This window comes from Rattus norvegicus, chromosome 1 (genome assembly GCF_036323735.1).
Source record: "Rattus norvegicus strain BN/NHsdMcwi chromosome 1, GRCr8, whole genome shotgun sequence".
Classification (NCBI taxonomy): domain Eukaryota; kingdom Metazoa; phylum Chordata; class Mammalia; order Rodentia; family Muridae; genus Rattus; species Rattus norvegicus.
In genome coordinates this window covers 270,205,411-270,257,947 of record NC_086019.1, presented here as the reverse complement: position 1 = coordinate 270,257,947, position 52,537 = coordinate 270,205,411, and the positions used below count along the sequence as shown (strand labels likewise).

Genomic DNA, 52,537 nt, shown 5'->3' with positions numbered 1-52,537 from the left:
CTATAGAACAGTGAGGGATATCTGACAAGTGACTTTATACCCCTAAGAACTCTACTGTTCTTGTTTAAATATCTCACTTAGAATTTCCAGAGAAACACCCCTAATATTGCCAAAATCTAAATTAGCTATAATCTTACCTATTGACTATAATTTGATCTTGATAACCTAAAGAGAAAGTGCCTTCCTCTTTTTCTACAAAATATTCTGGCCACCATATAAGGGGAGCAAGTACTTAGTGGTACTCTAGTTACAAAATCATATTACACTTAGACATTCTTTCTAAAAGAGAAGAGAAATGGTTTAGTTCTCACTAGTATAAAGCTTGATCCAGAGCTGGAGATATGGCTCAGTGGTTAAGAGCACTGACTGCTCTTCCAGAGGTCCTGAGTTCAAATCCCAGCAACCACATGGTGGCTCACAGCCATCTGTAATGGGAACTGATGCCCTCTTCTGGTGTGTCTGAAGACAGCTACAGTGTATTATATATAGAATAAATAAATCTTAAAAAAAAAAAGCTTGATCCACTAGCATGACCTTTTCACTTACAAATGAGCCAAGCAAATAGAAAAGTAAGGACACAACTGAACTATCTGGTGACATTGTAAGTTATTTGTTCCTGAAATCCAGGTAACTTGTAAGATAATCATAGTTCCCATTGCGATTCTAATGTTGGCCCATGGATAGACTAACATTGTCTTGAGGTCCAGTCTGAAGTCTGTAAGAGGGATTTCCCCACTTTGATGTTTCCCACCTATATCATGCTTTGACTAATATATTTTAAATGCTTATATTCATAACATTCTTTGTTCTCTTATAGGTGAAAAATACCTATGAGACTGTTATTATTCATGTACATGGATTTTGTATTAATCTAATCTGTTTTTTTTTTTTCAGAGCTGAGGACCGAACCTAGGGCTTTGTGCTTGCTAGGCAAGCACTCTACCACTAAGCTAAATCCCCAACCCTAATCTAATCTGTTTTAATAGTCATGGTCACTGACATTTGGCTCCATAACTTTTATGGTTTGAATGTGAAATATTCTCCAAAGTTCATGTGCTTGAACAATGGATCCCAAGCTGACAAAGCTATTTTGCAGTTGTGCAAACTGTAGGAAATGGAGCCTCCTTTGAGAGACGGATTGCTGTCAAGTTCTCAAGGTTCATAACTGTTGTAAGTTTCTCCTTGTTCTCTGATTCATCACTCAGATCCAGTTATTGAGCTAAACTCCAAACACTGGTCCTAAAACTCTCCTACTATACTTAAACATTTTTCCGTGGAACTATCAGCTAAAATATACCTTTCATTCTTTACAACATGTGTTGTCAATTACTGTCAGAGGACAACTTTTTCATGTTCCCTTGAAGGACTGAAGTACATTTTTATATCACTAATTTTTGAATCTATATATCTGGACTCATAGAAAGTCTCTTATTTGTGTAATCACCCCAATTAATGCCAGGTACCAGCTTTTACCCAACTATTTAGATTTATGATTCCTATGGAACTGTAATTACAGACTGTTGTGAGCTGCCATGTGAGTGCTAGGAATGAAACTGGTTCTAACAGAGCTCTTAACAACTGAATGATTGCTCCAGCCCCACCAACCCACTCTCAATAATTAAAATAAAATAAAATAAAATGCAATACCATACACAAGAGATTTGGGATACAAGGACCAGTTATGAGGAGAGCTTCAGTCAGGCAGGTAGTGGAGTAGCCTAAAAGAGAGGCCATGTGTGCTGCAGCAGATAGAGATTGAGGAGCGGGAATACCCAAGTCTTTTGGAGTCCAAGCGATTCCGTCATAATCTCAAGTAGCTGAACAAGGAGCTGCAAGATTTGATGTTTTCCCTGCTGGATTCTGGTACTGTTTTGGTCTGCTCAGTCTTTGCTCTGATACTTTGTGGAATTGAATTGTTTATTCTGTGACATTGTATATTGGAAACATAACCATCTCACTTAACGGTAGAGTGTGGTCAGATAAAAAGTAGTTTTCACTATTTAAGAGTTGAAGAAAGGGGGTTGGGGATTTGGCTCAGTGGTAGAGCGCTTGCCTAGCAAGCACAAGGCCCTGGGTTCGGTCCCCAGCTCCGAAAAAAAAAAAAAACAAAAATAAAAACAAAACAAAACAAAAAACCAAAAAAAAAACCAAAAAAAAAAAAGAGTTGAAGAAAGATGTTAGATGAGAATGGCTCCCACATATTTGAATACTTATTTTTTAGTTGGTGGAACTGTTTGGGAAGGAGCACAGGTGTGGCCTTTTTGAAAGAACTGTGTCACAGGGCTGCACTTCGAGGCTTTAAGAGCTTCTGACCATGTCCATTGTATTCACTACCTCTTATCAAAATGTGAGCTCTCCACTCTTCCTGCTGGCTTGAATTTATGCTGCCATCGACTCTAACCCTTTGGAATTGTGATCTCAATTTGATGCCTTCAATTATAGTTTGCCTTGTCCATGGTGTGTTTTATGTCAGCAATAGAAAGGTCTATACAGAAGCATTCTGTGGAAGACCAGAACACTGACGATCTCCCCTTCCAACTACAGAAACCATGGAGGAATTTCTTCTAACTTAAGCCCCAGAGCAGTTAGCCAACAGTCCCAGGCCTTTGAGGTTAGGAATGATCCCAAGATTGATAAGTCTGGACTTCATGAAGAGGCAACCCTGTTAAGAACATTCTCTTTTTCTGCTAACCAGAATGTATCAAATACATTCACAGATCCCTCTTCTATAGAAGACTGTCATGCTAGGAGTGATGGTCCAAAGACACAGGGTTACATATATACTGCTATTGGTTACAGATTCAATTTGTATCATACACAATAGTGTACTTAGTGAAACAAGGTCCTGGGGTTCTAAATGAGACCCTGTCTCAAACAAAGAAAACAAATGAAAATTGTATTTATGAAGAGCCAACTAACTACATTTTTTGATTTTTTTCTAAATTAAACCTAATGTTAATAGGTTTATATAATAATTGAATGTATTCCTATATTGTTCCCTATGGTGTTTTCTCTAATCATGTCCCAGGTTAAGGTCAACTTGTTTTTTGACTATTCTTCCTCTATAATCTCACCATTGCTCATTAACGCAGAAGACCCAGCTATTTCTCTCTCTGTCTTGTTCCTTGTAGTCCATGGACATCCCTGTCCTTAGTGACCCAGGCCCAGTGTTGCTTTTTCCTGGGGTCTTTACTTTTCTTAACTACTAAAACTTCAGGTTTCTCAAAAACATTTCCTGCTTCAAATATTTCCTAGTACAACTTAATCACCACGAGTTGGCTAAAATTTCCCAGAGAACATTAAGGCAGTCAGCCTCCACATTCAGAACCTCTTGTCTGGATTTGCCTGGGTTGATTACTGGAATAGTCAGGGCCAAAGCAGTTTGTTCCTAATAGACATCAGAGCCACCTCCTTCTCTAGTAAAGCCCTCAATCCCCTTTCAGAAATTTTTTTTAACCAGAGTTATGTTTGAGGACAAATATGCTATGAAAAAGCCAAAACAGACAAGCACACAGTAAAGAGCAACACCATCTGTATACTAGAAAGCCGGGGATGAATTATTCAGGTTATGCAGCCGAGTTTGCAACCATGTTGCACCTGACAGGTTCTATAGCTAAAAGGTCTAGAATTTAATGTGGAATCTGACCAATAGCACAGAGGTCAGCTAGCCACAAAGTACATATGATAGCGCCCCAAAGGATGGGTAATAGTCTAGGGGAGAAAAGTCTCAGATAATCATTCTGGGGAATTTGGGTGAAGTCTGTCTCCACAGATAGCAAAGAAGTCACCAGGTCATTAACAAAATCCACTCCCAGACTTTTGGATCGAATGCAGGAATTTTATCTTCTTCATAGAAAAGCTGTATGTTTTGACATTCCTTGTTTCCTAGTATGCAGATAGTATGCAAAAACAAAGAGAAACAACCAGCTTTCGGGTGTCAACCATTCTTGGAAATGGCCCCAGACAAAGGCACACAGACTTTTTTTTTTTTTTTACTGTATTCAATTTTTTTTATTAACTTGAATATTTCTTATTTACATTTCAAATGTTATTCCCTTTCCCGGTTTCCTGGCCAACACCCCCCTAACCCCTCCCCCTCCCCATCCTCCCCCCATTACCACCCTCCCCCCAACAATCACGTTCACTGGGGGTTCAGTCTTGGCAGGACCAAGGGCTTCCCTTTCCACTGGTGATCTTACTAGGATATTCATTGCTACCTATGAGGTTAGAGTCCAGGGTCAGTCCATGTATATAGTCTTTGGGTAGTGGCTTAGTCCCTGGAAGCTCTGGTTGGTTGGCATTGTTCATATGGGGTCTCGAGCCACTTCAAGCTCTTCCAGTCCTTTCTCTGATTCCTTCAACGGGGATCCCCGTTCTCAGTTCAGTGGTTTGCTGCTGGCATTCGCCTATGTATTTGCTGCACACAGACCTTCTTATAGGGAACCAAGGGAACTAACTCTCTAGGAGGGTTAGATAATCTAAATTTTTGTTGGTGGGTGATCAGTGGTCTACATTCCTATGTCATGAATGTTCAATCATGTGTGGTCAGTGGTCTGCACTCCTGTGTCATGAACGTTCAACTATGTCATGAAATAGTGCAGCCCATGTAGATGGCCCGTTCTGAAATAAGAAATCTCCCCATTTTTGTGGCTATTCCAGGCTGTTCTTTGGGAAAAGGTTTTGTGACCTCGTTCTGGGTTTTATGGTCTGTTCCTAGAGCTGGTGTCTTATGACCTAGGTTCTGGGACTTGTGATCTATTCCTGAAGCTGTTGTCTTACAGCATTTTTTGAAATCAGGTTTGGTCCTTAAATGGAGACAAATGGAGTTTATGTTGCCCTTTCAATACATAGTGATTAGCAGGTAGCTATGGCTCCTGAAAAAAAATCTACCTTCACAGTGTCACTTACTTGATTTTCAGCTAAGAACTTGTGCTACAAGATGAAAATTCCAGAAGCAGTTCTGACTAATTTACATCTGTTTCTGCATGACTTTGAGCTAAGAATGCTACTAAATGTCTTTGTTGTTACATTGTGACCACATTTAGAAGAGGATTTAACTTAGTATGCTTAAGAGTAGGCAAACCTCGGGGTTGGGGATTTAGCTCAGTGGTAGAGCGCTGACATAGCAAGCGCAAGGCCCTGGGTTCGGCCCAGTTCCAAAAAAAAAAAAAAAAAAAAAAAAAAAAAAAGGAAAAAAAAAAGAGTAGGCAAACCTCTGTGAATGTACCTAGACTTCCTAAGTAAAATCTCTAATGCTTCCTTTGTTGAAGAAAAGCATTGCTTTGGAAATGACTCCCATGCTCTCCTTGCCTGCCACAGGGGGAAAATCTTTCTCAGTTCTCCTGCCTTGACTTTTGTAATGGCTACTCTCAGTAGTCAAAGTGATTAAAATTCAGAGTTGGGTACTGTGAGAGATTTTTCTTTATTTTTTAATATTTATTTATTTTGTGTATATGAGTACATTGTAGCAGTTTCAGACACACCAGAAGAGAGCATCTGATCCCACCTCAGATGGTTGTGAGCCACCATGTGGTTGCTGGGAATTGAACTCAGGACCTCTGGAAGAGTAGTCAGTGCTCTTAACCACTGAGATTTTTCTTAATTATAATTTTGGAAGTGGGAAAACAGTTCTTCAATCTGGATCTTTTGAGGTGGTATGATCCACCTTTAATCTAGATCTAGACCACAGCTTCTGGTGGTAGCCTACATATATAAAGGACATTGGAGATAGTAGCTCTTTCCCTTTGTCTGCTTGCCCTAGCTCTGGCTTGCCAGTTTTTTGTTTTGTTTGTTTGTTGTTCGGTTTTTGGTTTGTTTCTGTTTGTTTGTTTCTTTTTTTTTCTGGCACTAGAGCCTATTTCTTTGGAATTCTGATGCATACGGATGATCATCTGAGACATCTAGCAACATGGACTCAACCACTTTCCATTGGTTGACAGCCATTGTTAGACTAATTGGACCACAGCCTGTTAGCCATGCTAATAAACCCACTTTTTACACACATAGAGGGATTCATTCTATCAGTTTTGTGGATTGTTCATCTAGAGAATCTTAAGTACCACAGCTATTTTGCTTGTTTGTTTTTGTTTTTTCCACCTTCCCACTGAGGAAGATGTGCTGGCTAACAATAGCGCTCCACAGTGTTTGTCATCGATTTCTTGCTTGGTGAAAAATAGCTGCAGTTTACCTGAACCCACCATGAAGGCACAAAACAGATATCTTGTTTCCTAAAGTCTCTCTTTGTTAAAATGCTGGCCATCCTTCCACTTGAGGGCCAGATTGAGAACTCTACTGCAAGTTGAGAATTGGGCTATGTAAGTTATTTACCTTGATTCAAGGAGGAAGAAGGGGAAGTGCCTACTGAGTACTGAGGAGAGTTCAAGCAAGGGATGAAGTGACAAGTAGTGAGGGCAGGGTCAATTGCCACAAGGGGAGGAGCAGGCGGCTGAGCAGAGGAACTGGAGTGGTGGGTCCTCCCGGGGCTGGGTGGGAAGACAGACAGGTAGAATATTGGAGGACAGGCACAAGTGCTACTGAAGTGCACATCTCTGCACATCTGGAAAAGCTTTGGCTCTGACCTGGAAGTCTGAGCCAGGAACTTCTATGCTGTGTCCCATCAGCGTACTCTAACCCTAAGGGCAGTGCTTTTGTTACTCAATACTCTCTGGCCAATCAGAGCCTTCAGATGGACCTGCCAGTCAGAAAAGGGGGAGGATCCTTCCGGGTGTCACGCTGTAAGTTCCGCTCTGTTCCTGAGCAGTCTTGAATGTTTTCGTGTGTCCTGCTCTCAACTCTGCTACTGGGCACTGAGAGGGGAGCTCAGGCACGCTCTGAAGTCGCGACATGGTGAGCGCAGGGTCAAGGGCCACAATGGGGAGGAGCAGGCAGCTGAGCAGCGGGAGCTGGTGTGGTGGGTCTTCCCTGGGGCTGGGTGGGGAGTGTCAGCCAGATGCTGACCCGTGAGGTCCCCTGTGTCCTAGTTACTCGCTGGATCCAGCGGTGGCCTCTGAATAACTTCCCTATGGGGATTGTGTATGGGCAAAACATTTGGAGCAGGGACTTGTGTGTAGAAACATCCTTGGTAGGATGCCAAACTCGGGGAGCCATCGTTTGTGTAGTATCTTCTACAGGTTCTGTCCTTAGCATTTACTATTTAGGTGTACAATCCATTTGGAGTTAAGTTCGTGGAGGCTGTAAAAGAAATTTCATGTGTTGGGTAGCGATCCAATATTAAACTGTGATGTAACAGAGAAGAAATCCATGATGTGAAAGAACTACCAGTGCTTAGGGGATAGTAAGGCACACCAAGTAGAATTTAGCTGAGGGAGGACTGCTTCTAAAACACCCCACAGATAAGCATTATGTTAACCAGGCCTGTTAGAGATTAGCGTGCTAGGATACACGTGTTTGTTCACCAGAACACCCCTACAACTAGCCACTAAGCCCATCCTCATATCGAAGAACAGGCCTCTTAACACGCTGCTCAAGGGAGCATTACAGGATCATAACCAACATTAAGGCCTGGTGTGCCATAAAGACCCAGATTTCTTCTTGAGAAAAGCATAGTTCTGCCACACAGGCAAGACTACACCAGGTGACAACCATTTGAAAAGGAAAAACACTGTTGTGTTGAGGTCTGGCCTGATCAAGCAAGGCTTTCCATGAGGCCCTCATGCATAGAGAAGGAAACCCAGGAGCATGATTGCCAGAGCCAGTACAAGACTGAGGCCTTGAGAGTTTTCCCTAAGGCCCTGATGTACTGAGAATTAAATAGAGCTGCTCTAAAGCAAGGAGTATGCTTGTGAGAACTAGTGATGGTCTCCAGGTTGCCAAGGCCTTTGGAAGGGGTTGCTTCACATTCTGAGAACCCAACTTGTCCCACCACATGGGGCTGTGGCTATCAGTCCTAAGTCCACTGTAGGTTTGGTCAGTAATGTTCTTGAGATACCCTGTGTCCTGCTGTGCACCATTGTTTTAGACTTCTCCTAAGTTTGTCCTATTGTATAATAGTTTCTGCTGACTTCATAGAAGTCTACCATTTTTTTCAGTTTCCCCCATTAGTAGTATCCGAGATGCTTTCTTTTTTTTTTTTTTTTTTTTTTTTTTTTTTTTTTTTGGTTCTTTTTTTCGGAGCTGGGGACCGAACCCAGGGCCTTGCGCTTCCTAGGTAAGCGCTCTACCACTGAGCTAAATCCCCAGCCCCCCGAGATGCTTTCTTAAGAAGCTTCCTTAGCATAAGACATAGCTTGTGTAAGACCTCCCGACTGTAGCCTTTATATGTCCAACCTTCTACTTTTCCTATCTTTTTCATTCTCTGGAATCTTCCACTTAGAACCCTGTTACTCAAGAATAACAAGCTGTTTCAGGGCACTGGTGTACTTAAGAAATAATTATGTTAATATCTTTGCTGTGTAAATCTCCCATTTAAGTGGCTAGTCTTGCAGTCTCCGGTCCATGTTTAAATTGTTCAAAACATAACGTGGGAACTGAACCTAAAAGAGACTTAAGGGTGACAGCAAATGTGGAATGCAAAATGTCTTCTCTGCTGCCTCCTCTCTGAGCATTAGCCAGCTCTGCATGTATCCTGCATTAAAGACATTTTTCTTAACTAATCCTTTATGTGTACTGTGATTTCTCCATGGGAAGACATGTTTATTCTAGGACAGCTGTATCTTCAGCCTTCTAGAAAAATGTTTCTGAGATAATCTATGTTGACTCAGGTCACATCGCTCCCCAGGGCAGTCACTTGGTTTCCTCTTGATTAAACCTCCCAAATTCTTTAGTTAAAAGGCTGTACCACAGCAGAGTTTTAAAGTTACCCATTCGAGTCATGTATCGAATTGTCCATTGCAATAACAGGAAAAAGATTTGTATGTGGAGCATGGCGGAACAGACCAGAATAGGAGGAACAGTTTACTGTGTACACTGCATGGTGAAACAGGATAGACAATAGCGAGATCGCATACTCAAGTTTAAGGTCGTCAGCTACAGGGGTCACTAATATGAAGAAGGACCTGACTCAGGTAGGGTAAGTAATTTTGTAATTTCCCAGGACGTATTAATTCATGCATATAAATGAAAACAGACTAGATTAGTGGCTATACAATTTATGAAGGTTAGCTTGAGTCAACGAGTATTGAGTTTCCAATTAAAAAATTGTACTATGCAGATATGTGCACTCCTCCTTGACACATTTAAGTCAGTTCAGAAATTTGAGATACAGGCTATTGGCTATAGCTGTGTGTGTCAGGTTACAGATCTCAACAACTAACATTACACATAGGGAGAAGGTCAAAGAGTATCTCATTGTCTTATTATCTTCCCTTCTACCAGGGAAGGGCCTGTTCCTTTTCAAAGTCATTATACCTATGTGAGTTTTCAATTATATTTATCTTTTGAAAAAGATTGTTGGTAATTCTTTTTCTTTATGTACCACCGCTCTAATTGCTTGTTTTTATTTTCCCATGTTTTCCAGTCATTAAGAATTACATTCCTTGGCCAACTGATGGCTGCCCCAAATTGAGACCCATCCCATGGGCAAGAACTGATCCACTAATACTATTAATGATACTCTGTCATGCTTGCAGACAAGAGTCTAGCACAACTGTCCTGTGAGAGGCTCTACCCAGCAGCCAATGGGAAGAGATGCAGAGACCCACAGCCAAACATTATACGGCGGTTGGGTGTCTTATGGAGTTGAAGGAAGGATTGAGGGACCTGAAGAGGACAGGGACTCCACGGGAAGACCATAAGAGTCAACTGACCTGGACTCTTGGGGGCCCCCAGAGACTGAGCTACCCACCAAACAGTGATCCAGGGCTGGACCTAAGCCCCTGATGTATGTAACACGATGTGCAGTTTGGTCCAACAACTGGAGCAGGGAGTAGGGGTAGGAGAAGCTGTCCCTCAATCTGTTGCCTGCCTGTGGAGCCTGTTCCCCTAACTGGGTTCAGTGGGAGAGGATACACCTAGTGCTGCAGTGACTTGATGGCCAGGAATAGGGGTGCAGTGAGTGAGGGGATGAGAAGGGAGGAACAGGGTGAGGATTTGCATAGGGGGTACTGGGAGGAGAGGAACTGATATTGGGAATGTAAAGTGAATTTAAAAAACCATTCTTGTTCAATGACATATGAGAGCTGCTCACCTGTCATTTTAAAGGAGGGTTCTATTGATTTTTGTACTTGGGCTGAAAAGAGGATTCTGTCATCTAATATGCAAGGGAAGAGTGTTCCTGTGGAAACGAGGCAGATTTTTTTGGCTTTCTAACAACTCATTAAAAGACAGAGGTTTCATTGGCTCATGAAAAAAAAATGGCAATTACATGTCCTATGCAAAAAAAAATTTTTCATTCCTTTTTCTCAAGGGTTTTCATATTTGTTTCTGTTTAGAGCAACATCTCCTGAAGCTCAGCCATTCCTTATGGTATGTAGTTAAGACTTGCTTTGAACACACTTAATCCAGCCTCTACTACTCTGTGCTTGGAGGACAGTTTTGCAACTCCTTCATGCTGGCCCGGACTGGCCAGTGCAAAGGAAAAATGATTAGTGAATGAGTGTCTTCCAACCTCCCTGGATTTTGTGGGGGAATTACAAATAAAGAGTGTCTTATGTAAGAATTGCATACACTGACCAACTTTGAAGCTGGTGTAGTCACAGCACAGAAAGGGCTGGGGGAAGTAAAGTAAGAGCTTTCCTGCTTTGACAAGTAGTTAGGTAACCAACTTTAGATGACCAGTAAAAGTCCAACCTGGCCATTTTGGGAGGGTCACAGACCAAGGCAATCGAGACTCTGGATGAGGAACTGAACTTTTCTTTTGTACACTTAACCATACATACAAAAATGGGGATAGATTTGTTTTCTATAGTGCTTATGACTTATAAAGCAGTTGATGCAAAGCAAGCTGTTTAGGTACAAATATATACTCTCTTTAAAAATCTGTTTTCTTGCATTTAGTTTCTAAAACTTTGCATTTCCTCATACTGGTGCAGACTTGTATCCAAGCATCAGTCATAGGAAAAAAAAAATGTTTTCTAAGTGACCGTAATAGACGTCCTTTTCATTATCGTAAAAGAATGAGATCCTTTTAGTAGTCAAAATGGAAACATCTGTGTTCTTTAAATGAATCTCTTCTATTGGAATAGCTCTCCATCCCGTCCATTTTATATTACTGGCAAAGGAGTGAACCAGAGTGCATGGGGTGAGTGCTGGCCAGTGACTTCTTTGATTTTGGTTTTGACTATAATCCTGCAGTTCTTGTTTAAAGAACAGTGTTATATTTATAGATCTGCCTTTGTGTTTACTTTTATCAGTGATGCCATCTATGTTTGGGATTTTATTAATTTTTTAAAAATTTTTTTTCCTTTTTTCTTTATTAACTTGAGTATTTATTTACATTTCGATTGTTATTTCCTTTCCCGGTTTCCTGGCCAACATCCCCCTAACCCCAACCCCGCTCCCCTTCTATATGGGTGTTCCCCTCCCCATCCTCCCCCCATTACCGCCCTCCCCCCAACAATCTAGTTCACTGGGGGTTCAGTCTTAGCAGGACCAAGGGCTTCCCCTTCCACTGGTGCTCTTACTAGGATATTCATTGCTACCTATGAGGTCAGAGTCCAGGGTCAGTCCATGTATAGTCTTTGGGTAGTGGCTTAGTCCCTGGAAGCTCTGGTTGGTTGGCATTGTTGTTCATATGGGGTCTCGAGCCCCTTCAAGCTCTTCCAGTTCTTTCTCTGATTCCTTCAACGGGGGTCCCATTCTCAGTTCAGTGGTTTGCTGCTGGCATTTGCCTATGTATTTGCCACATTCTGGCTGTGTCTCTCAGGAGAGATCTACATCCGGTTCCTGTTGGCCTGCACTTCTTTGCTTCATCCATCTTATCTAATTGGGTGGCTGTATATGTATGGGCCACATGTGGGGCAGGCTCTGAATGGGTGTTCCTTCAGTCTCTGTTTTAATCTTTGCCTCCCTATTCCCTGCCAAGGGTATTCTTGTTCCCCTTTTAAAGAAGGAGTGAAGCATTCGCATTTTGATCATCTGTCTTGATATTAATTATAATTTAATTATATTGTTGTTTCTCTGGGAAATGATATCAGCATTTTTGTTGGTTTGGGGACTTTCTGTGGAGAAACAATTTTAATTTTCTTTCCTGGAACCTAAAAACTTGCCCCTCCTCATTTCTTGGCAAATATGTCTTTTACTTGTTGCAATCATCAACGTTTGGGGTTTTGCTACTAAATGATTGATATGGTCAAGACGTTGGATTTGGGTTTTTAAATTTTTCTCATATATTATTGTCTGTGTGTCCTAATTAGCTTCAGCTCTCAACGTTTCAGAGCCTACAGTCCTCTGAGGGAGCCTCACTGGAGGGTGTCCCCCCATCAGCATGGCTGGATGCTATATCAGTGAGAGATTGTGTTGAGTGATGGCTGATGTAGGAAGGCGCTACACTGAGGGTGGCAGGGTCCCTAAGCAAGTGGGCCTGGGCTGGGTAAGAGAGCTGGCTGAGCATGAGATGGGACCAAGCAAGATGGCAAGCCAGGAAACAATATTTTTCCATGGTTTTTGCCTTCATATTTTGGTGTGAGTTCTAACCTAAGATCCCAAAGTGATGCACTGTGATCTGACAAACTATCCAAAAAGCAAAACAAAACAAAAAAATCCCTGTTCATTGCTTGAGATGGGTTTGGTTAGAGGATTCAATCAGAGCAGCAGAGGAGCAAGTTAGAACAAAAAATGGAATGCAAGAGGTCGTTTTGCTGCTGAGCAGAACCTGATAATGTTCCCTTTCGGTGAAATGTAGAAGACATAAGGACTTCAGAAGACAAAAGTCTCATCAGCTTAACTGGATATTCCTGTAGTACTTGGAAGATCAGTGTGTTGATAGTAATGCGGACAGAAGAAATCGAAGTCATAGGATTTCAGTGGAAAATGGACTCCCTGATAAATTCAGCCAGAGGTCATTTGTGTGATATTTTGGCCCAAAGTCTTTCTTATTGTGGCCATGTTCTGAGGATCTGAATAAGGCAGAATTAAAAAATAATGGGCTGATTTCTTAGATAGTATATTGAATCTGTTGGATAGTTAAGACTCATTGGGGGCTACAGTGAAAAATAAAAGCAATAAGTTGGGGAGAAATAAATGCAAAGTCTGTGGTTTGTAGAGAAAAAAACAACACTGGGAAGTTTCGGATGGCAGCCAAATGCTGAAACAGAGTCAGGAATCATGGAAATTATCACTTTTAAACAGAAGGTCCTTGCTCTGGATTCAAAGTCTAAGCCCCATGGGCAACATTCCCTCCTGCAAAGCCTTCAATTAATGGGAGTAGGCAAAGTGATTCCTAGTCACAGGAAGGAACTTCATATAAAACCTGGTGCAAATGTGGTCTAAGCATGTGGGTTCCATCCCAATATAGAAGCCATATTGTGCTAGTTCTGGAAAGAAGAAAGATGAAAAATTTAAATTCTTCCTCTGTGGTTGCAGTTCAGCACTGGTCCAGCCATCTGTGTTTGGCAAAGTCAGAGCCCCAGTGAGGACACTGAGTTCATTGTATGAAGCTGTGAGGATGAATCCTGAGTTGCATTTTGAGACCACAAGATGTTAAGATACCTAAGCTATGAGAAATCTGCCATGGAGAGATGCAAATAGGAAGTGGAAGTAACCAAACTGAGAGAAGTTTGAGAAGTTGCAGGGTTAGGGCCATCTAAACCCTTTGAAACCGAAGCCTCACGTATCAGAGATAGAGGCACAGGATTTGGTGTGTGCCCTGTTGGGTTTCTTGTCTTGGTCCAATCTTCCATCACTATGGACACATTCCACTCTATTGGAATGGGAAAGGGTATTCTATGTCTTTATATGTTGGAAAGATGCAATTGCTTTCTGATTTTTACAAGATGGGGCAATCAAGAGATTGCCTAGAGTGTCAAAAGAGTCTCTGGACATTTTAATGGCATGTGTACAGGCTGCTGTAAACTATTAGGATAATTGGGATGACTATGAGCCTATAGTGAGCAGGTTCAGAGTGTAGTTGATTGAATCAAAAAGTTCCTAGATAGGGTGATGTCTTTGAACTCTTGTCTTACCTTTTTGGAATTCTTTGGGGAGCAAATGGAAGCTTCTATAGGAGGAACCTTTCTACACTCCTTATTGGAGATGGGATATGATTGTGTATAGACTCAACCCATTTCCTATTCTTTGTTTCTTCTGTATTGTGGTTCAAACTGATCAGTCAGCTTCCTTCTTGTGCTGTCAATCTTTCACCATTATAGACTATCCCCGATCACATAAGATATGGTAGAAGCAATTGCTAGTCAATGCTAGTCTATTTTGCTACCTTAACATTTTCATATTCTTAATTTTGTTGTTTTCATTTTGAAGACAAAATTCTCTGTGCAGTCCTGGGTGTCCTGAAAGTAGGAATGTAGATCAGGCAGGACTTGAACTTAGATATCCACCTGGCTCTGGCTCCAGAGTGCTGGGATTAGATGTGGGCCAGCATGCCTGGCTTGCTTTCTTTTTATATGATAGCTGATTGGGCTTGGAAGGTGTGCAAGTAAATTTTCTGGAGATGGCCCACCATTTTGCATGGCTTGAGGTAGGGTGAGCTCTGAGAATGCAGGGTCCTTAGACACTTCCTCCCAGGATTGCTTCTTGCCGCCAATATACCTTTCCTGTCACTATTATATGACCTTATGATTCCTGAGTATCAGCCCACCCTAGTAAGCAAATTTCCTGCAGATCAACATGAAGATGAACTCTTGTGAATTAATGCTGTTTAGATGAATTATTGATTTTATAGAATTCCCGATTAGATTAAAATATTTTTTAAGAAAAGATTTAAGGAGATGGTTTTAGTTGGCTTAGTCTTTTGCCAGAAAGATGTAATAAAATTAGAATCAAGAATAGAATGTGCCCACTCCTCATAGAATAGTAAGTAAAGGCTACATAGTCAGAAATACAATGAGCTTTCACAATTATACTAAGAGGAGAAATAGGCTTGGGACAAATTTGTGATCAAGGAAAAACATTCATTCGAGGTCAGGTCCTAGGATGAGGCCACAGGTGTGCACTATGATTAAGCAAGGCCATGTTTGACTGTTGCTTTGGCCTTATGATGAGCTTATAGAATGAAACTGCTTTGAACTTAATATCAGCATCCTTCTGTAACTCCCCTTTTGTGAAACATTTTATCTATGAGGTAATTTTCTAAAGACCTTTTTTGTCTAAGAAGGTATAAAAAGGCCAGAGAAAAGAAATAAGATGATGGTTTGGGGGCTCTGCCCCATCCATCCAAATGTGTGTGTGTGTGTGTGTGTGTGTGTGTGTGTGTGTGTGTGTGTGTCTGTGTGTGTGTGTGTGTCTGTCTGTCTGTCTAAATTTATGTACATGCATGCATATATAAGTATATGTGTATATGTAAGTATGCATGAACACTTGTGCAATTAATGAGACAGGTTGTTGGGCCCAGCCAGTGTGTATATGTGTATGAGTGTGTGTGTCTGTGCATGTGGTCTGTGTAAAATAATTTCCTTTTCTTTTCTCTCTGGTTCACAAAGAGTTAACAAGAGGTCCTTGAGCCAGAGAAAAAAGAAACCAGCATTTATTAGCATAAAACTAAGAGAGGGTTATAAACCAGAGATCATCAGTCTTTAACCTTCAAATAACACCTCGTCCTGCCCAGTACCATTCCCCTAAAGGCCTCCCCTAAAGGGCTGTCAGGTCCCCAGCACAGTAAAGACCCCTGAGTTCTTTCTATATTTTTTGTTTGCTTGATTAATTTTTGTAAAGGAGTCAGAGTCTTAATATGTACCTCTTGCTACTCTAGAACTTGTAGCATAGACCTGAATGGTGTCCAACTAAATTAGGTGCACTTACGTCTGCCTCCTGAGCATTGGGATTAAAGGCATAAGAAACACACCCAGCTTGCCCATCAGTGTGCTTAGTACTGCTCTGTTTGCCTCTGTCTGTCTGTCTGTCTGTCTGTCTGTCTCTGTTAATTGGCATTTCATTTGCAAGGCTATATCCTATTCAAAAGGCACAGAGATGAATCTCATTATTCAGTTTTCCCTATAAAATGATTTGGTTAATATATTAGAACTTCTATGTCAGGAAGTAAGTGGAGGAAGCACTAGAATTATATGAATATATGTTGTTGATATCATGCTTTCTGTTGTACACATGTATGGGATATTTTAGGATGCAGTGACCTATGATGAAGTGCATGTGAACTTCACTCAGGAAGAGTGGGCTTTGCTGGATCGTTCCCAGAAGAGTCTCTACAGAGATGTGATGCTGGAGACCTACAAGAACCTCACTGCTATAGGTAAGGCTGTGGATTTTCTTTCCCTTTTTAAAATAAGTAGACAAATGTGTCTTTGTTATTGATGATCTGTAATTTCAATTGAGAATCAGGAAAAATGAGAAGAATAAATCGGCCATAGTTCTAAGGTTCACTAAATATAGTAATTTGAATTTTGCCTAATTTCCAATAATATATCATACATTTTCTGATACTATATTTTAGGCTACAATTGGGAAGACTATAATATTGAAGAACATTGTCAAAGTTCTAGAAGACGTGAAAGGTAATTTTCATGTGCAAACTGATACAAGTATGACTCTGAAAGAATTTTAATGTGTCTTGGAAGTTTTAAAGAGAAGGAACAGTGCAAACAGTGCAGTGAGGGTTATTAAGTGTAGTACAATAATTTAAACTAGCCCTGACGAGCTTACAAAGAAATGAGGCTCAGGGTATGATTATTTTATTTGGCTTTGACAATTACTGGGGTATAAGTCCTAATCTACTCTTTTAACTGCTGGCCTGGCTGCCTCCCCAGTCATGTACCCCAGATACTTGCTGTTTCTCCTGGCCCTGAGATTCTGGTCCATCTCCCCTCATGACTGCTTCTCTCTTCCTGATCTTCCTCCTTTTCATCTCTCCTCCCCCAACCAGGTCACTCCAAACTCTAATACATCCAGTAATTGGCTGTAGCCAAGTTTCTTTAACCAATAGTTTTAAATCAGAGAATAAAGTTTGCACAACAAAATCTTGTAAGTGTGTGAAATCACTCACAGGCCTAGATCTTCAGGTATAGAATTCAGCATTACAATGAATAGCTACAGACCAAACTTCAACAATTCCCCTCCTTTGTCTAAATAAAAAGGCTCCTAAAAAAAAAAACACCCTAGGAATAATTACAAAATTGAATTATTAAGTAATAGTGACATTTTAAAAAATCTCGTCTGTATTTGGCAATTTAGGAGAAAATATTTTATCCTGGTGAGTTTAGAGTTTTGTATGTAAATCAATTTTTATCCTAACTTGTATAACTCTCCTAAAATTACCTTTGTGGACCTAGAACATACTTTTAAAACGTAAACAATTTAAGTTACGGTAATGCTACGACTATTTAATCTTTAACCCCATTAGAGATTTGAGAAAGAATAAACACTATTTGAGTATATGAAAGTGTAGGGTGGCAGATTTTAAAAATCATGGAAATGACAGAGATAGCTTACTGCTTGGACAGTCCCCAATATTTCCTATAACATTTAAAATATTTTCCTGTCTTGGCAGAGCTTAGAAGTCAATGTTCTTGCACCCGTTTGTCCTTTTGGACAGCATTTTGTCTGCAGGTGAAGTTAGGGCATTTCTTGGCCAGAGCCTGACTTGCGGAAGCAGCTCCACATAGAAGCACCGATGTTCATTGTCTTTTCTGAAGTGGATACTGTGGGAGCAGGCATGTCTCATAGCTAAAAGATCTTTTGGTAATAAAATAACATTAAATGTCATTTCATGGATCTCCAATGCTTTTGAAGACCACTTATTTATTTATAGCATATTTGAACAAGCAAACAATGCCTGTCTAGGTATCTGTTATCTGTACAGTCCAGGATATATATTTTTGTGATACTCTAGAGCAGTATGCAATACAACTATGTGTTTGATTGACTGACCTTTAACTTATATTATTTAATTATCCTAAACAGTTTGTAATAGCGGCTATTAAAATGACTGGGATCAAACATTTTTTTTTCTCAATGAGTTGTATAGACACAATGCCTATCTAAAAATAACAAAATTAATCTTAAAATTTGTATATAATGATTTATACAGTGAAAACCTTAAATCTATCTAATTATAAATATACAAAAAATTGTACCACTGTAACAAGATATAACCTTATTTTTATATTAATATATAAAATTTTGTATCAATGTAAGATTATGGCTATAAAATGTCTTTTGGTTTGAGAGTAGGTTTAATAATCTATCCCTATTTAATTTTTCATAATATTTTTATATCTCCCCCTTTCAACCCTCTTTCCCTTCTCTAGGAAAGAAATATATGAATCTCTGTGTCTAAGCTCCCTAATTTTGTTTCCTCCCTTTCTAAAAGCACAATTATTTGCAATCATCTCTTAATATATCTATAATTTAGAAAATGACCAAAACCATCCACCCCAACTTAAGGGATTAGGAGGAGGATGGTCTTTTTATAATTGTTTTTTGTAGATTGGGGGCAAAAAATTTTTTGGGAGTTGGAAAAATGGTTAAGTGAAAATAAAGTAGCTGGCATTATGCACTGTCCAGTCTTTATGTGTTGAGAAAGTTGAGGGCTTACCTAAGTCCTGACTGGAGTCGTGTGAAAGACTGGATGAACCAAGGTCATCTGGGATCAGTAGTCTTTTCTGAAGCTGTCTTGGAAGCAAGTCTTTAGAGGAAACAGCTTTGATGCAGTTGAGGTAGGATTAAGCAGGGAGGGGGACAGTACATCTCACCGTCTCAGCATCCCCAAGGGTGAATTTTGTCAGGGCTGCCTGGTTGGTCTTTTTTTTTTTTTTTCTAAAGATTTATTTATTCTAAGTAAGTGCACTGTAGCTGACTTCAGACACATCACAAGAGGGCATCAGATCCCATTACAGATGGTTGTGAGCCACCATGTGGTTGCTGGGAATTGAACTCAGGATCTCTATAAGAGCAGTCAGTGCTTTTAACCACTGAGCCATCTCTCCCCGCTTGGTCTTTTATTTTGCAATATAGAAGCCTTACAACCAATGTTTAGTTTTATAAAGATATTTATGAAATGTGCAAGGTGTACAGATTAATTAAGGATTCATTTTTTTGTTTGTTTTTAGAGCAGGTGAAAGCAACTATCTTTTTATGAAGTAGGTCAATCAATAACCAAATTGTTATATAAAATTTTACTTAAGCCATATGAAGAATGGCATGAAGAATTTTGAGGATATTTATAGGCTATTTGTGGCTGACGTTTTGTGGCTCATGCCATGTAGAGGGATTAACAAATCATGTTACCTGTCCTGTTTGTATGTTTCTTTTTAATTTTTATTTTTTTCCTTCGTCTGTAGTCATGATCTTCAGGGGGTCTTCCACTATGAAATCTGATCCTTATTATTTTAGGAGTCTAAAGCTTTTCTGTTGTCGTTGTTTGTTTGTTTGTTTATTAACGCAAATATAGAGTCTCTTTCCCAAAATAGCATCCTTTTGGTCCAGTAACACAAAGGCATTAAAATATAGATTGATTTAATTTAGCAGCCTCTCTTTTATTTAGATCTGCTCTACTTTGACCTCTGTCAAAGAGGATTTGTAATATCGTTATAACCACTGAATTTATAACCACCTTTATTTTGATAATTAAAACAATTGTAAACAATTATTATTATTTATTGAGATAGGTTTCTTTTTTATGTGTAGCCCAAACTCACTGGATTTGTTTGTAGATTAAGTTAGCCTGACTCACAAGAAATCTAAGTATTCTTGCTTTTGTCTTACAAACATTGAGATCAAAGACCTGGATTTAATTATTTATCCGTATGTGCTTAAAAGCATTTATATTCCCATTTATTTCTCCCTTCTTTGAAGATTAATAATTAATTTTTTTATTGATAACCCTGAGTTATTACTGTGTTTTGTTTGGGCTGTTCTTAACTCTAATTGACCAGGCCTTGGGGCCACATTTTTATGACTCACCTAACCCATGAAGGCTTCTCCTCCATTCATCTTTTCCCCCCGTGGTTCTCCTTTGGCCCCCAAGCCAGGCAACACTAAACCCTTGGGTCTACATGTGAACACTCTTGTGTATGGGACGACCGGATCTTCAGGAACCAGTATTAGCATTAGAATACAAGAAGCATCAGGCCAACTCTAGTAGTATAGAGGTTAAGATTTCTGCCCAGCTCATGTACTGTTTAAGGGTTATTAGGAATAATAAAAGTTTTATATCATTTATTCATGAATTGAATGATCAAAGCAGGATAGAAACCCCAGATTGAGATTAAAAATTTCTACAACAATTAAATTCTCATAGAACTATGTAACTCAATGTCAGATATCTTGTGTATTTGCAAGGCATTCCTCAAAGAAAGAAGAAGGAAAAAATGCCTTAACAGAATCATAACCCCAATAGAGCTATGCTGTATAACTTCCAATCTGTTTAGTCTCATATCACTTAGATATTGCAAAAGATATACACACTGAATAGGTGATAGGTACATGTCCACAACCTTCTAATAGTCCTAAGCAAATAGTCCATAGTATAGCTGGAATTACTCATATAATTGTAGTAACACTGCTAAGTTTGATGAGATGGGCAATGTATGAGTCAAGAATGTTGTGGGGAAACCTTATTACCATACCACACGTCTGTGAAGAATAAAAAGGTAAACTATGTGAGTTTGTTACTTCTTTAAATAGGATTATCATGTGTCACAATGAATACAAGCCATGTGAGCACAGTGCTACTGAAAGAAGTAAGGTACCTCTCTTTCTCCTAGAACAATTAGAGATATATAGTAGTATCCAATATGAGTAGACTTTCTGAATGTGATACAAGTTTGCAATTAATTGGTTTTTGTTAAGGCCTAAGTAAAATATTAAGGCCTAAGTGGGATGTTAAGGCCTAAGTAACTGTTACATGGATAGTCTGACATTCTGTGCTGTTGCTAATGTTATAAGGAAATTTCTTATGGTTTTTTTTTCCTGGTGTTAATAGGAAACTTCTCATGCCCAAGTTGATTGCATACTCTGTTATATTCTGTGTTCTTGGAAACCAATCACAAGAGAAGTCAGTTAGAACTGCTTTGTATAAGCGTGGACCCAAATCAATCACCCAGCAACACTTTCTGCACCTGTATATAAGCGTTTATGGTAATTGTCTTTAGAAGCTGCCCCTGGGATGGACTCCAGTGAAAGAGAAACACCTGCCTCTATTATAAGACTTTCATTTTGAGTAGGTGTTGAGTAAAGTTTAAGTTCCCAAGACCTCCCTAGGAACTGAGATCCTACTTGGCAGAAAGAGACATGCATGTGTGTAACTGACCTCATGGTTGGCAAGTTAGGACATGAATGTTAGAGAAGGTAAGTCCAATCCTGGTTGACAAGTTAAGAAATGAATGTTAGACAGGCAGTTCTCCTGGCGTAGTTGAATTCCCCAAGCAATGGGAGCAGGATAAATGTACAACAAAGACATGTTCCTAAGGAAATTCCTTATTCTAAATATTTTTTTAAAAAAGATTTATTTATTTTATGTATATAAGTATACTGTAGCTGTCTTCAGACACACCAGTAGAGAGCATCAGATCCCATTACAGTTGGTTGTGAGTCACCATGTACTTGCTGGGAATTGAACTCAGGACCTCTGGAAGAGCAGTTGGTGCTCTGAACCGCTGAGCTATCTCTCCGGCCCCTTATTCCTAAATTTTGACTGGAATACAGATGTTTATAGTTCTCAGGCTTAAAAAGCCCTGTAGGACCTTAACTCAATATCATGGTTCAGCTCCTGAGTCTGAACTGTGGCTCTGATCAATCAGTCTTGTGGTACATACTCAATAAACTATCCCAATCTGACTGAGATTGGTGCTCATGTGGTTTGTGAGGCAACCCATGGACCCCAGCAGTTTTCCAACTTTATTGGGAATATTCACAAACTCACACTGCAGAAAATTCCTATAGGTGTTAAAAATGTGGAAATTCTTGTTTGTCCTTGTTCACTAAGACAAATGTGGTATAGAAAAAATTATGAATGCAATCAATGTGGTAAAGCTTTGAGTTCTTCCAGTTCTCTTCAAATATGTGGAAAAATTATATAGAAAGTAATGCTATAAATGTGAGCCATGTAATAATTGCTCTTACCGTTATAGTTATCTTCAGAAATGTAAAACAACCCATAATGAGGGGGAACATAAAAAAGGGATTAAGATCTGATTTTTTTTCTTTTTTTAAATATGGAAGGCTTCATGAATTTGTGTGTCATCCTTATGCAGGGGTCATGCTAATCTTCTCTGTATTGTTCCTATTTTAGTATATATGCTGCCGAAGTGAGCACAGATCTGATTCTTCTTAACGATTAGATCAAATTGTAAAATGTATTCATACATATAAAACAGTTGATCAGTGTAATAAATGTGGTAAAGCTTTCACATATGCCAATTATCTTCACAGGCATGAAACAAGTCATCCTGGAGAGAAACCCTCTGAATATACTCATTGTGGTAAAGTTTTGGCATATCAGAGTCATCCTCAAAAGCATGAAAGAATTCATACTGGAAAGAAGCCCTATGATGATACTCAATGTGGTGAAGCCTTTGCGTGCCACAGTAATCTAGTACACAAAAGAATACATACTGGAGTGAAGCCCTATGAATGCAACCATTGTGGTAAAGCCTTTGCATATCCCAGTAATCTTCAAAGGCATGAAAGAATTCATACAGGAGAGAAACCCTATGAATGTAATCAATGTGGTAAAGCCTTTGTAACTCACAGTGATCTCCAAATACATAAAAGAACACATACTGGAGAGAAACCCTATGAGTGTAATCAATGTGGTAAAGCCTTTGCATATCACAGTAATCTTCAAAGGCATGAAAGAATTCATACAGGAGAGAAACCTTATGAATGTAATCAATGTGGTAAAGCCTTTGCATGGCACAGAAATCTTCAAAGGCATGAAAGAATTCATACAGGAGAGAAACCCTATGAATGTAATCAATGTGGTAAAGCCTTTGCATGGCACAGTCATCTTCAAAGGCATGAAAGAATTCATACAGGAGAGAAACCTTATGAGTGTAATCAATGTGGTAAAACCTTTGCACATGACAGTAATCTCCATATACATAAAAGAAAACATGCTGGAGAGAAACCTTATGAATGTAATCACTGTGGTAAAGCCTTTCCATGTCACAATCTTCTTCAAATACATAAGAGAACACATACAGGAGAGAAACCCTATGAATGTAATCAATGTGGTAAAACCTTTGCATATCACAGTTATCTTCAAATGCATGAAAGAATTCATACAGGAGAGAAACCTTATGAATGTAACCATTGTGGTAAAGCCTTTTCACAACACAGTAGTCTCCGAGTACATAAAAGAACACATACTGGAGAGAAACCCTATGAATGTAGCCAATGTGGTGAAGCCTTTGCATATCACAGTCATCTTCAGATACATAAAACAACACATACTGGAGAGAAACCCTTTCAATGTAACCAATGTGGTAAAGCCTTTGTATATAACAATCATCTCCTAGTACATAAAAGAACACATACTGGAGAGAAACCCTATGAATGTAACCATTGTGGTAAAGCCTTTTCACAACGCAGTAGTCTCTGTGTACATAAAAAAACACATACCGGAGAGAAACCTTATAAATGTAATGAATGTGGTAAAGCCTTTGCACGTAACAGTCATCTTCAAAGGCATAAAAGAATTCATACAGGAGAAAAACCTCATGAATGTAATCAATGTGGTAAAGCCTTTGCACGTCACAGTACTCTACAACTACATAAAAGGAAACATGCTGGAGAGAAACCTTATGAATGTAGTCAATGTGGTAAAGCCTTTCCTTCTCATAATCTTCTTCATATACATAAAAGAACACATACTGGAGAGAAACCCTATGAGTGTAATCAATGTGGTAAAACCTTTGCATATCACAGTCATCTTCAGGTGCATGGAAGAATTCATACAGGAGAGAAACCTTATGTATGTAATCAATGTGGTAAAGCCTTTGCATGCCACAGAAATCTCCGAGTACATAAAAGAAAACATAGTGGAGAGAAACCCTATGAATGTAACCATTCTGGTAAAGCCTTTTCACAACACAGCAGTCTCCAGGTACATAAAAGAAAACGTACTGGAGAGAAATCCTATGAATTGTAAGCAGTGTGGTAAAGACTTAACACGTCACAGTCATCTTCAAAGGCATGAAAGAAATCATACTGAAAGGAAACCCCATGAGTGTACTTAATATATAGTAAAGCCTTTGCACATTTCTATAGTCTTCTCATCATTATGAAAGAATTGTACTGGAGAGAAACCTTATGAATGTATTTATATGGTGAAGCCTTTGCACACTATAGTCTTCATCATTATTCATACAGCTTAGAAGTTCTATGAATGTAAGCAATGTGGTATAAAGCCTTTGTGTTATGGAGTCTGCTGAGATCCAACACAACTCAAACTCAGGTCAATGGAAGTGACAAGAATTTATTGTAATCAAGCTGCTACTGATTGATTGGGGCCACAGAAAATACTTGGAAGCTGAACAGCAAGAAGCAGAGAGTGGGAACTAGAAATGGAACTAGAACTTTCTGTTACACGAGCCAATTCATGATGAAGAAAAACTCTGTAGGTAAGCCTCAACACCTGAGTTATACAATGAATGCTTATACAAGAAAAATTTTCATGAGTAAAAATTTATTTAACAATTTGTTTTAATTATGTGATGTCAGTGTGTCTTTGGGATGTATGTGTGTGTATGTGTGTGTCTATGTGTGCGAATACATGCTTGTTCCCAAGAATATTAGACCCTTAGATCTTGTAGCAGGAATTATAGGAAGTTGTTAAAAACAAAAACAAAAACTGACCTTAAACCTAGGAATGAACTTGTCTTTACTGCACAGCCATGTGTCTAACCCTGTAAATAGTTTAAAGCCTGTATATAACATCTTCATGTCAGAAAGTAGGAACTCAGACAATAGAAAAACACTATTCATGTGAATGATTTGATAAAGACTTTAAACATTATAGTTATCTTCAGTTTCAAGAAAAAAAAATCTTGTCTCATCTCTTTTTCATCATAGCCTTGAAGGAAGGATATTATTTACCAACTTCACTCAAATGTAATGAATGAGATCACAAATGATGGTTGTGGTTTGTACTTTGAAATATTTGGAGGTTTTGGAGTTTGCTGTATATGGTGTTTTGAGTATACTTGGCTCATGGGAAGTAGCACTGTTAGGTGTGGTTTGTTGGAGAAAGTGCATCACTGTGAGCGTGGGCTTTGAAGTTCCACCCAATGTGGAACTATACTCAACTAATGTATTATTATCACCTGATTTTTTTATTTCATTTGGACATAAGAGATATGATTGTGTGTCAGATTGACATGGGATGACTCAAGCTTTTGATCTGGATCTTTAGGCATAATTAGCATGAAGAGATTAGGTACAGGAATGGTGACACATGCCTTTAATTCATGTACCATGTAGACAGAGTCATGCAGATACCTGAGTTGAAGGTCTATCTACAGAGCAAGCTTCAGGATAGCAAGGTTAGGCAGTAAAAGAGTTGGAAAACAAAAATCTGGTAATAATGTAATAGAACAAGGGAGGCATGTTCCAGCTCCAGTAAGCAACAGAACTTGGCAGCTTTGGCCATGTGGCTCTGGCTATAGAGTCAGGAATAGAAGGGACTAATGGGACAATTGATGCTGGTTAGCTGGAACTAAGAAATTAGCAGTGATTAAGAGGAGACCAGCATCAATGAGGTGAAATCTGGGAAGTGTTTTCTAAGAGTACAAAGAAGCTGTGCTTCAGAAATAGCCAAGGTTGTACCTTGTGTTGCAGTTGGACTTGGTAATGTGTAAGAAACCCAGGTAGTACTGTTTTTGAAGCATGAAGGGGTCAGGGAGAGCAGCTGATGCCTGGCACTCTGAGAGGCTGCAAGTGGGCACAGAAGGAAGGTATGACAGGGTTCTCACCCATGGAGCAGAGCTAGCAGGATTTGTCTCTCCTTGAGTGCTGATGGTTGCCACAGTCATAAAATTTGTTTGTATAATAATGTACATATTGCTTCCTTTTTCAGGAGAATGTTCTCTCTGCCAAGGTCAGTGACTCTATGATAATCAGAAATAGCACAATTTCAGGAAGCAAAAATGTGTCTGGTGATCCTCAGCAAGATGGTTACACTGTGACCTTTAGGACTCCTTAAGGCTGTGGGAAGGAACTCTGAGAACATGAGTTCAACAGAAGTTCAGGAATACATGAGTCAGTGTAAGAGCTGTCCTTTATAGGATTTCTCATCTATGCAAAATATAAGGGTGGAATATAAATTATATGAGGGGCTTCACAGACCCAAAAGAACAGAGACAGCTGCACTAATGAATGAGCTCAGTCAGAAAGATACTAAGGAAGGGGACAATGATTTGGTTAATAGACCAAACAAACAAACAAACAAACAAAAAACCTGGATCACAAAAGAAAAAGGAATAGTTAAAAATAAGGCTCAGATAGTATTAGTGGAAAGTGGTTGTCTCCTCCACAGAAGCCATCAACAACTAAATTTGATCCAGATATTTTACTTCCTAAGGGAGATAGTTTTATGTGTGATCCAAAAAGAGGTTAGGGACAGACATAAGCCTGATGTCAGGAAAAAAGGCTTAATGATATTCCTACGTTTTGGTAGCCTTGGAGTTGCTGAGATGAAGAAAAAAAATCCAAGGATTAAAAGAATATATTGAGGTAGCTAAGAATTATAAAAATGAACTTCAATGCTGCTTGCATCAGCATAAGTAAGAGCTTGATAAATTGCAAAAAAAAAAAAAAAAAAAGCGTGATACTTAAAGTTAACTTCTTCACATGAAAACGGCCTCTATGTCTTGACTTCTCAACCATAAGCACTGTGCCCAGCGAACCATTTAGGTCTTGCTACGCTAAATGTACTTGCTGTCTGGTTCATTGGCTTTGAATGTGCTCTATATTTCAGTTTCTATTTTTAAGAGTCAAGGGGATAAGGTCATAAAATGCAGATTTATGGAATGATCAAAAGGGAACCTGGTGTAAACAGTTACTGAGGAAGTATTTTAGGCAAATAAGAGAATGGCCTTAATCTGTAAGAGCTAGCTATCTTGAGCAGATTACAGAGTTGTCTTTGGTCTGCAAGAGAGCTATCATAAGCAAATTACAGAGCTGTCAGCTTGCATCCATCACTGACTCTGAGTCATTCTTTTAATACTCCCATCAACCCCTTCCTCAGGATCCTCTCTCTGGCTGAGGCTGGACCTCAGCAAGAGGCCAGGAAAGGTCATTGGTAAAGGTGCAGTTGACAACCCAGGACTGAAGGGGTCATGCAAAGAAGTTGAGCCTTGGCATCAAGAAGAGAGCATATGAGAGGCTATTGGTGAAGCCAGTTGCAGCAGAAGACACCAGCCAGTACCATTGGAGATGCCAGTACCATGGGATGACCACCAAGAGCAGCAGCAGTGGAGTGGATCTACCTGAACCTAGAGTTCTACAAGAGGGTAGAGTTAGAGAAATGACCCAAGCCCTTTGGAGGAGCCCAGAAGATCAACTGTAGATCCCAGACATTGGAATAAAAAGCTGTAAAGTTAACGTTGCAGTGGATACCCCTAGATGTTAAAGCTGTGAAACCCATGGGAGTGGAACCAGCCCTTGAGAAAGAAATTTGTTGCAGTATAAAGCTGAAAGGATATCAGACATGGAGGTGCAGTTCAGATGGTTTTCTGTCTTTCTTTGTACAATACAATGCATATCCTGTGCCATGATATATTGGAAGTATGTGGTCTGCATTTTGGTTTTATGAAGTATTATAGTAGGAGATTGCAGGAGTCTCAGAAGAGACTTTGAAGTTTGGGTTTTTTAACATTGTTGAGACTGCTATAGACTATGGGGACTTTGGAAGCTAGACTAAATGTATTTTGCATTACCTACGTTTAGGTATGGCCCCCTATATACTCATGTGTTTGAATAAGCCTGTGAGGAACAAGTAGTGGAATGTGGTTTGAATGTGCTTGGCCCACGGGAAGTAGCACTATTAGGAGGTGTGGCCTTGTAGGAGGAAGTGCATCACTTGGGTGTAGTCTTTGAAGCTTTATCCAGTGTGGAAAGTCGCTTCCTGGTTACCTTTAGATCAAGATATAGGACCCTTGGCTCCTCTAGTCCTGTCCGCCTATATGTGGCCATGCTTCTTGCTATGATGATAATGGACTCAAGCTCTAAAACTATAAGTCAGCCCCAATTAAATGTAGTCTTTTGTAAGAGTTGCTTTGGTCATGGTGCCTCTTCACAGCAATGGAAACCCTATATATACCCTGTATATATGGTAAATCCATTCACAGAAGTTTATTAGGCCATTATATTATTTCTATAGCTTCTATTCATCTAACATTGTGCTTTCACTAGGTGATAGGTTCTGCTGCAATGGATAGAATGGGATGCCCATCATCTAAGTGGTCCATTGTTTATTTAAATATTGGGCAGTGGGTGATTATACTTTCCAAGTAAGGGTGTATGTGAAAGGCTGGTGGGTTGTTATCATCTGTCCTCCTGAAGGGTGAGGGGAAATGATCCACAGGGCTTGGGTCTGGCCAGGAGTGCCAAAGTGTTACAGTTCTCAGAAGAGAAGGCATGTTGGCCTGTATGAGGCAGGTAGCCAAGGTCCTACTACTGAGGCAGAGGTGTGAGTCTGGCTAGCCAGGAAGGTCCAAGAACTAGCAATGAATGCTTTGGGAGAAACTTCTTCCTCACGTGTTACAGCTCTGTAGAACAGCCACTCTCAGATGATCCTCAGTAAAATAAGTTGTGTGCCGTATTCCATATGAACAGGGACTATATAAACACTGAGGAATGGGGTGGGATTTAGGGGTAGGTGTTTCCTATTGGCTCAATTTGAGATATTAGTGATACTCTATTTGCATGGGGGAGGACTCCAAGTCTTTGCCCCACGTGATTGTCTGCCATGATCATCTCAGTGGGATGTCATGGTTCCATGTTCCATGTTCCATGTTCCATGTTCCAAGTACAGAAATGGGTAGGGAGTGTCTTGACTCCTGCCTATCTCAAGTCTCTGAGTCTCCTGGGGTCTGAGCTTACTCAACCTTACCAGTTCATCTATCTGGTGTCATGATCCACTTGCCCCACAGTGGGTAGTTCCTGGTTTTGTTTTTCATATTTTCCCAAATTCCCTTCAGATGCTGTTTGTTATCTAGCCTGGCTTGAATGTCAGTCATTAGTCAAGGCTACTTTTTAACTCTTGTCTATCATGTGTCAGCCTCCTGTGCACAAATCCAGGTGTAGAAATGTACCCACAATGTGTCCTGTTTTGTCAACACATTTTAAAAATGTTAGTTTTAAAATGCTTATAGAAGAGAATATAATAAACATCCCCTGTTGATGAACAGCCAGTGCTTTTAGTGGTTGAGCCATCTATTCAGTCCCATGAATATGTTATTAATAACAGTAATGTGAGAATTGTTGATCCTAAGTTCATCTTTACCTTAGCCCTATGCCCCTAGAAGTAATATAAAATCGATAGTGTCAGAAACTTAGACTTAGTGCTTAAAGAAGCTTCTCAGCCCAAATAAATAAGGGAGAGTAAAATAAAATAAAATAAAATAAAATAATTAGAAGAGGAACTGACAATGGGAGTATTTACAAAGTGGTTGACCGCTTGACCAAATCTACAAAATTAAGTATCTTACTTTTGGTAAATAGCCAGCAATGAGAGCCCACAAGGACATGGCAGGTGTACACTGCTCTAAGAAAGAAAAAGACTTTGCAGGCATGAAGACTGACTTGTCTGAATGGGATTGTGTTCTGTGTCCCTAATGCCTTCAACACATTCAGTTAGGAACCTTGAGTGATAGTGACTCCAGAGGACATTGAGACTGTTGTCAGGGGAACCTGAACCTCAAACAGAAGTCCTCTAAGGCTGGGGAAATCAGGCATTTATAAAGAGCTGTGGAGTATGGATGAAGTATTAGTGAGGAAGCTTTGGATGTGAAAGGAAGAGAATTAAAAGTCTAGACCAATGCTTGGGGCTCATTCCTACTGTATGCTTTGTATTCACCCAGCTGTGGTGGCTCGGTCCCCTCCAAATCTTCCACTTTTTTTTCTTGACAATTACATGTAGCTATCAGTGACAGCACCCTGCAGGCTCCAACTTAGTGGTCTCCAATTAGACCTTAAAGCTCTTCAGTTCCCATTCAATCATCCCTGTAACCTACATGCCTATTAGGAGTAAGGATATTCTAAAGAGATATTTGAATCTCTCCCTTAGACTAACATCTAGTGAAACAGTGGACTCCCATAAAATTTGAATTTCCTCTGCAATCTCATTCTGGGAAAAGACTGATTCTTCGAGATGGAAAGTTTTCTGCTGAATAGATATTAACTTATTATCTAAATACCGATTCAAATAAAGGATCTGAGAATTAGGGAAGAATTTAAAAGATGGGAAAAATTCATTATATAACTTGTTAGACTTTTATTTTTTTCTTTTATTGAATAATTTAGACTTCTTAGTTATGCATATCTCTTGTGTTCTATCTAAACCTGTTAGGACCATAAGGACGAATTAGTTACCTTATATCTTCATCACTGTTTCAAATTAGTCACATTGAATAAGTATATTAATATGTTTTCATTTTTCATTAGTAATTTGTTTTTTTTATCCTTTTCTGTTTTCTTTTTTTAATTTTAAAGAATAGTCTCACTATGAACCTCTGACTGGTCTGGAACTTAGTATATAGACTAGGCTGTCCTTGAGAGAGATCTGCCCTTTTGCCTCCTGAGTATCTACATTATAATCTTTTAATTGTATTCAATTATATCTTTTAATTGGCTTATTTAGGATGAGTGGCTGAGGTCCTAACTCCAGTAACAGGAGAAGGCTTCCATCAAATCCAGCCCTCCTGCCTTAAACTCCACTGTCTTCCATAGAGTCTATTACAAATCATCAAAGGACTGGGGCAGAGTTCTGTCCGTGTCCTACAGATGGTGAAAGCCAGGCTCACAGAGATAAGTGGTTTTATAATAGAGTTAAGTGCGACTGGTCATCTTACTCATCCCATCATTGTCATGACTCACTAAATGAAGTTGAATTCACTTAAGGCAGGCACAGTAGCACATGCCTGTAATAATCATGGTGGTTAGAAAGTGGGGGCAGGAGTCTCAGGGTTTCAAAGTCATCCAAGGTGAGAATGGTCAGCGGCGTGTGATGGAACCAAGGGAGGCCAATGTCCATAGAGCTCCCTGCATCTCCAGAACTTCAGGGCCATGGCATCAGCAAGTGTTAGCTGAGGTATATACCACCCCATGTTTGTATTCTAGATACTGTTCACTATCCAAGGCTGCCTAAGTCACATTGGGGTCAGATTTCTGTTGCTCATAAAAGAGAAATTCTCTCTCTTTAACGGGAGAATGAGCCTCAGGCAGGGATGAGTTCTCCATTGCATATTCAATGCAAAGTGTTCATCCCCAAAACCATATACACACAACCAACAGAAATGGACTTACCAGGTTTTATTCATATATTAGCACATACTTAAAAGGAAGAAATTGGAAGGGATGAATTTGGAAAGGTTTGGAGAAAAAACAAGAAAGGGAGAAAGTGATGTGATATATTTTATATAAAATGTATAAAAATAAAATTTAAATTAAAAAAGCAGCTAGACACATAGGACAGCACTTAAGAGCACTGGACATTGTTACAGAAGACACAGGTTCCATTCCAAGAAACCACTTGGTAGCTAATCATCTCCTGTAACTCCAGTTGCAAGGGATCTGATGCCCCTTCTGGCCTCTGTAGGTAGGCAAAACATTTAAATACACAGCATAAAAACTAAGCTTAAATGGATTTCTCTAAAATGGTGTCTTAATCCTGAGACAGACAGCGATCAGGGCTACTAAATGAACCCCTTTGGGTCCTGCATGAAGGCAGCTGTGGCCTTCCTTTGAGCCAGCCTGCTCAGAGGCAAAACCAGCCTCATTCTGAGGTCAGATTAGCGCAGTATAGCCATTCATCTAAGAACGGCAACCACAGTGTTGTTAAATCACTTTTCCTTGATGTTTTCTGTATTTCTCTGTCCTTTGTATGTATGAGAATTATGCATTGATACATCTTTTAAATCTACCTTTTTGATAATACATTATCATTTAGAAGATAGATTTCCTTAGTAAATCAACATCTGTCTCAGTGGGTAGACTTACAATGTCCTGTCCCTATTTAAATTTCCAAAGTATACCCTGAGGCCTGAACCTAAAAGAGACTTAAGAATGACAGTATATCTGGAATGTAAAAATTCATTTTCAGCCTGCTCCTCTTTGAGCATTAGACATTGCTGAATGCATGCTATCTGCCAAGGACCAGCCTTTGCTAGGTCTGGGTTCCTAAGAGAAGGGATATCTTGGAGCATCGAAAACAAACAACTCAACTCAGATCATGGGTCCAGGCTGGTGGCCTATATATTCTGTTCAAGAGGCTCCCTAGGCAGCACTCTGTAGCACTCTTGGCTCTATAGTCTGCTCGAGACAGCTTTTCAGTCTGCTCTCCCTCCTCTTCCTCCTCCTCTTCCTCTTCTTCTTCCTCCTCCTCTTCCTCCCCTTCCTCCTCCTCCTCCACCTCCTCCTCCTCCCTCCCTCCTCCCCCCATCACCCCCCCCGTGTGTGTGTGTGTGTGTGTGTGTGCACATGCGCGTGCGCGCATGTTCTGTTCTGCTCTGCTCTGCTCTAGACATCCTTGCTATCCTTAAAAACCCTGCTTGAGACAGCTCTCCCTGATAGTAAAAATGCTAAAAGCTCTCTGGATAGCTCATGGGTTTTCTGACCAAAGTCAGAAAAGCTACTATTTAAAAAAAATTGTTGACTCTTCTGATCAAGCCAGACATCTTGTTAGAAAAGTTCTAAAAGTAATTTTTGGGTTTTCCAATCAAAATCAGAAAGCCAGAAAAAAATTCTAAAAGAGTTATGTTTCATCCATCTCCATGCATTTTCTGACCAAAATCAGAAATCCTGTTAGAAAAAAAATTGTTGAAGAGCTGTGTTCACTCTCCAGAGATCTCCAGGTAACTCAGCTCTCACTAGAGGACATTCTAAAGAATTGGTATCACTTTCTGCTAGCTCATCTTTTTTTTTTTAATACACTATTTCTGTCTTCAGACACACCAGAAGAGGGAATCGGGTCTCATTACAGGTGGTTGTGAGCCACCATGTGGTTGCTGGGATTTGAACTCAGGACCTCTGGAAGAGCAGTCAGTGCTCTTCACCACTGGGCCATCTCTCCAGCCCCTCTGCTAGCTCATCTTATGCAGACCAAAAGCCCAGTTTTTAATTTATATATCAATTCAGTTATTTATTCCAGGCTTTCTTTTGACCATCCTGTGATTCAGGATTCCAGGACACTTAGCCCTGTGACACTTACTTAGGAACAGACAGCAAGCACGAGTACAGACAGTAAGGTAGCTGGGTGGGACCCTGCTGTGGAATTACCATTTCCACCATGCCTGTGCCTGGATTCAATGTGTCCCAGGCTGACCTTGAACTCAGGAATTGGCCTGCCTTTGTATCTTTCTGACAAGCTGCCTCATTAATACTGCTGCCTTTGTTTCTTTAGATTTTGGAAGCCCATCATATGATTCATAGTACATCCTTATTTTCTGCACAGTTGAGAAATTACATATTTTCTAAGTCATGTTTTTAAGAGTTCCTTTTTAAAAAAGATTTATTTATTATTTATAAGTACACTGTAGCTGTCTTCAGGCACACCAGAAGAGGGCATCAGATCTCATTACAGGTGGTTGTGAGCCACCATGTGGTTGCTGGGATTTGAACTCAGGACCTCTGGAAGAGCAATCAGTGCTCTTAACCACTGAGCCATCTCTCCAACCCAAGAGTTCTTTCTCACAGGCTTAAGGGCTGTCCTGAAGGCCCTAGCATTTACCATTTTGCTAAGGACATAAACATACCCCAGACTCCTGGCTTGTGCTGTTTCTAATTATCATGAAGTCATTAACATTAACAGGGAGGACATTCCTCAAAGGAACATGAAAATATATAATTATTACACAATCCAACCTTATACCCACAGCAGCCATCAACCCTCATGGAGCCCACGTCTGCTGTCCCTATCCCACGGACTGGAACCACGTCATTCCACCTCTACCAAGGCCATGCTGGATCAAGCAGCTATCATTGAAGGAACGTTTTTTAAGTTAATCTCTTAAGTATGTGGAGTGATTTCAACCTAAGAAGAGATATTAATTCTATAATAGCTGTACCTCCAGTTGTTTAGAAAAATGTTTCTAAGATAAGCTCTCCTATGTTTGACTTAGGTGGCCTTGATCCCAGTTTTTTGCTCTCTAGGGCAATGACCTTGTTCTCCTTTTAATTAAACTAACTAAATTCCTAATTAAACAGCTGTATCACCCACTCAGTTTAAAATTACTCATTTGAGTCATATAGTCAACTGTCCACTGTAGTAACAGGAAAAGGATTTGCATGTGGAGTGTGGCTTCTGTCTTCAGCCCAGACCAGGAGGACTAACTTATGTGTACATCACAGGGAGGAACAGAGTACCAATCAACTTCCGGAGTCACCATTATGAAAAAGGACCTGACTGTGGCAGGGTGAGTGATTTTGTAATTTGACAGCATGCATTTATTCATGTCAGGTGAATGAAGACAGACCAGATTGGTGGGTGTACAATTTGGGGACTTTAGCTTGATCCAATGAATACTGAATTTCCAACTAGGTAACTGTCTTTTGTAGATATGCCCAATCCATTTACACAGTTAAGTCAGCTCAGAGGATTGAGACACAGGCCATTAGCTGTAGCTGTGTGTGTCAAGTTACAGATCTCAGCAGCTAACATAGCACACAGCATCAAGGTCAAACAGTATCATAATACATAAGTAACAGGTCATTTCCCAGCAGAGGGAATTTTTTTCATTTAAAAGTCAATTAAAAACTCAATTACTGATTTCACTTTTTAAATTTGATCTTCTTTAAATGCATTACTGTTCTAATCTCGTATTTGTTTTTATTCCCCAATATTTCCAGGTCATTAAGAATTTCTTTCCATTTTCCTCAAGTGCTGTTGATTCTGTTCAGAGCAATGTCTCCTGTAGCTGAGGCTTGCTTCATGCTACATAATTGATAATTGCTTTGAGCACCCAATCCTGCCTCTGCGCTCAGTGCTGGAAACAGAGTCTTGCAACTCTCCCAGGCTAGTCTTTGACTGGTCAATGAAAAGGAACAATAAAACAGTGAATGAGTGTGCTCTTAACTCTCTGGCTTTTATTTGGTCTTAAAATGAAGGGGGGCACAAGAAATGAATTCTATGACCAACTTTGAAGCGGGGTTAGTCAGTACAAAAATGAATGAACAAGAAGGAGGGTGAAAGCTTTCTTGACAGTAGTTGATAATAGCAAGAAGTAGTGAGGTAATCAATTTTAGATGATCAATAAATGTCCTGACTGGCCATCTATTGGGTCCACAGAACAGGCAATCAAGAATCTGGATTAAAAAAACTGAACTTTTTCAAGTGAAACCAAATTAGTTACATTAATTAGTGAAACCAAATTAGTTACACTAGTTCAACCAAGATAGGAGATCTGGGTAAAATGATATGGCCCTGTCTAAGAACTATTATTTTCCAGGTTTAAGATGTTTAGCTGAGAAAAGAGGTGTAAGCAATGTTTGGTGTGCTCTAATACAAGTCCTTAGTCTCTGGAGCACATGGCCATAAAACCTGGTTCAACTTTTTACAACATTTTTTTGGGATTATAATTACATAATTTCTGCCATCTCTACTGCTTTCTGAGATTGGTTACTAAAGTCCCCTACAGCCTGTAGGGCAGAAAAGAGGTAGGTGGGGCTTCGGTTCCTAGGCTTAGGGTCTGAGGGGAGACCACTAGGGAAAGAGAGGAGGAGGAAGGCCCCATGGGATAGGTGGATGATGAATGCATGGCCATGGGGCTGGCCTGGGAGTAGGCGTGGCCTAGGAGGAATATGGCAAGTATCGTTTTGGGGTTATTGACAGGTAAGTAGAATAATAGCATAGAGGATTGATATATGCTCAACTCCAGTGCTTTAAGGGTTATAAATATAAAGGCTTTTGTGTCTTTTATTTGAAGACTATATGATCTAAGTGGAGTAAGAAACCAAATAATATTTACCACAACAAGATGACTGTAGTTATTGTTTGTATCCAATGATTGAAAAAGAATGGAAAATAAGATTGCAGAAGGTCCTCAGTAGTCAGGGCTCTTGTTCTTCCTAGAAACTGTCATATTGTTTTTTAGACACCTCTCCTTTAAAGGAGATGAGGGAGGGATTGTCCCAGTAACTCATTATTAGACACTAGAGTTGAAAGGCAGGGGTGAAGCTACCTGCGATGGTGCACGCCTGTAATCTCAGTACTCAAGAGACAAGGCAGAAGGATCATGAATTCAAGACCAGCATCAGCTACATGATGAATTTGAGGCTAGTCCTGTACTAAATAAAACCCTGCCTCACCTCCACCCCAAAATATTTTCATCAGCAAGGATATAGAAAAATGTTACATGAATGCATACATACATACATATCCCTTTCTAAAGGGGATCATCTATAGAAGCATTGGGAAAACAAGGAGAATCTCTAATAAAATATTAAAGCTCTGTGGTGGAGAATTAGTTTTCTTTAGCTTTTGGCTCTTCTCTTTTGAATCTGTATTTCATCGTTTTCTGTATCAAACATGGATTACTTGTGCAGCTTAATCAAAACCAAAAGCTGTGACAAAGTGCACAGCAGCTGTGGCCGGTAATGTGTATAATTTCATTCTGATTCCTATGGATTAAAGAAATGATTGCTAATACACATTTATAGCCCAGCTGCAGAGGTCAAACATAGATATGCAGAGCCTCTAAGAGAAGGACACGAAAATCTCCAAATCTCCAGTACTAGAGATAATCCTATTTCTGGAACAATAACAGAGTTGACTAACTGTATTGGTCTCTGGAGATCATTCCATCATGCTCACGGCTGTCTGAACTCTGTTTTGCTACTGCTGCTCCCCTTGTCCTCACTGGTTGGTGACTAACAACCACCAAGGAAAAAGGAGACCCATGTCAAAGGCTGGAAAAGGGAATCGTTCCACTCACTATCACTCTTAGTGGCCCACTAGGGAAAAATTGCTTCCCTTTCCTGCTATCGGTTATTTTGTCTTTTTTTTTTTTTTAAGATTATATATAAGTACACTGCAGCTGTCTTCAGACACACCAGAAGAGGGCATCAGATCCCATTACAGATGGTTGTGAGCCACCATGTGGTTGCTGGGATTTGAACTCAGGACCTCTGGAAGAGCAGTCAGTGCTCTTAACCATTGAGCCATCTCTCCAGCCCCCTTTCCTGTTATCTTAAGTTCTGCTGGCCCGTAAGTTTTAGTTATAGAGACTTGAGCTCTCCTATCAGGAACTACAACAAATACTCAGACTTCCCAGTGGCCAATTTGGGCATCAAAGGTCCTTAAACAAAAGGATAAGAAAAGAATAAGGTTTTGTTCTAGGGATATTTCATTTTTTTAATAACGGTTTTAGCTGACATTCATGGAGAGAATGAATCCTTAGAAGTGTGCCACTAGTGAAAGGAAATCCTGTCTAGAGTATGTTTCTTTACAAAGCTGTGTCACACCATCCTTTGGGCCCTCTGCTGGAAAAGTAGAATCAAGTCTCAAATAATGCCTTTTAAATTGTATCCTCTAGTATTATAGATGTAGGACAGTACTGTATCATACCTCTGTGGATGTAAAATAGCTTGTACCTGCTTTATGATACGTAGTAGTGACCGTGCTTTATCAGAGCTGTTTTTAATGATGTTGCTCGGAATGTTTTCTTTCCAGATGATGATTGAGAAGCTAATTTAAAAAAAAATGGTGCCAGGTACCACAAGAGTAACAGAACTGTGCTGTTTTCTCGGGTTTTGTTTTTTTACTTTTTTTTTTTTTAATGGAGTGTGCTGGATGTCTCTACAGTTTTGTTCAGATGACTGCAGAACCTGGAAAAGCTGTTGCTGCTGTTGATGCATAACACACTGCTATTATTGGTCTTTTTATATAAATATAAATATATATATACAGATATATAATTTGAATTTTTTGAAACTTTACCTGTGCTGTCAACTTTCGAAAAAAGTATCCCCGTTTACTGCGTTGAGTTGGCACTGTACAGAAATTAACAGCCATATTGGTCTAGAAATGTTGAACTTAAGTTTTTTCCATTTGTACAGGGGTAACACACTGTATTAAATATGTAAGGTCTTATATACGTGGGTTTGATTACAAAAACTAATAAAGTATTCTCTAAATAAAAAAAAAAAGAAAAGAATAAGGTACAGTGTGGTCAGGTAGAAAGTATTTATCACTAAGATTTGAAGAAATATGGTTAAATGGGAATGGCGCCATAGTCATGTATTTGAATGCTTGTTTCTATAGTTGGTGGAATTGTTTGGGAAGAAGTATGGTGTTTTGAAGGTGTGTTATGGAAGTGGGCCTTGAGACCTCAAATGCCTCTGACCATGCAGTGTGCCCTTTACTTCTTGCTTGAGGTTCACAATGTTCTCATAGTTTCCTCCTGCCATGTGATTACTTGACCATCATGGACTCTAACCCTTTGGAACTGTAAAACTTGTTCAATGCTTTCTTTTTTTTTTTTTTTCAGCATTAATTTTTTTTATTAACTTGAGTATTTCTTTTTTTTTTTTTATTAACTTGAGTATTTCTTATATACATTTCAAGTGTTATTCCCTTTCCCGGTTTCCGGACAAACATCCCCCTCCCCCCTCCCCTTCCTTATGGGTGTTCCCCTCCCAAACCTCCCCCCATTGCCACCCTCCCCGCATAGTCTAGTTCACTGGGGGTTCAGTCTTAGCAGGACCCAGGGCTTCCCCTTCCACTGGTGCTCTTACTAGGATATTCATTGCTACCTATGGGGACAGAGTCCAGGGTCAGTCCATGTATAGTCTTTAGGTAGTGGCTTAGTCCCTGGAAGCTCTGGTTGCTTGACGTTGTACTTTTGGGGTCTCGAGCACCTTCAAGCTCTTCCAGTTCTTTCTCTGATTCCTTCAACGGGGGACCTATTCTCAGTTCAGTGGTTTGCTGCTGGCATTCGCCTCTGTATTTGCTGTATTCTGGCTGTGTCTCTCAGGAGCGATCTACATCCGGCTCCTGTCGGTCTGCACTTCTTTGCTTCATCCATCTTGTCTAATTGGGTGGCTGTATATGTATGGGGCACCTGTGGGGCAGGCTCTGAATGGGTGTTCCTTCAGTCTCTGTTTTAATCTTTGCCTCTCCCTTCCCTGCCAAGGGTATTCTTTTTCCTCATTTAAGAAGGAGTGAAGCATTCACATTTTGATCATCCGTCTTGAGTTTCCTTTGTTCTAGGGATCTAGGGTAATTCAAGCATTTGGGCTAATAGCCACTTATCAATGAGTGCATACCATGTATGTCTTTCTGTGAGTGGGTTAGCTCACTCAGGATGATATTTTCCAGTTCCAACCATTTGCCTACGAATTTCATAAACTCGTTGTTTTTGATAGCTGAGTAATATTCCATTGTGTAGATGTACCACATTTTCTGTATCCATTCCTCTGTTGAAGGGCATCTGGGTTCTTTCCAGTTTCTGGCTATTATAAATAAGGCTGCGATGAACATAGTGGAGCACGTGTCTCTTTTATATGTTGAGGCATCTTTTGGGTATATGCCCAAGAGAGGTATGGCTGGATCCTCAGGCAGTTCAATGTCCAATTTTCTGAGGAACCTCCAGACTGATTTCCAGAATGGTTTTACCAGTCTGCAATCCCACCAACAATGGAGGAGTGTTCCTCTTTCTCCACATCCTCGCCAGCATCTGCTGTCACCTGAGTTTTTGATCTTAGCCATTCTCACTGGTGTGAGGTGAAATCTCAGGGTTGTTTTGATTTGCATTTCCCTTATGACTAAAGATGTTGAACATTTCTTTAGGTGTTTCTCAGCCATTCGGCATTCCTCAGCTGTGAATTCTTTGTTTAGCTCTGAACCCCATTTTTTAATAGGGTTATTTGTTTCCCTGCGGTCTAACTTCTTGAGTTCTTTGTATATTTTGGATATAAGTCCTCTATCTGTTATAGGATTGGTAAAGATCTTTTCCCAATCTGTTGGTTGCCGTTTTGTCCTAACCACAGTGTCCTTTGCCTTACAGAAGCTTTGCAGTTTTATGAGATCCCATTTGTCGATTCTTGATCTTAGAGCATAAGCCATTGGTGTTTTGTTCAGGAAATTTTTTCCAGTGCCCATGTGTTCCAGATGCTTCCCTAGTTTTTCTTCTATTAGTTTGAGTGTGTCTGGTTTGATGTGGAGGTCCTTGATCCACTTGGACTTAAGCTTTGTACAGGGTGATAAGCATGGATCGATCTGCATTCTTCTACATGTTGCCCTCCAGTTGAACCAGCACCATTTGCTGAAAATGCTATCTTTTTTCCATTGGATGGTTTTGGCTCCTTTGTCAAAAATCAAGTGACCATAGGTGTGTGGGTTCATTTCTGGGTCTTCAATTCTATTCCATTGGTCTATCTGTCTGTCTCTGTACCAATACCATGCAGTTTTTATCACTATTGCTCTGTAATACTGCTTGAGTTCAGGGATAGTGATTCCCCCTGAAGTCCTCTTATTGTTGAGGATAGCTTTAGCTATCCTGGGTTTTTTGTTATTCCAGATGAATTTGCAAATTGTTCTGTCTAACTCTTTGAAGAATTGGATTGGTATTTTGATGGGGATTGCATTGAATCTGTAGATTGCTTTTGGTAAAATGGCCATTTTTACTATATTAATCCTGCCAATCCATGAGCATGGGAGATCTTTCCATCTTCTGAGGTCTTCTTCAATTTCTTTCCTCAGTGTCTTGAAGTTCTTATTGTACAGATCTTTTACTTGCTTGGTTAAAGTCACACTGAGGTACTTTATATTATTTGGGTCTATTATGAAGGGTGTCGTTTCCCTAATTTCTTTCTCCGCTTGTTTCTCTTTTGTATAGAGGAAGGCAACTGATTTATTTGAGTTAATTTTATACCCAGCCACTTTGCTGAAGTTGTTTATCAGCTTTAGTAGTTCTCTGGTGGAACTTTTGGGATCACTTAAATATACTATCATGTCGTCTGCAAATAGTGATATTTTGACCTCTTCTTTTCCGATCTGTATCCCCTTGATCTCCTTTTGTTGTCTGATTGCTCTGGCTAGAACTTCAAGAACTATATTGAATAAGTAGGGAGAGAGTGGGCAGCCTTGTCTAGTCCCTGATTTTAGTGGGATTGCTTCAAGTTTCTCTCCATTTAGTTTAATGTTAGCAACTGGTTTGCTGTATATGGCTTTTACTATGTTTAGGTATGGGCCTTGAATACCTATTCTTTCCAGGACTTTTATCATGAAGGGGTGTTGAATTTTGTCAAATGCTTTCTCAGCATCTAATGAAATGATCATGTGGTTCTGTTCTTTCAGTTTGTTTATATGATGGATCACGTTGATGGTTTTCCTTATATTAAACCATCCCTGCATGCCTGGGATGAAGCCTACTTGATCATGGTGGATGATTGTTTTGATGTGCTCTTGAATTCGGTTTGCCAGAATTTTATTGAGTATTTTTGCGTCGATATTCATAAGAGAAATTGGTCTGAAGTTCTCTTTCTTTGTTGGGTCTTTGTGTGGTTTAGGTATAAGAGTAATTGTGGCTTCATAGAAGGAATTCGGTAGGGCTCCATCTGTTTCAATTTTGTGGAATAGTTTGGATAATATTGGTATAAGGTCTTCTATGAAGGTTTGATAGAATTCTGCACTAAACCCGTCTGGACCTGGGCTCTTTTTGGTTGGGAGACCTTTAATGACTGCTTCTATTTCCTTAGGAGTTATGGGGTTGTTTAACTGGTTTATCTGTTCCTGATTTAACTTCGATACCTGGTATCTGTCTAGGAAATTGTCCATTTCCTGAAGATTTTCAAATTTTGTTGAATATAGGTTTTTATAGTAAGATCTGATGATTTTTTGAATTTCCTCTGAATCTGTAGTTATGTCTCCCTTTTCATTTCTGATTTTGTTAATTTGGACGCACTCTCTGTGTCCTCTCGTTAGTCTGGCTAAGGGTTTATCTATCTTGTTGATTTTCTCAAAGAACCAACTTTTGGTTCTGTTGATTCTTTCTATGGTCCTTTTTGTTTCTACTTGGTTGATTTCAGCTCTGAGTTTGATTATTTCCTGCCTTCTACTCCTCCTGGGTGTATTTGCTTCTTTTTGTTCTAGAGCTTTTAGGTGTGCTGTCAAGCTGCTGACATATGCTCTTTCCTGTTTCTTTCTGCAGGCACTCAGCGCTATGAGTTTTCCTCTTAGCACAGCTTTCATTGTGTCCCATAAGTTTGGGTATGTTGTACCTTCATTTTCATTAAATTCTAAAAAGTTTTTAATTTCTTTCTTTATTTCTTCCTTGACCAGGTTATCATTGAGTAGAGCATTGTTCAATTTCCACGTATATGTGGGCATTCTTCCCTTATTGTTATTGAAGACCAGTTTTAGGCCGTGGTGGTCCGATAGCACGCATGGGATTATTTCTATCTTTCTGTACCTGTTGAGGCCCGTTTTTTGACCAATTATATGGTCAATTTTGGAGAAAGTACCATGAGGAGCTGAGAAGAAGTTATATCCTTTTGCTTTAGGATAGAATGTTCTATAAATATCCGTTAAGTCCATTTGGCTCATGACTTCTCTTAGTCTGTCTACATCTCTGTTTAATTTCTGTTTCCATGATCTGTCCATTGATGAGAGTGGGGTGTTGAAATCTCCCACTATTATTGTGTGAGGTGCAATGTGTGTTTTGAGCTTTAGTAAGGTTTCTTTTACATATGTAGGTGCCCTTGTATTTGGGGCATAGATATTTAGGATTGAGACTTCATCTTGGTGGATTTTTCCTTTGATGAATATGAAGTGTCCTTCCTTATCTTTTTTGATGACTTTTAGTTGAAAATTGATTTTATTTGATATTAGAATGGCTACTCCAGCTTGCTTCTTCTGACCATTTGCTTGGAAAATTGTTTTCCAGCCTTTCACTCTGAGGTAATGTCTGTCTTTGTCTCTGAGGTGTGTTTCCTGTAGGCAGCAGAATGCAGGGTCCTCGTTGCGTATCCAGTTTGTTAATCTATGTCTTTTTATTGGGGAGTTGAGGCCATTGATATTGAGAGATATTAAGGAATAGTGATTATTGCTTCCCGTTATATTCATATTTGGAAGTGAGGTTATGTTTGTGTGCTTTCATTCTCTTTGTTTTGTTGCCAAGATGATTAGTTTCTTGCTTCTAGGGTATAGCTTGCCTCCTTATGTTGGGCATTACCCTTTATTATCCTTTGTAGTGCTGGACTTGTAGAAAGATATTGTGTAAATTTGGTTTTGTCATGGAATATCTTGGTTTCTCCATCTATGTTAATTGAGAGTTTTGCAGGATACAGTAACCTGGGCTGGCATTTGTGTTCTCTTAGGGTCTGTATGACATCTGTCCAGGATCTTCTGGCCTTCATAGTTTCTGGCGAAAAGTCTGGTGTGATTCTGATAGGTCTGCCTTTATATGTTACTTGACCTTTTTCCCTTACTGCTTTTAATATTCTTTCTTTATTTTGTGCGTTTGGTGTTTTGACAATTATGTGACGGGAGGTGTTTCTTTTCTGGTCCAATCTATTTGGAGTTCTGTAGGCTTCTTGTATGCCTATGGGTATCTCTTTTTTTAGGTTAGGGAAGTTTTCTTCTATGATTTTGTTGAAGATATTTACTGGTCCTTTGAGCTGGGAGTCTTCACTCTCTTCTATACCTATTATCCTTAGGTTTGATCTTCTCATTGAGTCCTGGATTTCCTGTATGTTTTGGACCAGTAGCTTTTTCCGCTTTACATTATCTTTGACAGTTGAGTCAATGATTTCTATGGAATCTTCTGCTCCCGAGATTCTCTCTTCCATCTCTTGAATTCTGTTGGTGAAGCTTGTATCTACAGCTCCTTGTCTTTTCTTTTGATTTTCTATGTCCAGGGTTGTTTCCATGTGTTCTTTCTTGATTGCTTCCATTTCCATTTTTAAATCCTTCAACTGTTTGATTGTGTTTTCCTGGAATTCTTTCAGGGATTTTTGCGATTCCTCTCTGTAGGCTTCTACTTGTTCTCTAAGGGAGTTCTTTATGTCTTTCTTGAAGTCCTCCAGCATCATGATCAAATATGATTTTGAAACTAGGTCTTGCTTTTCTGGTGTGTTTGGATATTCCGTGTTTGCTTTGGTGGGAGAATTGGGCTCCGATGATGCCATGTAGTCTTGGTTTCTGTTGCTTGGGTTCCTGTGCTTGCCTCTCGCCATCAGATTATCTCTAGTGTTACTTTGTTCTGCTATTTCTGACAGTGGCTAGACTGTCCTATAACCTGTGTGTCAGGAGTGCTGTAGACCTGTTTTCCTGTTTTCTTTCAGCCAGTTATGGGGACAGAGTGTTCTGCTTTCGGGCGTGTAGTTTTTCCTCTCTACAGGTCTTCAGCTGTTCCTGTGGGCCTGTGTCTTAAGTTCACCAGGCAGGTTTCTTGCAGGGGAAAAATTGGTCCTACCTGTGGTTCCAAGGCTCAAGTTTGCTCGTGGGGTACTGCCTAAGTCCTCTCCCCTGTGGCAGCAACCGGGAAAATCTGTGCCGCTCCTTCCGGGAGCCTCCGTGCACCAGGGTTTCAGATGACGTTTGGTGTTTTCCTCTGGTGCCTGGATGTGCACAGAGTGCAGTCTCTTCTGGTTTCCCAGGCGTGTCCGCCTCTCTGACGGTTCAGCTCTCCCTCCCACGGGATTTGGGTGCAGAGAACTGTTTATCCGGTCTGTTTCCTTCAGGTTCCGGCAGTGTCTCAGGCGCAGGGGTCCTGCCGCTCCCGGGCCCTCCCCCACGGGAGCCCAGAGGCCTTATACAGTTGCCTCTTGGGCCAGGGATGTGGGCAGGGGTGGGCAGTGTTGGTGGTCTCCTCCGCTCTGCAGCCTCAGGAGTGCCCACCTGATCAGGCGGTGGGGTCTCTCTCCCACGGGGTTTGGGAGCAGAGAGCTGCTGCGGTCCGGGATCCGCCGGTCCAATGCTTTCTTTTTTATAAATTGCCTTGGACAGTGTAGATTTCATCACAACAATAGAAGGGCAACTATATAGAAGTGTTCTGTGAAAGATCTGATTGCAGAAAAGTCTTCCTTTTCAACTGCACAAACCAGCCAGTTTGTCCTCACTTTAGCTCTAGAGCAGGTAGTATAAGTCCCATGTGTTTGAGGATGGACTTCCATGAAGAAACAACCTTGTTAATAACCCTCTTCTTTATTTCTAACCATACCAATACCAAATTATTTGTAAGCTTTCTCTTCTGTAAAAGACTGACATGATAGGAATGTTGGTACAAAGGTATAGGATTAAATATATGTATAGGTATTTACTACAGACACAGTATGTATTATCCATTGTAGTATACTTAGTAAATCCATGCCAACTGGAGTTTCAAAAATGACCCTGTCTTAAAGAAAAAAAATGAAAGTTATATATACCCTTTTCAATGTTTAGGACTTTTGAGATGGGTCTTAGGAAGTCACTATGTCAATTAGCATGGCCTCAAATTCATGAATATCAGACTACCTTTGCCCCCCAATAGTTGAAATTAATGACATGTGTTACCATGCTTGGAAATACTAATTTTTGAAAATGATTGTATAGGCACCAGTAGCAGCAGACACTTGAACTGACTTTAAGAGGTATTATATTGTCTCAATTCTCTAATACTCCATTTCCTATAATTCAGTGCACATGCACTGACTATACAGCACAAGTTCTAAAACTCACAGAGATAGTCCTGCCTCTGTCCGGAGTGTTGGTATTAAAAAATGCACTGACAGCCAGCTTGCAAAGTAAGTTTTAAGGTTCAAATTCTCTCATTCTTTTATTATTTATTTATTTATTTATTTATTTATTTATTTATTTTACAGATTTTAGTCCTTGTTTTATGTGTATGGTGTTTTCTTTCTTGCATCCCTTTGTGTCCCATTCAGGCATGTTAGTCAGAAGATGGTGTTAGAACCCTTGGAACAGGAGTCAGATAGTAGTGAGCTTTCATATTTACTCAGAATAGAACCTGGGTGCTCTGGAAAAAATTTCAGTCTTCTTAACTTCTAAAGTATTTTCCACCAAAAGTTTTCTGTTTTTGATGTTTCCCGTATAAGGCAGCCTAGTTGAAGTTCAGACATCTGTTGCTTATTAAAAAGTGGAATTGCTCTCCAGGTGAGAGAATTCGCCTCAGGCAGGGATGAGTTCCCTAAATTATTTATCCAATACAAATGTGGTCAGCCACGAAACCATATACATACAACCAACAAAGATGGACTTAGCAGGTTATATTTATATATCTCAGCGTATTTATTCATGTTTTTAACAAGGAAGACATTGGAAGCAAAGTTTTTGGGAAGGGGTGGATGGAGGACAATAGAAAGGGGAAGTAATGTATTATCTTTTAACTAAAATGTCTATGGTAGTGGCTTGGCCTGATACTGTTTGTATTCTGATGTTAAATGATGAGCAGTCCATCACGTACTCAGGTGATAAATATGAACCTTCTCTCCGTTTTAACTGGTCAATAAAGGCTAGAGCATGATTGGGCAGTGGAAGGGAAAGGTGGGACTGAAGGTTTGAGAGTGTAGGGCAGGTAGAGAGAGGGAGAAGAATGAGAGGACAGAGGAAGAGGAGAAGCCATGATGGACCAGAACCATGTGGAGAAGTCTTTAAGTAGCAAAGGGTCTTATAGCTGGGGAATAAGATCTGACCAATCTAGGCATATAGCTTATAATTACAATAACTGGGTTGTGTGTTTTTCAATATGGGCTTATTCATTGGTGCACCTTACATTGGGCTTAGAACCAAACTAACCTGAGATAAAAACCTATCCCCCTCGCCCCCCAATATAAACAACCAGGGCTGAGCTCTAAAGTTGCAGCAGGATGGAAATTAAACACAGAGCAGGTCTAAGGGGTGCCACAACACAGTTGGGGGACCAAGGACCCTGGGACATGATTGCCTTCACAGCTAAGAACCAACAGTTGGGGAAAACCAGCAGCTAACTTTCCAAGGCCCTCTCACAGGCACAGCAGGCTGATCCAGGCATCTCCACCCAAGCGATCCCTCCCATGCTCACTTTTCCGTTTCTCCCGAGTCTTAACAGAACACAGAACTGTCAGACTCACTCTCACAACTACTTGCACTGTAGGCTGCCTGAGATCAATGCACAGGCTGCCAGCTGCAAGACAGATGGCTCAGAAGCACAGGAGCCTCAGGTCTTTCTTCAGTAAGAATTGTAGTGTCATTAATCGAACAGCAGAGGGAGACAAAGGTATAAGAAGCTCCAGGTCAGGTAGACTTATAAACTGATAGTAAAAAAATTTGTTAGATACCTAAAGATGAGAAACAATAAATATCTTTTGGCTTTTATGGGATGCTATTTGGACTTGTTTGAAAGGGATAGATTTAAAGGAGACTGACACTTTGCCAGTTATTACAATGTTAAGTATGGTTTACTATGCCTTCTCAAAAGGCAGGGCCCTAGATAAAAAAAATTACTAACCTTAGAAAAGGGATTAGAAGATCTTATAGGACGAAATGCAGGAAAATGAAGGTTGTAGAAAGGAGCTGGAAAAGATGCTAGAACAAAAGATGCACAACTTCACAGATGAGACTGAACAACAGAGAAAGAAATTTAAGACATGGCAACATGGCCTAGAGGAAACACTAGAACTAAAGGTACAGGAATTTATAGGTCAAGATGAAAAACAGAGAGGAAAATGAAGGCTGGAGATAGGAGCTAGAGGGCACTAGAGCAAGAAATGCAACAGCTCACATATCAGACTGGGCAGGAGAGAGAAAATAATAATGAGAATCAACACTTGGAGGAGAATCTTTTAATTAATCAAAATAAACATCAGAATATTAGAATTACAATATAAAGAAAAATTAAAATGTGGAAGCATAACCTTGGAGGATATGGGAACTTATGAATGAACAACAAAAGCAGAGGTGTGAAATACAAGCACAGACCTTAAGGGAGGATCTTAAAATATTAGAGAAAATACTCAAGTAGAGACAGAAGATTAACATTAGAGAAAGCCAACCAAAGGCTGTCAGAAAACAAATTTTAATTTATCTGGTTAGTATATAACAAAGACCAGCAGATGATGATCATCCACAAAATTATCAGGAATTTGAATGGCAACCTGTGGATGTGTTAGAACTGAGAAAATTTAAGGAAAGTGTCACTTTGGAATGCATCTGTTGCCTGTAAAACAAATCCTGACTTCTTGGGCTATTATAGAATAATCCCCCAGGACTGGAAGGATATGGCAAAAGCAGTATTAGAACGTGGGTCGCATTTACAATGGTTCTCATGGTAGAGAGAAGTAGCAAAGGAGAAGAAGCACAACAAAATAAAGTCAGAGGTATAAATATTTCTACAGATCTGCTGCTTGGCAAGGGTCCTTTTGCTGAGGTAGAGGTGCAGGCTGAATATGATGAAGAAACTTTGACATTATGTCACTTGGCAGCCATAAAGTCCTGGGACAATGTTGTGGAGACAGGGAAAAGACTTGAACCATTTTCTCAGGTCATGCAAGGTCCAAAAGAAACATTCCTTGCCTTTTGCAAAGGTTGACTTCCAGTGTAGAAAGGAGTATACTGGATCCATTAGCGAGAAAGGCACTAATTGAGTCTTAGCTTTTGAAAATTCAAATCCTGAATGCAAAGAAGTAATCAGTCCATTGAAGGGAAGGTCAGCCATCAAGAGATGGGTGGGTCAGACATACAGTTGATGTTAGAACTCGGTCACCTGATATGACCTTAGTAGAAGCCATCACTAGAGGCCTTGAGACAATCCAAAATCTCAAGTGTCTTAATTGTTGTGTGTAGGGTCATTTCAAAAGAAACTGCAGAGAAAACCCAAAGGGAGCCAAAGCTGCCTGGAATATGCAAGAGATGTGGCAAAGGCCAACCTTGGACTGGGGAATGTAAATCAACAACAGACAAATGGGGCAACACTTTACCAAAAGACTCCCAGGGGGACCTCTCACAGGCCCCAATGTCAAACAGGGAATGTTCTCTTTCTCAGGACAATTAAACACCACTACTCTGAAAAACATGGGGTCTGCCCCCATCTTCACTCCATATCATTAAGGATCCAGAGATAGGCAGGGGACCAGGTCCTCCAAGGCACAGGCCTGTATGCTGCAAATCCCATGTTTTTACTGTGTCCTGTAGGAGCCACTTGGTGTAGCTCTGACAGTCAACTTTGTTCCCATGGCTAAGAACCGACAGCGTTTGGGTTCAAAAGCAGATGGTCTATAAGAGTTCTGCTGGCCTCCTTATGTTCTGCCTACCAGAGTTGGGTCATGTGATGTCAGTTCTAGATATGGTCAGTATGTGGGCCAGATTTGGGCAGGGTGGAACTGGCTTGAGAAAAGGTTAATGGAGGGTCACAGCAGACAGTGTGGGCATTTTTCAGGCAACTGTCATACAGAAAGAGGTCAGTGCCTCCACAGAAGGAAAGAATTGCAATGTCATGATCATTAAGGAATTTATTTCTCTATAAAATAACAGTGGTTGTGGCTAGACAAGGCGGCACTGTGACATAGTGAACGGAACATGAGAGGTTTAGAGCAGGTTTACAACAAAAGCTGTAATCATTGACAGTAACCTCCAAGATGGAACCGTATTCATTTATTAATGCTAAAATCTCCTGGAAAATAGTTATAATAATATAACAATGCCAGTAGCCACAATGCCCTTCTAATGGACAACATTTACTTGTGATCTACTATAGGATGGTGTGTCAATGAACTGGAAAAATGCCCAGCATCTTCTTGTAGGATAAAGGATACTTCTCTCCTAGGGTGAGCTAGTTTGTCATAGATTAAATCATTGTCCTGAGTCGAGACTTTTCAGAGGAGGCACCACATGTGCCTATGCAGGATCTAGCCTACATGCCTGTCAATTTCGATAGCTGGGTGGCTGGTTGTATAAATAGGTACAGAAGGTGGTCCAAGGGTAGGCATACCAATTGTAGTCTGAAGGAAGAGGCTTTATACTGTTTTTCCATAGCAAAATCTAAGCAGCAATAAGGTTTTATCTCAGGGTACTGGGTTATGAAAACTGGAGACCCTTGGAAAGGGTAGAGCGAGAAAAGCAAGCACACAATAGCTCACGAGAAGAGTCCAGTGTTGAGTCTTTTTTTCTCTTCATCTCTTGTAAACTCTAGTTGTCCAAAGAAGCTGCCACCATTTCCTTTATCAAGGCTTAGAATGCGAGGCTACAGGAGGCTGCAATGCCTGCCCTATGTTGAGGTTAGTAGCTCCGTGAATTTGATAGAAAGTAGAGCCAGGTTTTCAAGAAAGTACATGGTTCAAAAGAAAAGAATGAACTTCAACAGCGGGGCCAAGTTCCACGGAAACTTTCTGACCTCAGCTTTCTTAGGGGCTGGCCTCAGCTATGATCTTATTTGCTCCTCTACTGCAAAGATGTGCTGTGCACATGCCCCCATGCATGTGGACTCATCAGAAACATCATGAGTCAGCAACTGTGAGGCATGCCTGTTACTGTAGCTACCTGTCTTGTGTCTGTGTGGCAAGCCTCTTGCTGCCTGCCCCTCTAAGAGGACAACACATTTTAGAGACCAGCCCTGCAGCTGCAGCCAGACTCAGCCCCTAGACAGTTGGGTGAGCATAGAACCTTGTGGTTCAGGCTCAAGTAGAGGACAGACACCATCCTCCTGGAAGATAGGGATCAGGTCTTCTTGATATTCTGGAATGATATTCTGAGGCCTCTCCTAAAGGTTTTAATGGACATTGTAAATCAGAATGATCATAGCAAAAGGCCTATCTCCCAAACAGCAAAAGCAGAGAAGCTTCTCAGTCCAAGTCAGTGGAAATTTTGTGGAAAAAAAAATGCCACACTCGAAGAAAGGCTCTTTTGCAAAAAGCTCAAATGCACAACAGAGTGTCATCTGTTCACTTATCTACACATACTTTCTCCTGGACAGGTGAAAGAGCAGAGGGCTTGTTTCCATTAAACAAAAGAAAAAAACCTTCTCAAAAGGCAGCTATAGAAACAGGCAGGAGAGCCAGTTCTCTTGTTATGAGGCCATGAGTTAAAGACTGACACATGACTATCCTTACCTCCCACAGGCCTCTCAGGACCTCATGATGGCTCTTGGTAGCCAGACTTGCATTCACTTTTTAGCTTACTGGGGATTCTCTGCTGCAAATGGACATTGCTTTGACTTGGAGGCCTAAGGAAAAACTGCTTCCTAAGAGTTACCTACTAGGCAAGAGTTAAACGGCCATGGATGGGGAAATGGAACGAACCTGTAAGGAGGAGGCAGAGGTTGTGTGTGGCTGGGGCTGATGACCATCCCAGGAAGATGATAATTCTTCTTTTCCTCAAGGAAGAAGTGTCAGCAAGGGCTCGATTATCTGGAGGTACTGAGTGTCCTGCGCCCCAGTAGAGCCTGGATATGGTCGTTAGCATTTGCTTCATGTTCAGCCCAAGAAAAGTTCAGAAGTAGCCTGGAAGCCTGGCTTGAAGTTAATCTTGCACCACGGAGCCTGGCTGTTTCTTCTCTCATGGTTAAATGATTTCAGGGTGATCATTCCCAAAGGCTCTTCTCTAGCAGTGAGCCCTGGGAGAGCTTGGAATCAAAGATATGAGACTGGCATGCTCGGGATTTTCCTCCTGACAGACCCAAGCCCCAAAGTTGTAGGTCCCTCAAAAAGACACATTTGGAATGGCCTGGGGGACGGTTCTCAACACTATAGTATGGGGCAAGGGGGCAAGGGGATATGCACCTAGGTCTGAGATGCTTAGTAAAGATAGTTTCCATGATAGTATGCACTTGTAATCTTAGAACTCCAGAGGCTGAAGCAGGAGGATTTTGTGTTTGAAACCAGCCTGAACTACAAAATGAGGATCATCACATAGTAAGCTTGGGGTATAGACCAGGAGTCCGCATTGTAACAGGGGCTGATTCAGGTAGCACCTCTCTCACCCTGTTAAAAAAAAAACAACCCAGTAATTGGTGGCTGAGACCAGTTTTGAGACAGTCATACTCAGAGTTTCAGCTTCCCAGGGAGCAATGAGTCTAGCTGCTTACCCTGTCCTGGTGGGAAGGTGAGATCAAATGTGTACCTTGTCACCTCCAAGGACTTCAGGGGCTAGGTGACAACTCCCCAGGGATAGAAAGGTAAGCTCAGCAAGTCTTACAGGAGTGACTTTTGCCTGTGACTTTGAGGTGCCCAATTAGAACCAGCCTCTGGTCCACATCTCCTGGGGAAGTGATAATGAGATTGTCTTATATTCAACTGGTGCCTGGGTTTGCTCTCAGGCATCCTATTCCTGGTGAGATGACTTCCTTCACAGAAGCCAACAAATATGTGGGGTTGCATGAAG

The 52,537-nt window shown here is 40.2% G+C and overlaps 1 protein-coding gene, 1 non-coding gene and 1 pseudogene across 9 annotated transcripts in view; 1 reads left to right on the top strand and 2 right to left on the bottom strand.

The window, feature by feature from the left end:
• The first annotated feature begins 6,693 nt into the window (after positions 1-6,693).
• On the top strand, positions 6,694-23,685 carry Zfp950 (zinc finger protein 950; annotated as a pseudogene).
• Positions 22,233-22,339, bottom strand: Rnu6-28 (RNA, U6 small nuclear 28). Its single transcript, XR_005499942.1, has one exon. It is a non-coding gene; the product is annotated as a U6 spliceosomal RNA (small nuclear RNA).
• Positions 23,686-49,653: 25,968 nt separating the features above from the next.
• Positions 49,654-52,537, bottom strand: part of Grk5 (G protein-coupled receptor kinase 5) — a 193,981-nt gene continuing 191,097 nt past the window's right edge. For all 8 annotated transcript variants that reach the window (XM_039088820.2, XM_039088800.2, XM_039088827.2 and 5 more), the window contains one exon: positions 49,654-52,537. This exon is cut by the window's right edge and continues 1,133 nt beyond it. The gene's annotated coding sequence lies outside the window, so the exon portion shown is untranslated.